A 72089-nucleotide genomic window follows, 5' to 3' on the forward strand; every position below is an offset into this window, starting at 1 on the left:
AGTGTTCATCTTACAAATTGTTTTCTTCACTTCTGTGCTAGCTTCTAGTGTCTTTTCTACAAGGACACCCAGGTCCCTTGGATATCACTTCCTGTTCCTTACCTTAAATCGGTGCCCCCTTGTTATTAACCCTCTCCTGAGGAGAATTATTTCTCCCTTTCTCAATTGTCTATGGCCCTCAGGCCTTTCTGCTCTCACGAAAACTAAAAATATGGTGTCTTCATTGCTGAATCTTTGCAGCTCAGGCAATAACTGGTGATGCTCTTCTGCACAATCTCTAGTGCAATTACGTCCTTCCCAAGGTGTGATGGCCTGAACTGCACACAATACTCCTGCTATGGCCTAACCGACATTATCGACAGCTCATCGTAACCTTGCCAATGCCTTGACTAATAAAGACAAGTATCCCAAATGGCGTCTTAACCACCTTACCTGCCTGTTTTGCCACCTTGAAGGATCTATTGACATGCACATCCAAAATTCCTGTGATCCCCTGTACTTCATTGGATCCTACATTCATTGTGTACTCTCTTGCGTTCTTAGTCCTCCCAAAATGCATTACCTCACACTTTTCAGGATTAAATTTAATATGCCGCAGTTCAGCCCATTTTATCAGCCTGTCAAGATTGCCTTTTAATCTAAGGCTTCCTTTCTTGCTATTTACTATAACACCAATTTTCATGTCATCTGTGAACTTAGTGATCATACCTTCTACGTTCATGTCTAGACCATTAATGGACGTGACAAACAGCAAGGGATCCAAAGCTGAAGCCTGTTGTATATCACTGGACCCAGGTTTGCAGTCACAAAAACAGCCTTTGACCATCACCCTCTGCTCCCTGCCTCAAAGCCAATTCTGGATCCAATTTGCCAAATTACCTTGGATCCCATGGGCTTTTAGCTTCTTAACCAGTCAGTCATAGGAGAATTTGGCCAAAATCCTTACTGAACTACATGAATACTCTGCACTTGCCTGGATTGGTGCAGCTCCAAGAAGCTTCCAAGACAAAGCAGCCCACTTGATTGGCACCAAATCCACATGCATCAATTCTGTCCACCACCAATGCTCTGTAGCAGAATATTCCATCACACTCCTGACTTATGCCTTGTGGACAAGCTTTAGGGATTCAGGAGGTGAGTTACTCGCCAAAGTATTCATACTACATCAAAACAACTGTACCACCCTCAATCACACACCTAGTTACCTTCTCAAAAACCTCAGTCATATTTGATAAACATAAACTCCTCCTTACAAATCCATACTAACTATGCTTGTTTAATCCTTGCCTCCCCAAGTGGAGATTAATTCTGTCCCTCAGAACTTTTTCTAATTGTCTCACTACTACACATGGTAGACTCACTGGCCGTTGGTCTCCTCGCTTATCCTTAACACCCTTCCTGATTAACAGTATTACGTTAGCTGTCCTCCAGTCCTGTGGCACTTCTCCTGTGGCCAGAGAGGATTTAAAAATAATGTCAGGGCCTCTGCAATCTCCTGCTTTGCCTTCTACAGTGGCTGTGACATATTGCATCTGGGCCTGGGTTTATCCACTACCAGATGTCCTAAAATTGCTAATATCTTGTCTCTCACAATGCTAATTCATTCAAGTATATCGTAGTCACCTTCCCTGATTTCTATACTTATTTAGGGTGGCAAAGTTGCCTCACAGCGCCAGGGACCCGGGTTCAATTCCAGCCTTAGGTGACTGTCTGTGTGGAGTTTGCACATTCTTTCTGTACGTGTAGATTTCCCCCCACAGTGCAAAGATATGCAGGTTAGGTGGATTGGTCATGCTAAATTGCCCATAGTGTCCAGGGATATGCAGGGTAACAGGGATAGAGTTGGGGTGTGGGCCTGGGCAGGATGCTCTTCAGAGGTTCAGTGTGGACTCAATGGGCCAAATGGCCTGCTTCCACACTGTATGAATTCTATGATTCTATATTGTCCTTCTCTGCAGTGAATACAGACACAAAGTATGCATTTAAAACTTTAGCTATGCCTTCCAGTTCCACACAGAGCTTGCCACTTTTGTCCCTATGGAGGGAATTCCAGAATTTTGACCCAGCAACAGTAAAGGAACGGCGATATATTTCCAAGCCAGGGTGGTGAGTGGTTTGGATGGGAACTTGCAGATAGTGGTGTTCTAATGTATCTGCTGCCCTTGTCGTGTTGTGAGTTTGGAAGGTGCTGTCTAAGGATCTTTGAGGAGTTTCTGCAGAGCATCTTGTAGATAGCATGCACTGCTGCTACAGAGCATTGGTGGTGGACAGAATTGATGCATGTGGATTTGGCGCCAATCAAGTGGGCTGCTTTGTCTTGGAAGCTTCTTGGAGCTGCACCAATCCAGGCAAGTGCGGAGTATCCCATCACACTCCTGACTTATGCCTTGTGGACAAGCTTTAGGGATTCAGGAGGTGAGTTACTCACCAAAGTATTCATAACCTGTGACCTGCCCTTGTAGACATTGTATTTTTATGGTAAGTCTAGTTGAGTTTCTGGTCAATGGTAACCCTCAGGACTTTAATAATGGGGGATTCAGTGATGGTAACACCATTGAATGTCAAATGGTAATGGTTAGATTGTCTCTTATTGGAGGTGGTCATTGCCACTTGTCAGCAGAAGAGTTGTGAATGTTGCTGAGCATTGAGCAATCATCAGCAAACATCTCTATTTCTGACCCTATGATAGAAGGAAAGTCATTGATGAAGCAGCTGATGATGGTTGGGCCTAGGACACTGCCCTGATGACCTCCTGCAGAAATGTCTTGGAGCTGAGATGACTGAACTCCAACAACCACAACCATCTTCCTTTCTGCCAGGTATGACTCCAACGAGCAGAGAGTTTGCCCCATACTCATTGTTTCCAGTTTTGCTAGGGTTCATTGATGCCACACTTGGTCAAATGTGGCCTTGATATCAAAGGCTTCACTTTTGCTTCACCCTAGAATTCAGCCCTTCTGTCCATGTTTGAACCAAGGCTGTAATGAGATCAGGAGCTGAGTGGCCCTGGCGGAACCCAAACTGGGCGTCACTGAGCAGGTTATTGTTGAGCAGGTACTGCTTGATAGCAGTGTCAATGAAACCTTCCATCACTTTAGTGATGATTAGGAGGAGACTGATGGGACAGAAATTGGCCGAGTTGCATTTAATCTGGTTTTTGTACACAAGCAAGACATACCTGGGCGCTTTTCCACATTGTTGGGTAGATGCCAGTGTTGTAATTGTACTGGAAGAGCTTGGCTCAGGGAATAGCAAGTTCTGAAACACAAGTCTTCAGTAAAATCGCTGGAATGTTGTCAGGGCCCATAGCCTTTGCCGTATCTAGTATCTCCAACCGTTTCTTGATATCACGTGAAATTAATCAAATTGGCTTTGGTTCTCTTTCGCTGAATTCTAAAATTCTCCCAATCTGCAGGCTAACAATTCTTATTGTTAATGTTTTAAGCCTCCGTCTTTGATCTAGTACTATTTTTAACTTCCCTTGTTAGTCATGGGTTTCTCACTGTTCCTGTTGAATATGTTTGCCTTAAATTTATGTTTTCTTTTAAAATAAGCAAGCATGAAATCTTTAAATACTAACAATTGCTTATTTATTGTCAAAATATTTTAAGATATTTTTCCAATCCACCACAGCCAACTTCCTCTTCATAACTTTATAATTGCCCTCAAATTCCATCTCAGATTCCCATCCTCCTCACATGTGAGTTTAAAACCTTCCCAACTGCACTACTTAACAAGAAGTACTGTAAAGTTGAACTTTATTTCTTTCTTTTTCTGCCTTTATATTCTGTATTTTGGTTTATTTTTCTGTTTTTTAAGATGTCACCAGAGAGTGGCGACACTATACAACACTTTTCACTGTATTTTGTAACAAAATACACGTGACAATAAATAAATCAAATCAAATATCAAATCTCCACATGATGATATTAATCCCAGTCCTACTGAAGTGTAACCTATTCTTCATCTACCAGCCCCAGAACTGGTCCAATACCCAAACCCCCTTCTTCCTATATCATTTTTCAAGGCATACGTTCAAATGGTTTCCAGGTTGAGCATGCAGATGTAGGTCCAGTCTTAAGATGGCTGCTCACTGGTGATGAGGAGATATATGGCTTGATTGACAGATGGTTGATCAAGGATGGTGGTGCATGGCTTGCAGGCTAGACTGGTGAAGAGAGGGTTGAAGGTGATGAAGGAGACAATCAGATGCCCAAACAGAAGATGCCCAAACCCAGGTGCAGCAAAGGCTAGAAAGAACAGTAAAGGGTGCAGGACAGACTCAGACATCTGAGGATGTTGGCAACAAGGAGCTAATTTGATACTAGCCAATGGAACCTTAACGAAGTAGACTCAAAATAATTACCTGCAAATGTCACAGCGACAATGTCAAAGACGGCTGCAGGCAGTCACTGACCTCTGTCATTTCCTGCAGGAAAACCTAATGTCTTGTGGAATTGGGACTGTCCAGCCTATCCCCACAGCCTTAGTCACTAGTGCTTTGGAGTTTTGTGCCACTGTACCGCAGCCTATGTCATTTCTCCCTGTGTGTCACACACAAATTGCTAAAGCAATTCACCAGTACTGTGTTCAAAGAGGCTGATGATTTTATTTGACTCATCACAGACCTTGAGAACCAGGCTGCAGGAGCTGTTGGATTTGGCTCCCCACTTGGATTTCCATAAGTATAAAGGGCAAATGATTGTGCAACTGGCTCTGAGCTTAGAGTGACTGACCTTGACATCAAGGCAGCATTTGAATGTGGCATCATTATGCACTAGGAAAATTAATGGGAATCAGGGAGAAATCTGTATTTGCAGCACTTTTGCTAATGCGGGTAAAGACCGGTCGTCAAGAGATAGATTTTACCACAAGTGCCACATATGAACCTGCTAAGTGGTGTTACAAGTTATCATTTTCAGCATTGATACCTGTTAACAAACTGTTGTAGCAGCACACCCTTTGGAGAAGCGTAGAATCACCAACAGCAACTTCATTATTCTGTGTATCTGCAGATTTCAGAAGGTGCAGTAAGTTTCAGTGGTGTAATGACAGTGAAAATTGACAGTTTTGCCATCAACACCATCACAAACTTCTGAATAGTATGTATTGAGGTGTAGGATTCATCCCTGTGATGAGGGGCTTGATCTCACAAATTGTCCCTATTCTGGGTTTGTAAGTCATTCATAATTTGAGAGAAGATTCATTTTGTATTAAATTCTTAATTGCACCATTAGCAAGCTTCAAAACAATCACAGGCAATAAATTTAAGACCACATCAACAACTCAACAGAAATACCTGCCAATGGAGGGGTTTCAGTGATATATTGGAAATAGTACTGATTTTTGCCATATTAAGAATTCAAATGACTGGTAATCCTATTTCCAAAAGGAATATTTTGTCCATTCAAGAAAATGAAAGTTGTTCCTAATAAATAGCCAAAACAATCATTCTTCTAAAAATATACCTCAAACATATCAACTGAAATAAAACTTTAAATAAATGAAGTTAATTGAACCAAATTGATTCTCTTTTTATTTAAATAACTGGGTCCATATATTATATTTAAACTTGTATCTCTATTAAAAGACAATGCTCATATTTATTTACTATTTGATGTTAGACACTGTTTTCAGCTTCAACCAAATCATTTCAAGCATCAGCCCTAAAGATTAAAAACCTGAGCCAAAATGAGGAAAGTAAAAACAAAACCTGTCCATTTTCTAGCTATAAATTGTTACTAAAATACCCTCTGGATATAAAACTATGGCAAAATTATGCTTTTTGAAAGATGAAAATGTAAACAATGAAGACATTTGTTTGGACAGCCTGAAAACATATTCAAGTTTGCATTTATAAATTTGAACATTATTGCATGTTGGAAGATTTAACTTCAGGCTTGAACTCCACAGTAAGTTCACAAATCAGTATCATCTAAACTGATGTTATCACTGGTTATGCTTACAGACTTGAAATCAAAATAAAAATCTGCAGACAAATTTTCATCAACACTTATCATTTATCATCTATTTTAAGTTCGCATGTTACTCATTTGGATAAATGTATGTTCTTACTGAGTAAATGTTATGATGTTTATTAATTTAAGGAATACAATTCCCCAAAGCTGTAATTAGCAACAACCCATATAATTGAACCATTCATTTCATACAGAAATAGTTAACTTCTCAACAGAAAAGAAAACCCACACTTTGTATGACTCAAATGATAAAGTGCATCTGTTATTTATATGCCGCAAATACCGCAGTCTCTCGGAACAGATGTTCTTGTCTCTCCCACTGAGTACCAACTTCCATCCTTGTAGACTGGTTAGGTTGCTATCTTCAAATCAGAATGGCTTAAAATTTTATTGGTGCATTTGAGTTCCAGTCTGCAATAAAGTAAACATGAGCAGTTGCATATTAGAAAGTTGGGCTGTATGTAAATCATTCAGGTTTCTTTCTCTTGTCTCTTTAATTTTAATTAAAAAAAAGCTTTGAGGAACAGAAGCAAAGTGAGGTTGCCTTCAACAGTTCATCTGCCAGAAAGATCTAATGCATCTCCCCGCCCCATGCTGCATACAGTACCTAATTGTTTCTCAAACAATTTCAGGACTTTTGACTCGGCTGTTATAATCAGAAATCCATTTGAAGATTCCAACAATCTTTGTGTGAGGGACTAATTTAACTTTTATTCATTTAAGTACAGTCCCCCCCAGTCAGACTTCCAAAATGTATTTTGTTATTCCAGATGCACCATTCCTATAACATTTATGCCTTGCAAAACTCTATAATATCTTTTTAAGTGACTAAAAAGCCCAGTGTTCCCCAGTCTTTCATCATACATAGATAGAAACAAAGAAACTAGGAGCTGGAATAGACCCTTCGGCCCTTCAAGCCTGCTCTGTCATTCAATACATAGGGGTTAATTCTCTATCTCAGTGCCAAATTACCACTTTCTTCTCTTACCTCTTGATACCTTTAAAATCTAAACATTTTATCATAAGCCAGACCCTCAACATTGTGGAGCAGACTTATGGATATTTTCTGTACGGTCTCCAGCACCTCAATGTCTTTTTTCTGAACAGGCAATATTCAAGATCCATTGTGGCCTAGGTACGCACAATTTGATCATAGTTTCTTTCGGCTTCCTTCCGTTGTTTTGCTGTGTTTCCCAAACAAGTTCACAAACTGAGCTGCTCATACATACCTTTAACATCCAGGCTTGGGCTGACAAGTGCCAATTAATTCTGATGCAAAATAATGTGTCAAGTACTGGATATTTTGATCAAGAAAAGTTCCAATCATTCTCAGTCTTCAAAAGTACCATGATTGCTGGGTGCCAGCATCAATATCCTGTGTTCACCTTGATCAGACAATCACTGAACACACCAGTAGCAGACATTGATTACAGTACTTCAATGATGACTACCCATGCAATTGTTTAGTTGTATTGTCAGCACAGAGATAGATAGGTTCTTGGTTAGTAAGAGGGTCAAAGACAGGAGAATGTGTTAAGAACCATATTAATCATGAATGAGTGGCGTAGCAGACTTGATGGGCCAAATGGCCTAATTCTGCTCCATATCTTACAGTGTTATGAATGACCAAATGTGCATAAATAATCAAACTGAATGAATACAACACAAGGAAGACATCAAAGATAAATTATAAATTTATTGTTCTTTCAAAATTCAACAGTGCCAACATCCCAGCCACTTCCTTCCAATTAAAGATAGAGATCTCATGTTTGTCCACTTTAGGATATCTTGAATGATCATAACCAATTTTTACACTGCAGATTCCCCAGTTATGTATCCATTTTCCTTAGAACATGGATAGGTTCATACATTAAAGCAGTGCAAAATGGCAACTTCAATTAGATTCATCTTTTGACTCAGTAGAAAGTAGTCAATTCCACATTGCAGCTTTAAGTGTATAGTACTGTTTATAATAATAAAAACCAGTTCTTGTCAGTCCTCACTTTTGGGTTGATTTGTTGGGAAGAGTTTGACGTATTTGGAGGCATAGTGGTTGCATGGAAGCCTGGAGCAACTGCCACACTTGCTGTGCAGAGTGCAGAGATAAGAATGCAGAAAGTGGGGAGCCCAACAACAAAGTTAACCTGGGTGAAGGGATTGGTTCGTGGGATGGAGCTTGGAAATATCATTCATAAGATAGGATTGTGGTGGGGTAATTGCATTGTGGTTGGAACATCATGGGAGAGCAAATAAAAACCGAAAGAACTGCAGATGCTGTAAATCAGAAACAAAAACAGAAGTTGCTGGAAAAGCTTGGCAGGTCTGGCAGCATCTGTGAAGGAAAAAACAGTTAACATTTCGGGTCTGGTGACCCTTCCTCAGAACTGACGGTAGCTGGGAAAAAGTCGGTTTATATGCAGAATATAGGGAGGGGGATGGAGTAGGGAGTAAACAATAGGATAGAGTCTGAAGAGAGAGAAGAGCAGTTGGATGGACAAAGGAGTTGATAACGATCTGGCTAGGAAGGTGAATAGTTGTTAATGGGGACTGTTAGTGGCTCACAATAAGTGGTGTGTAATTGCATCTCAAAACAGATGAGGGTATGGCCAACAGGGGCATGACAATTCACAAAGTTATGGACTCAGGGGGTAAATTGGGATATTTCTGTTTTGCCTCTTTATGCCATTAACAGAGGGAAGCTGAAAAGTCATTGGGGACACAAGTACAACAGCACAAAAAGGAACCTTAAGGATAGAGTGGGGAGGTGAGTTTCATGCTGCAACTCAGGTGTAAACTTTAAATCACAAAATTATCTGTGATCCAAGATCAACTGCTCAACAGCGATACAAAATGGCTGCCACTACATACAGAGTTGGCAGAGTAAGTTACTGTTTTTCTCTTTGAGGCAGAACAAGACTTTTTCAGGTGTTCCCTGATTCAGTAATATTACTTAGCTGGTATCAAATTGCCATTCATTGGCAGCTCATTCTTTTTCCAAGAATGACTATGAGAAATTATGGCATTAAGTATTTCCTGATAAAAGTATGAGGGGCATGGAGAGGTGGATGGTCAGAGTCGTTTACCCAGAGTAGGAATGTCAAATACTAGGGGGCATAGGTCTAAGGTAACAGGAAGTAAGTTTAAAGGAGATTTTTAAATATTTTACGCAGATGGTGGTAAGTGCATGGAACACTGCCAGGAGAGGTGATAGAAGGAGATATGATAGCAATGATCAAGAGACGTTTGGATAGACAGGCAGGGAGTAGAGAGACACGGACCATGAACAGTAAAATGGGATTAGTTTCAAATGGGATCATGGTCAGCACAGATATGGTGGCCCAAAGGGCCTGTTGCTGTGCTATACTGTTCTATGTTCAAAACAATCACAACCATTACATAGTTTGCACTAATTGTCTCCTTAAAATGATGGATAAGAAATCTATTCAGACTCTAATTTAAAATCTCACTTGGGTTTACTATTTCTGACTTATATTTCGTAAGTGATACTGGAAGATAACATTTGAGACCTGCTACATTCGCATATCTAAGTGTAATTATTCAAGGATATGGTCTGTGATATTCAGAGTAGCTCCTTCAGGGAGTGGGTGCTATTAAGGTGGATTAATGCCAGAATTTCAACCTCTGATGTAGCAAGAAATACTGGCTCTGTAACATGCATCGGGTTAAGGTTACATACCTCAGAGTTATTTTTTGAGGCCTGATATTGGCCTCCTTGTGAAGCCTTTGTGGCACATGGTGTCAGGGCATAACATTATTCCTTCCCACTATGTCGACAATCACAGTCCCAATATCTGTACCTGGAGTGGAGACAGCTTGCTCTGTAATTGGCCCTGGTAGCTTGGAAGACTTGGCTGGACATCCTGGAGGCATTTGGGCCTAGAAGCTCCAGGCCTGCTGAGGATGTCCTGCACAGTTGTAGTTTTACCCCCTTCAGTTCGCAGTTCAGCAGGTTTTGGCATCACAGGCACCAGGGATGTGGAGGGGCCAGGCACCAAGGCTTCTAGCATCCTGTATGTGGCTCCAGCTTTTTTTGGCTGCCCTGTAACTACCCCACCCTCCTGAGAAGAATGGGCACCTGGAGTGAGGTTGAGGTTCCTTGTCCCTCTCTTGCCTTGTCATTGATGCTGAACACCTATAGCTACAGTGATATATCATAAGTGGGTCAATGCACAATACCTGAGTGGGTCTCTATGGCGGTAATCAGCCTGTCCACAATGATAGCCAGACACATGCATGCTGGAACCAGCACAGTACTGAGAAAGTTAACGGACTCTTCCATCCTTTAATCAGTTTATTGAATGCCTCTGACAAACCTGCCTGCTGTTTCTGTGCCTGCCTCCACATTTTGACAAAGTCATTAATGGCCAAGTCCATGGGATTGTCTTCTGCCTGGTCTCTGGAGTCCTCTGAGTGTTAGAGACCTGGGATGTTTTTTGCTAGACATGTCAGTGATCTGTTCGCCAGATTATGCTCCGAGTCTAATCTACAGCACCCAGTAAGATACAAGTCTCTGAGCTGATGAAGACACTTGTTGAAAGCCATGCCTTTGCATCCTCTGAGGGTTGAGTAGCTTCCTCCTCGGAGGTAGAAGTTGAACTGAGGGTTTCCACTGCAGACTTCTGGCAGAAGTTCACTGGGATCTACTAGAGTCTGTTTAAGAGAAGAAAGGGATAAAAGCTTGTATGGGTTAAGAATGTGTTAGTATAGGTGGTAATGGAGAGCAGTATAGCACAATGAACCTCAATGGGTGGGTTGCCCATGAAGGGATCTGTGCCTTACATGAGCAGCCATGCTCCTCTCCAGCCAAATCTCAATTCTTCACCTCATGTGGCGAGGAACCTGAAGTCGGCCATCCCTTGCCAATCTTGGCCGTCTTGGTTCAACTGTGGACCAATTTCTCCTGCAATGAGACAATGTGAGGGATTGACTACGATGGAAGAGCAGTTAGTGGTAATGCAGAATCATAGAGGTGATGAGGTGTCCTCAATGGGAAGTCCAGAAGGCGGAAGGGGTTAATAGTTTGGGAGGATGAGATGGATGAGGGCATTGAGTGGACATGATGCATGCAATAGTGAGAGCTGTGTCTATAAGCCTCAATGAAAGGTGTGGCAGAGTTAGAGTAAGTGATGGACCTGCAAGTATGAAAGAAGAAAACAGAGAGAAAATGGTAGCATTAAACTTGTGGCGCACTGAAGATCATTTACATTTTTCCTGCACAGCTGGACATTTCTTTTAATCTAAGACATGGTACTGACCTAGTCAACTATCTCAGCCCAGGCTGGCTGTGTCAGGTAACATGACCTCCTTTGTTGGTCAGCAGAAAGAAAGATGGTCCCTCTCTCCACTACTGCAACCACCAGGACCTTGAGGTACCTGATCAAAAAGCAGGGAGCTACCTTTCCATTCTGGGTGACTTCCTTGGGGATAATGCTGAAGCCCGCCAGTGTGAAGATCAGCTTCGGGCCTGCAGCACCTGAAGTGTTGTGGAGCTGGTGTTTATATATGGCACCAGTGACATGAATGTTGCAGAGTCCCAGCAGGAAACCACCCCGGCCACTCCCCCCCACCCCAACTCCACCCCTGCCTCTCCTGCTGCACAATTCAACCAGATGGGCTCCAGAGAGTTGCTTAATTAACAAGATGAAGAGTAGACAAGACAGAGATAAGTCACCACAAGCTATGGCCAACTAGGTACAATGAATCTCAATCGAGAAAACACTTTGCCAAAAAATGGGAAAATTCTGTCCATTAAAATGTCATGCTCAGTAAGTTAAGAAAATACTTTGCATTGCTTATTTTCTACTGATAAATTCAATAACTAGTAAAACTAAATAAATGTAAGAACTTAACAGATATATGGTATTTTTCTATTTATTTCCTGTTCACTGCTGATCCTGCTCAGCATTGATCCCACTTCCCTAACTTCCCTCTTTCTCACACTCCTGGTCGCTGTGGACCCTTCCTGTCACTAATCCTATGACTTACAGTTTCACCTACTTCCTAGCCAATCATCTCACTGATGACACTCTGATTTGCAAACACTCCCAGTCCCTAACTCACCTTCTTGCTGTTGACCTTCTGACTTGAGACACTTGTCACTACCTACTCACACTGTTGCCAAAACTTTATCTCACTGTACCTCCTACTCCCTGATTCTTTCACTCACCACTTTCTTCTTCTAAACTCTCACCTTGACCAAAAGCTCTGGCGATTAGTAGCTAGAGGCAGGAGATCATACGACCATAAAATAGCAGCAGAATTAGACCATTTGGCCGACTGAGTTTGCTCCACCATTCAATCATGTCTGATATGTTTCTCAAACCCATTCTTCTGTCTGGTCCCACTTGATCCCCTTACCAATCAAGAATCTATCTATCTCTGCCTTAAATACACTCAATGACTTGGTCTCTACAGTCATAGAACATAAGAACATAAGAACTAGGAGCAGGAGTAGGCCGTCTGGCCCTTCAAGCCTGCTCCGCCATTCAATAAGATCATGGCTGATCCCTTCGTGGACTCAGATCCACTTACCCGCGTTCTCACCATAACCCTTAATTCCTTTATTGTTCAAAAAAAATCTACCTTTTCTTTAAAAACGTTTACTGAAGTAGCATCAACTACTTCACTGGGCAAGGAATTCCATAGATTAACAACCCTCTGGGTGAAGAAATTCCTTCTCAATTCAGTCCTAAATCTGCTCCCTCTAATCTTGAGGCTATGCCCTCTTGTCCTAGCTTCACCTGCCAGTGGAAACATCCTCTCTACTTCTATTTTATCCATACCTTCATAATTTTATATGTTTCTATAAGATCCCCCCTCAATCTTCCGAATTCCAATGAATATAATCCCAATCTATTCAGTCTCTCCTCATAAGCCAACCCCCTCAACTCCGGAATCAACCTAGTGAACCTCCTTTGCACCCCCTCCAGCGCCAATACATCCTTTCTCAAGTAAGGAGACCAAAACTGCACACAGTACTCCAGGTCTCACCAGCACCTTGTACAGCTGCAACATAACCTCTCTGCTTTTAATTTCAATCCCTTTAGCAATGAAGGACAAAATTCCATTTGCCTTCCTAATTACTTGTTGTACCTGCAGACCTACCTTCTGTGATTCATGCACAAGGACACCCAGGTCCCTCTGCATAGCAGCATGCTGCAACTTTTTACCATTCAAGTAATAACCCTTTTTACTATTACTCCTACCAAAATGTATGACTTCACATTTATTTACATTGTATTCCATCTGCCAGACCTTTGCCCACTCATTCAATGTATCTATGTTCCTCTACAAAGTTTCACAGTCCTCTGCACACTTTGCTCTGCCACTCATCTTAGTGATATCTGCAAACTTTGACACCCTACACGTGGTCCCCAACTCCAAATCATCTATATAAATTGTAAATAATTGCGGTCCCAACACCGATCCCTGAGGCACACCACTAGTCACTGACTGCCAGCTAGAATAGCACTCATTTATCCCCACTCTTTGCTTCCTGTCAGTCAACCAATCCTCTATCCATGCTAATACTTAACCCTTAATGCCATGCATCCTTATCTTATGCAGTAGCCTCTTGTGCAGCACCTGTCGAAGGCCTTTTGGAAATCTAGGTACACCACATCCACTGGGTCCCCATTGTCCACCTCACTCATAATGTCTTCATAGAATTCCAAAAGATTTGTCAAGCATGACCTGCCCTTCATGAACCCATGTTGCGTCTGCCCAACGGGACAATTTCTATCAAGATGCCTTGCTATTTCTTCCTTGATAATAGACTCAAGCATCTTCCCCACTACAGAGGTTAAGCTAACCGGTCTATAATTCCCCATCTTTTGTCTACTTCCCTTTTTAAACAGTGGCGTCACATTTGCTGTTTTCCAATCTGCTGGGACTGCCCCAGAGTCCAGCCAATTTTGGAAAATTACCGCCAGCGCACCTACTATTTCTCCCGCCATCTCTTTTAGTACCCTGGGATGCATTCCATCAGGGCCAGGAGACTTATCAATCCTTAGCTCCATTAGCTTGCCCAACACTACCTCTTCTGTAATAATGATTGTTTCCAGGTCCTCACCTACCTTCGTCTCTTTGTCAATTACTGGCATGTTATTAGTGTCCTCCACTGTGAAGACCGATACAAAATACCTGTTCAATGCCTCGGCCATTTCATCATATCCCATAACTAAATTCCCCTTCTCATCCTCTAAAGGGCCAACATTTACTTTAGCCACTCTTTTTCGTTTTATATATTTATAGAAACTTTTGCTATCTGTCTTTATATTCTGTGCTAGTTTTTTCTCATGTTCTATCTTACTTTTCTTTATAGCTCTTTTTGTGGCTTTCTGTTGACCTTTAAAGTTTTCCCAATCTTCTAGTTTCATGCTGTTTTTGGCCACTTTGTATGCCTTCTCTTTCAATTTGATAGCCTCCCTTATTTCTTTAGACACCCATGGCAGACTACCCCTTTTCTTACAGTCCTTCCTTTTCATTGGAATATACTTTTGCTGAGCACTTTTGCAGCAATGAGTTCCACAGATTAACGGACTCTGCTGAAGAAATTTCTCCTCATCTCAGTTCTAAACGGTTGTTCCTTCAGTCTGATGCTGTGCCCTCGGGTCCAAGTCTCTCTTATTAGTGGAAGTATCTTCTCCATGTCTGGTCTATCCAGGCCTCTCAGAAAGTTTCAATAAGATCCCCCTCATCCTTCTAAACTCCATTGAGTACAGACCCAGATTCCTCAACCATTCATGATAAAATAAATTCTTAATCCCTGGATTATTTTTGTGAACCTGTTCTGGATCCCCTCCACTGCCAGCACATCCCTGCTTAGATATGGGATCCAAAACTGCTCACCATATTTGGTCTGACCAGAGTCTTATATAGTCTAAGCAGTATATCTCTGCTTTTGTATTCTAGCTGTCTTGAAATGAATGCTAACATAGCATTTGACTTCCTAATTGCCCACCAAACCTGCATGTTAATCTTACGAGAATCCCAAACTAGAGCTCCCAGCTCCCTTTGTGCTTATTATTACTCTATGCCAGTGTTCTTCCTACCAAAATGTATAACTCACACTTTCAGGAGCAACTTTATTTTGGTTCTGCAAATCAGAAGAGATTGGAAGGAACAGAAAGAGATTGCGTCAGGGAGTGGGAGAGATGTTCCAAAGTGATGCTGATAGGATCATGCCAGACCATCATGAAATGATTTGGAAATGAAAATTGCGATGCTAAATAAGAATACTGACCATAGTTAACTGATCAAAGCAGAACAGTGTAAAATAGGAGAACTAATGGATTCGTGAAGTCTAGCAACTAGAGAGATAACTGGTAACTATTTATTGCATTGAAATGGTGTTACATCAATGACAGATAAATAACCACCAGAGAAATTATTTCATTAATAGGTGTTAAAATACTAACTGAAATTAAAATTTTAGTTTTATCAAACAAGAGGAAGAAGCTATAATAGAAAACAATATAAAGACATAAAAATAGAGAAAGAGCCATTAGGGGATGAACAAGATAAATTCAAATGGAGAAAATTTTGAAATAGCAGTGAAACTGAATAGATTCTTTAGCTCAGTTACTGCTAAGAAGGCTGGCAAAGAGGAAATAGCATAAATAGAAAAAGCAAGAGAAATATTACAATCGGCACGTTTGAAAACTAACCAAACTTATAGGAGACAAGATTTTAGGTATGTATGGATTGCATCTACAGATGCTCTAAGAAGCTGTGAAGAGGTACCAGTGGATGCAGATAAAATTCCAATAGATAAAGCAATAACAGTAGAGGCTGTAGAAAGGCTTGGTCAATGAGGGAGGTAACAAAGTGTGTCTTAAAGGACGAAATTGAGGTAGAGGGATGGAGAGGTCTAGGAAGGGAATTCCAGAACTTAAGCTTTTGTCAACTGAAAGCATGGCTACCAATGGTTCAGCAGTTAAAATCGGGGACACTCAAGAGACCAGAATTAGATGAGCACAGATATCTTGGAGGTTTATTGTGTTGGATAATATTAGAGATATAGAACATAAAGACCAAGGAGTAGTTTGAAAACTAGGATGAAAATTTTTAAATCAGGACATTGTTTGACTGGAAGCAATGTAGGTCACTAATGTCTTTTTCAACCCCATTTTTGTCTCCACCAGGAGATGGAAGTCTGAATCCTGGAATCTGCACATTCACAGAATAACCAAAAATCTAGAAGTTGCTGTCAGTGATTCTACTTTTCACTTGAGAATGTGCAGTTGAGATACACTCAGAGAGAAATCATAGCAAACTAATTGAATTGGAAAAATCTTCTACTGTTACATTGTTAGACACATGTTAAAATTCCTTGAAAAGAATATATCTTATTGAATGTAGTATAACTGACCATTTACAGCATACTAATTGCACAATCAATACTAAACCTGTCCTGGAACTGCAAAGCTAATTTTATGTTTGTGGAATATTGGATTTCCCCATAATGATAAAATTAACCTACTTTTTAAAAATCCTTTCTTTAAGTTTGTTTAGTTTTATTTTAACTCCCATTTAATCCAATCATACTTATTTAATTTACTATCTGAAATTTTAACTTTTTTTTATATCTTTTTTTACAGTTTCTAGTTTGCTGTCTGTGAATACTTGAATCAAGGAGGTCTTGTCATTCAGTAATAGGTGTAATAACAGAAATCTCTGTTTCAGAATTTCCAGATTTGACCTCAAGACTTGATGGCCAAGAAAGGTGTGAGATAATGCTGTCAAAAAGAATAATTATCTATCAATCTGTAAATCTTTCCAATTCCCCCAAGGCAGGTGATAGAAATGGGAGAATTTCCAGATCAGCCAAGACTGAGTGAGACCTGCAGCACAACAGACTCCCTACATTAGAAAAGTCTAGGACAAGTTTTTATCCTGAACAAGCGTTATCCTTTTCTGAGGTACGTGCATACACACACTTAAAAGAAATTTACTATTTTCTTATTTTCTGACATCATTGCTACTGCACTGTAGCGATTCCACTTGAATTGATGCCAGATTTAAACCACTGTTGGGCAAAAACCACAGCCACAAACATCATTAGATCTTTGTGGGCAACTTTCTCCGAGGTGAATGTTGAGTATATTGCTTTGCCAATAACCACAAAATCCAGGCCACTTATTTTCTATAGTTTCTGCATTGTCTGCTGTAAAAAAATGGCATTTAGAGATATATTTTAGGTATGATAGTTGAGGTTAATATTCTTTTACAGAACAGCACATTTTTAAAATATATTGATTGCACAGAACCTTATCATTTAAATACCTATTTTAAAACATCTTTACCACTAGCAATTGTTGGGAGGTTAAAGTGCAGAATGAGAATGAGAGAGAAAATCTTAGGAATGTAGAAAAAGCAAAGTTAACTTAGCATTATGAAATAGGCTAGACAGAACAAGATTTGTATACCTATGATGCAGCAATTAAAATTGGGGATGCTTGTGACATGAAGAAGGTGAGTTCAACAATGCGAGGAGCTCTCTTCTATCTCTGTTGTAAATTGCTACCATAGGTAATCAACTTATAATAATAAAAAAGCATAATATATGAAAAGAATGTTGTGCTCTTCAAATGTATTTTCTCCTAAACCATGCATAATCTGCCCTTTATTATAAGATATACCTAAACTATGTATCCCATGAATGAGGAAGGAGGACAGGGATTATTTTGGATTTTTTACCTTATGATGCAAATATTTAATGGCATTTTCAGTCATTGTGTACTGTTGCCAGGATTTGGTTGCTGTAATAGTTCTTCCAAGATTTCACTGTACCTACTGTACGATCGTAATTGCCTGTTTCTTAGTGAAAACTGCCACCTAGTGGACTCTTCTAGGCATGTACACTGAAGACACTCTTGTTACAAAGAATTTTCAGTGATGTTGTTTGCATTGATGTGTAAATAATAAATTAAGTTCAAACGAATAAAAACAAACTTGTTTGTAACTAATGTAACATAACTATGTATAAAATATGTCAAAATGTTTACTCAGTTTTAATCATGCTTACAATAGAAATTATTTGAATATTATTTAAAGTTATATTTAAATATCCAAATGTGTGATATTACATGCCCTAGCATAATTTAGTCAGCAACATTGTGCCCAGCATAATAGCTATATCTCTTACGGATTTTATTTTCACTTTTTCCTACAATTTATTGAATCAAAATAAGAAACAAATATAATATGACTTAGACAAAACAAGGGATGGAATTTAACTCATAAGTTCCTGATCGAAACATGTGCTAATCTCTCACTTGGTTCCAGCAAAATGAGGCCAGAGCAAAACTGGTGACTAGATGGGAAATAACTGCTGGAAAATTAGGCAGCCCAAACTAATATTAGGATTTTTAAGGAGGTTTGAGGAAACCATGGGAAAGAGGTCAAGGGATGTGAAAGCCTAATGTGTATATTTTGGGACAACAAGGTGCAGGGCTGGATGAACACAGCAGGCCAAGCAGCATCATAGGAGCAGAAAGGCTGACGTTTCGGGCCTAGACCCTTCATCAGAAAAGCTATATTTTGTATATTTTGTGTATATTGTGTATGTTTCGGGGCCCAGATTACTTCAAATTCGACATATTTAAGCTGATCATGGGCAGACAACTTAGACACCTGCTGAGAAATGCGATTAAAGATAGGAACAAAATGTAACCAATCCACCACTGGTTTCATTTAATATTCCTGGCTTTGCTTATTTGTTCTTATTCCATTAAATTGAGGAAAATTGGATCACTGGAAATAAGATTTAAATCCTATAAGTGTTTGGCATTGAGAAGAAATCAACCCTGTGGTTTTGAAGGACTAGCTTTTTTTATAGAGACATACAGCACAAAAACAGCCCCTTTGATCCAACCAGTCCATGCCGAACATAATCCCAAACTGAACTAGTCCCACCTGCCTGGTCCTGGCCCAAATCCCTAAAAACTTTTCCTATTCATGTGCTTATCCAAATGACTTTTAAATGTTGTAATTGTACCCATATCCACCACTTCCTCAGGAAACTCATTCTACATGCAAGCCACCATCTGTGTAAAAAAATGCCTCATGCCTTTTTTAAATCTCTCTCCTCTCACCTGAAAAATGTGCTCCCTAGTCTTGAAATCCCCCATCCTATGGAAAAGACAACTACCATTAACTCTACCTACACTTCTCATTATTTTTAAAATTTCTAAAAGGTCCCTCTCAACCTCCTATGTTCCAGTGAAAGAAGTCCCAGCCTATCTAGCCTTTCTTTATAACTCAAATGTTCCATACCCAGCAACATCCTGGTAAATCTCTTCTGAACCCTCTCCAGCTTAATAATATCCTTCCTATAACTGGGCGACCATAACTGGATGCAGTATTCCAAAACAGGCCGCACCAATGTCCTGTACAACCTCAATATGACTTCCCAACTCCTATACTCAAAGGACTGAGCAATGGAGGCAAGCGTGCCAAATACTTTTTTAACCACCCTATCTATATGTGATGCAAACTTTAAAAAATCATGTACTTGCATCCCTAGGTCCCTCTGTTCTGCAACATTATCCAAGGACCTACCATTAATTGTATAAGTCCTATCCTTGGTGTTGTTCCAAAATCCAATACCTAGCATTTATCCAGATTGAACTCCATCTGCCATTTTTCAGCCCATTGACCCATTTGATCAAGATCCCTTTATAATCTCAGGAAACCTTCTTCACTGTCTACTATGACACCAATTTTGGTATCGTTCACTAACTTACCAACCATGCCTTCTATATTCTCATCCATATCGTTTGTATAAATGAAAAACAGAAGAGGACTCAGAACCGATCCCTGTGGTTCAGGCAGTGGTGAGAGGCCTCCAGTCTGAAAAGCAACCCTCCACCATCACTCTCTGTCTCCAATTATGTATCCAATTGGCAAGCTCACCCTGAATTCCATGCATGAACATGGTTAGCATTCCGCAGGTATTTAAAAGAGACTGTGCTAACACAATGTATGTACACAGCATTTGGGACTGAGGGATATATCAGGTGGTGGGGGAGGTTGTGTCTCCATTAACCAGACATTACATGAGTAACAGATAACTCCCTTAAACTTGTAAGAAGTCTGCCAAGTAATGAGGCAAGACATCCCTCTCATTTGGAAATTACTCACAACCGTGGGAGCAGGCACTTAAATGGACATCAATTGGTCACTTACGGGCTCGGTTGACTGAAGGATAGGTGGGCTTAATCGACTCTTTTCCCGCTGCAAGTAAAATACCAGCAAGGGTGCGCAATGTGTAGCCACCATTAAACCTGATTTTCCAGCCTGCTCGCCACTCTAAATTTTGCTATAAAGGTCTACTCAATAGATGTAAAGTGAAAAACTATGAAACATGTGATTTTCATAAATAATATTACTTATGGTTTTGTGGGTGCTCCCCAACAGCCCTGAGCCCATTGGAATAATTGCACCACTTGGACTTTTCAGACTAAAGTTATTGTTGAGCTGGTATCACACATGATATTGACAATAGCATAGCTAATTTGTTGCTGGGATAGAGTATCATATACTATGATGAATGCAATGCTGTATGAAACTATCAAAGAGGAAAAGTCATCAAACACAGCAGACACTTCCATTTAAGACATAATTTGAAGAAAGCACTCTGATACTCTGAAATTTATGCCCTGTAGTCACTGACCACTGGACAAGTGGGAATAGTTCTTACCAATCTTCCTGACTGAAATCTTCAGAATTTTGCATGATTTTAGCAAATCTACTTTGAAGAAAAGCTGTGGTTCCTGCATTGACTTTTGTGGTTATGTGGTAGTAATGTCACTAGAGTCTTAATCTAGAAGACAGGCTAATGCTCTGGGGGCATGGGCTCAGCAAATAGTGGAATTTGAATTTAAATAATATATCTGGATTTTGTTTTGCTACAGAATGTTAGTGAACCAAGGGGATTTTTCTCACATTTCATCATTTTTGTTATTAAACTGGCTTCCATTCAGATATTTTTTGAATAATTAGTTGAATTTTAAATTTCATCAGTTTCTACAGTGGGGTTTGAACCCGTGTCTACAGCGTATTAGCCTGGATTGCTGGCTAATACGACAAGTATTATTACCAGTTCATCACTACCTCCCCCATGTGTCATCTATCATATAACATTTTGAAGATGCAAATATGTAACATTCATTATATTTCCTTTATAAATACTGGTTCCTCAAAGAATTAAGTTTAGATATTGACAGAAAGTGCTGGAGAAACTCAGTGGGTCTAGAAGCATCTGTGGAGAGAGAAATAGTTAATGTTTTGAGTCCAAAATGATCCTTCTTTAATAGATCCCAATATTGTATTCTTTTGATTAAATTGGTGACCTGCTTTTTGTAGGTATATAGATGTTCTTGACCAAACTAACCATTGTGAAAACAGGTCAGATGTCATGATTGTGTGATCACAATGACGTAACGGTCAGAACTGCCAAACTGTGGGCCACCAAGTGTCTGGTCTCACCTCCAGTTTTCTTTGAAACTTCAGCTCTTTGTCTTAGTCCAGGCCACAAACTCTGTTCCCAACCATTGACATCTCCTGCAAATGCTCGAAGCTGAACCAAACCTCAGTGTTATCCTTGGTCAAAGCTGAACATCATCCACTCCGTTAAGACAACCATTTCTGTTGCCTGACTCCACACCACCTGAGCTCATATGCTGCTCAGGCCTTTATCAATACTTCTGCTACTTCTAAATGTGAATTTTCCCACAGACTCAGTTGTGTATGGGCTTCAGGACCCTAGAGCAACCTTGCAATGATGTCGTGAAACTGCACATCACTGAGTATAAATAACACATAAATAAGAGCAGAGTCAGAAAACTCTAGAATGAATTACTGCCTTGAGACCATACAGACAGGGACACATAGCAGATAGATGAGACCATAAGTAGAGCCTGGGTATATCAATGATAGCTGTGTGCAGCTGTGTTTCTTATTAATGTATAATAGATAGGTTTTTTTAAGTCTAAGCCAAAAGTTAATTCTTGACTTTGCCTTCCCTTTGACCAGTCTATCTTGAATCTACACTCACTGAGTGGCATCACACCGCAGGATTAAAAAAAGACTCTCAGCTAGCCTCTTATTTTCACTGTTATAAAATCAAGCTTAAACAGAACTCTGCTACAGATGTCCTTGCACACATCAGGTTTCACTCCCATCACCCTTGTGCTCACTGATCTACATTGGCCTCTGCAGATTTTTTAAAAATCCATTTGGGGATGTAGGCTTTGCTGGTTAGACCAAACTTATTGTTCATTGAGCAGAGAGGGATCTAGAACCAACGGACACAATCTCACAATAAGTATAGAATCCATACAATGCAAAAGGAGGCCATTTGACCCATCAAGTCTGCGCTGACACTCCAAAGAGCATTTCCCGCACCTCACCCACCCTACCTCCATAACCCCACATTTCCCATGGCCAATTCACCTAGCCTGCACACTACAGGGCAATTTAGCATGGCTAATCCACCTAACCTGCACATCTTTGGATTGTAGGAGGAAACCCATCCAGACACAAAGAGAACATGCAAATTCCACATAGACAGTCACTTAAGGGTGAAATTGAACCTGGGTCCTTGTGCTGTGAGGCAGCAGTGCTACTCTTAAGAGGTAAATCATTTAGGGCTGAGATGAGGAAGAATTTCTTCACTCAGAAGTTGGTGAATTTTCAGACTTGTCAATCCCAGAGAGTTGTGGGGACTCAGTCGTTAAGTCTATTCATAGAAACATAGAAGATAGGAGCAGAAGGAGGCCATTCAGCCCTTCCAGTCTGCTCTGCCAATCTTCATGATCATGGCTGATCATCCAACTCAATCGCCTAATCCTGCTTTCTCTCCAGAACTCTTGATCCCATTCACCCCATGTGCTGTATCTAGTCACCTCTTGAATACATTCAATGTTTTGGCATCAACGACTTCCTGTGGTAATAAATTCCACAGGCTCACCACTCTTTGGGTGAAGAAATGGCCCCTCAGCTCCATCCTAAAACATCCACCCTGAATTCTCATACTGTGACTCCTGGTTCTGGACGCTCTCAACATCAGGAACATCCACCCTGTCTAGTCATGTTAGAATTTTATAAGTCTCTATGAGAACCCCCTCATTCATCTGAACTCTAGCGAAAACAATCCCAACCTAGTCAATCTCTCCTCATACGTCAGACCTGCCATCCCCGGTATCTGCCTGGTAAACCTTCGCTGCACTCCCTCGAGAACAAAAGCATCCTTCCTCAGAAAAGGAGACCAAAACTGCACACAATATTCGAGGTGTGGCTTCACCAAGACCCTGTATAACTGCAACAACACATCCCTGCTCCTGTACTCAAAACCTCTCTCAATAAAGGCCAACATACAATTTGCCTTCTTTACCGCCTGCTGCACCTGCAGGCTTACCTTCAGCAGCTGATGCACAAGGACACCCAGGCCCCATTGCACACTCCCCTCCCCCAATTTACAGCCATTCACGTGGTAATCTGTTTCTTGTTTTTGCTTCCAAAGTGAATAACCTCACATTTATCCAAATTTGCTGCATCTGCCATTGATTTGCCCACTCACCCAACCTCTTGAGATCATGCTGAAGGATCTCTGCATCCTCGTCACAGTTCACCCTCCCACTCAACTTGGTATCATCTGCAAACTTGGAGATGTAACATTTCGTTCCCTCATCCAAATCATTAATATATATTGTGAATAGTTGGGGTCCCAGCACCGATCTCTGTGGCACCACACTAGTTACTGCCTGCGAATTTGAAAAGGACCCATTAATTCCTACTCTTTGTTTCCTCTCTGACAACCAGTTTCTTACCCATCTCAATACATTTCCCCCAATACCATCCGCTTTAATCTTGCACATTAATTTCTTATGTGGAACTTTGTCTAATGCTTTCTGAAACTCCAAATATACTACATCGACTGGATACCTCTTGTCAACTCTACTAGTTACATCTTCATAGAATTCCAACAGAATTGTCAAGCATGATTTCCCCTTCATAAATCTCTGTCTGATCTTGCCACTGTTTTCTAATGCTCTGCTATAAATCCTTGACAATGGATTCAAGAATTCTCCCCACTACTGATGTTAGGCTCACCGGTCTATAATTCCCTGTTTTTTCTCTACCTCCCTTTCTGAATACTGGAGTGACATTAGTTACCCTCCAATCTGCAGGGACTGTTCCAGAGTCTACAGAATCCTGGAAGATGACAATGCATCCACTATTTCTACAGCTACTTCCTAAAGTACTCTGGGATGTAGATTATCAGGCCCTGGGGATTTATTGGCCTTCAATCTTAACAATTTTCCCAGCACCATTTCTCTACTAATATTGATCTCCCTCAGTTCTTCCGTCTCACTAAATCTTGCATCCTCCAACATTTCTGGTATCTGATTTGTGTCCTCTTTTGTGAAGACAGAACCAAAGTATGTACTCAATTCCTCAGCCATTTCTTTGTCCTCTATTATACATTCAAGATAGAGATTGCCATACTTCGATAATTAAAGATATTAAGGGATGCGGGGATAGAGTGGGAAAATAGCAATGAGGTGGAACATCAGTCATGATCTTATTTAATGATGGACCAAGCATTAGGGGCAAAATGTTCTACTTCTGTTCCAATTTCCTATATACCCAAAATCAACTAATTTGCAAACAGATGAGATTAGTCCAGAATGATATCATGGTCAGCATAGATATGGGGAGCGCTATACTGTTCTATGTTCTTTGATTCTCAAAGTTCTCTTGTATTTTTGTACAATCAAATCATATTTCAAAGAGGAATAGTTATTAATGATTGTATTTTGTTTATATTAGAAACAAACAAAAATATAAAAGTTGGTCTAGAAAGAGGATGAATAACTAACAGATAAATAGCAAGCATGTTAGACTCATGAAAGCAAGAGATATTCTAACTAATGCATTTGGCCACTTATGCTGACATCAAAACTGGTTGACAGTGCTCATATTTACTGACTGTGACTGTACTAATATTTCATGGATGTGTCAGATTATGGATGAATGTTTGACATTTAAGCCATCTGCTACATCACTGTTAAAAAGTCTTTGTTCATTCTTGCAAGTCCATTAGGTTTATACTCCATTGTAGTTCTCAATACAATTTGCAAATTACATTTATATACAAATTTACTGTATTGTCAAAAAGTTGTCCTCTAAGTAAGACATGATTAAGTCCTCATCTCCATCTTGGAGAATCCAGTAGAAATTGTTCATAGAATAAGTTTACCAGTTCTGGGCTAATGTTCTTCCCTTAACAAATACTATCAAAAAAACAATTTTAATGATGTTATGGCTTGTTAAATTTTGTTGTATTTATCAACATATCAGTAAATGTACTTCAAAGTAATTAACTATGTGTGAATTGTTTCAAAACATTGCTTTGAGACATGCATTATACAGTCACAAGTTTGACTTTCTATTTGTTTTATAATGAAGTTGAAAAAAATGAGCGACAAAGTGACATACTGTCACACGTTCCCTTATAATGGAAGTACTTATCCATATCTCCTAGCAACATTGCACAGATGAAATATGATTACAAAGTTGGAGATTTACCTATGATCTAAGCATACAAATATATTATGAAGGCATTTAGAACCAATAAACTACACCACTGATTTTCACTGCTAGTAAGTCTGTGCAGCAAACGCAAACTGAATTAGGGAATGGCTCTGCAGTTCATAAGTTTAGGCTGTGTGAGAGGATGTTGTCAACAAATTGTGAACTACAGACCCTATGAGGGATGGGATGCAAGACTGGAAGGTAGAACATGATGCAGCAATATTGACAGTTCAGGAAGTACAGAGAGTGTGAAGAGATGGCGTTGACATATTGAGCAGTTTACAGAGTGTGAGGCAACAGCGTGGGCAATTTATAGTGAGTGTGAAAGGACAGTGTTGACAGATTGGGAATTGTAGAGAGTGGGAAGCGTTGATGCTGAATTGTTAGAAGCTAGGCTGAATGATGAATGGCTGGTAGTGATATATTAGAAATACAGCAAACACGATAGGAGAGTGTCAATGGTCAGATGTTGCAGCATGTGTGATTTTTAAAATTATTCTTTCTTGGGATGTGAACATCACTGCAAGACCAGCATTTGACGCCAATCTTTGACTAGCTTTGAAAGGTCATGGTGACCCACCTTCATGAACATTAGTGTTGATTTGTTGGGAAGTTGAACCAATGGAATATGACAGTGTTGATAGGCTAGGAACAACAGTAACCGAGAGAGGTCAACACTGATAGGTTGCAAAGAAGGGAAAATACATAATGAAAATTTTGAATTGTTCATAAATATCGCAAGCATGAGAGAAAATGTCATCAGATTGCCAAAAAATGACAGAAATATTGGAAAATTAAAGTGACTGTCAAAGAGCAATTTTTATTTGCTGTGAAGGAACAAAGTGTATGAAAAATTCTAACTACCGGAAAAAAATTGTGAGACGATTGGTGAGCAACCAAGACTTACAAGTACTGAAAAATGATCCTTTGCGTGAATAGTGAAAACTAAATATAAACATGGGTGCAATAACTGGAATTGTGGACGTGAAACCTTGATTTGGATTTTCCAATGAAATTTGGATGGGAAGTGCACATCCAAACTCTGCGGGATACCAATTGAAGCATAGAGGAAAGAATTTCCCAAAAATTGAAGATTTCACTGGGCAATTCCCCTACACCTGCAACCTTCCAAAAGTGTCCATTTAAATAAGAGAATTCTGCTGCATTTAAGTAAAAGTAATTCAGGAAAAGTTAGACAATCAAATACCTGGTCTCACTCCTGAGCGACTATTTAACTGACCCCCAACTTGCCTTAGACACTCTCAACTGCACCTGCCCCAGACCCCTAAAACTCCCAGCCCTGACCCAGCATCTCCCCTATGCCTTGACATCGCACTGCCTCCCTAAGAATACCGTCCCCACTGAACTCAGTACCTCCCACCTACCCTGACCTAACCTAAATAATCTATTAGTTAACTGACCCCAGTTGTCTGGTCTCTCTTTAAAACAATTTAGACAACTATGACCAGAATGTTATGAATGAATTTGTCTAGGTGTCCCAGAATACTGAAGTGTCAAATCAATATGAACACAAGCTGGTAATGCAAATCAGTTCCAACTTTATTAGGAACAAATTTACAACAACCTTTAATACAACACATACTATCTCTAATCTTATTTGGCCCTTTAAAGTTACAAAGCTTCCCAAGTCTCTTGTATATTACGCAGCTGCTCTCTCTCTGGCTCTGTCTTTGGGTCTGCAAAGATGTTTTCTTCCTCTCTCTCTCTGGATGGTCAGCTGGTCTCTGCTACTTGCAATGCTGGTCTGCTCAGAGGGCCTCGGACAATTCCAAGAACGTCCAAGAGAGAGGTCTGCAGGTGAACCCTGCTTTTTATACCTTTTAGATAGTTTTCTGGAAATTTCTATAGTTCTGGCCAATAAGGGAGATACACAATAGTTTGAAACAAGAGTCAATTTAGATTTAGATGGCATGCTACTGCTAGTTTCTTTGTGTAGCAGGATCCAGTGCTTTTCTGTCTGGGCTCTCCTTTGTATAGTGAAAAGTTGCTGGGAGTTTGGGAGTATGTCAGTCCAGAATATCTGTTGCCTTTTACATTATGCTAATATCATTAGCACCTGGCTGCTGTGTTTGCAGCGTGTCTGGGGTGTGGGTTTTGTGATTTCAGAGTTTTACTTGACCAATGTACCCAGCATCCCTTGCTGTTTGGCCAAGTTAGCAATCTGTGTTTTAGCAGCCAGCAGGCTGCCACACCCCCTTGCCCTGATACCCTACCCACCTAACACCCTAACCTCACATTTACCTAATACTTAGCCTTTCACAGGCGCTAACAAGGCAGCTGTCTGTGATGCTGGAATCCTCGGAAATTCCAACCCAATATTTTTTTCACTGTCTCCGGTGTGGAAAAGAGGACGAACAAAATTAAACGCTTTGGAAAAATGTGATAAAGAAAAGACAAAACAAAATAAAGAAATAATGAAGGGTTTAAAAAGTAGAGAATGTGACAGTACTATGTCTTTAAGAGCTGTATTTTGTCCTGGGATTTTTTTATATGAAGAAAGTTTGAGGCAGAGGTACTGGGCAGTCCCTTTCAAAGTTAGTAAAATAAACAGCTTGTGAGGCTTTGGGTTTCTTTTAAAGTTGGAACAATTGAAGCAGCCTGAATTGGTGGGGTCAAGCTTCCACAGAACCAGGATTTTTTTTTAGCCGTAGCCTTCAACAGCAGTTGCTGGGATCTTGAAGTTAGATATGGAAGCTCTTATTCCTCTCTCTGTTATAACCGAAAGCTGGGGTTCTCTTCCTGCTGCTAGAATTGCATGTGAGACAATCTATTTTACTAAATTTGCCTTTGCTAATGGTATGTTTATGGGACCGAATAAAAACAGGAAGAACTGCGGATGCTGTAAATCAGAGACAAAAATAGAAATTGCTGGAAGTGGGGGGAAATGGCATAAAATCGCCATCTTAAATTTTTATATTGGCAAGATAAAGTTTCATTTACCAAAGGATGTAAGGAGATTTACAAGACCTCAAATGCCCCAAATTAATTTAAAAGCTTTGTTGAAGAAATAGCTTCACATTACAGAGATGAAAAATGCTTTTACAATTTAAAACAGAAAAAAGTGATTTGAAGAAAGAAGCTTTAGGAAGTACAAAACAGCAACCAAGGATAATTTAAAACTTTGGTGGAAGATTTTATCTTGCTTTATCAGTAATTAAAATTCAATTACTTTTCAAACAATGTCTTAAACTTGGAAGTTATCTGACAAGCTCATAGCAATTGAATTCGAACGACAATTCAAGCTCAATGAAGAAAAGCTGAAGATGCAGCTGCATTTAAATAAGTTTTAAAACTTTCAGATTTTTAAGTGACCGATTTCATTTCAATAAATATATGAAGACAGTTATTACACTTCAAGGTGGATTCAAGGTGACAGGCACTGAAAACAGCATTAAATTGGTCAACATGCAAGAAAGAATTCATGTGATACAGAATTACTTTAGGTCTACACATCAAATCACAAGCAGAAAAAAGTTAATACACTCCTTTTGTTCTGTTGGAGCATTGGCAGATCATGTCATTATGAGTCAAATATGTTCAAGAAGATACTAATACCATTGTTGATATCTTAAAAGCACTTGACAGATATTTCACTTTAAAACAAATCCTATTGTAGGACGAGCACGATTTGATAAAAGAGTAAATTTTCCAGAAGAAGCTGTTGATAAATTCATTATTAATTTTTACACATTGTCGAAATATTTTGATGTTCATTGTCAATGTCTAAGATGTGGAGAAAAAGAAACATACAACCTCCAAGAATGTACAAGAATGCCATTATTGCAAGAAAGTAGGACATTTCAAGCATAATATAACAACTAATCCTTAAACAGAAACAATGCTGGTTACATCCACAAAATTGTATTGCAAATACTATTAGAAGAAAAAACCTGGCTCTGAAGAAATACTTCCATTAGACCATGATTCCGAAGACTGTGACATATTTCTTTTAGAAGAAATACCAAAGCGCTCCTCAGGGAAATAGGTGACAAAATGAAAGAGACATGATAGTTCATCTGTGTTAATTGACATGCAATTCAACTCAAACTTGAAACAGATATAAGCATCATTGCATTTTCCTACAAAACACTTTGGTTGAAAATCTTCAGGCAGAATCTTATATGGGCCTAAAAAATATGGGCTATGGTGAAAAATGTGGCGAGAAGCCTCGTGAAGCCTTTATCAACATTGGGAGAAATGTGCTGTATCTTTTACCCAAATTCCAGTTTTCAAAGAGAGATCCTTGCAAGGCAATAGTGAGTTTCCTTACACAGCATTATTGCTTGGAAACTATTTTATTAACTGCACTTCACACCTTATTAATATACAAAATCAGGTTGTGATAACTGTATAAGGACTAGATCTGGTTGAGTCATCCATTCATCAAGAAATTATCTTAATCTATAGAGATATCTATATGCCTCCTTGTACATGTTAACCAGAAAAGTATTCACATTCTTTAGAGAATTAAGGGAGGATGTTGTATTATTACTTATATCTCAGACCAGACAGAGAATCTACCTTTAATATAGGTGGACGGAAAAATAATGTGATGTTGCAGTATAAAGGTAGTTGCTTCACCTCAACAGCCGTAGTATTAATAGTAGCCTGCTTGCAGTTCCTGTATAGTTGTTCTAAGAAGTCAGTAAACACAGAACCCAGACAATGTGTAAGCCTGGGATCTTATAATGCTAGATAAGTATACACCGTATACTTACCAAGATCACCATATGCTGTTCCCAGAACAATTTGCCCATTACAAGATATCTGCCAAAAGACTGGCATCCCTTATACCCGTAAAGGCTGCTGTGCACCCAGATGGGCATTGGCAATCCAATGTAGCCCTGAACAGCAGCCATAAAGCCACATTGACAATAGCACACAGCTGTCATGGTTGATACCATGCATATACCTTGCATATACAACCTCATTCTCATGTCCTAGTTGCTGCTTAACCATCAGGTCACTCCATAGCTACATAACATGTGAACACCCTTTACGTTAGCACTACATTGTCCTAAATGGCCAGTGTAGACCTACAGACAAGCATTTGAACAAAGATATATATGAGCTTTTATTTACAGACAACAAAAGTGAACACAGACAAAACCAATAGAAGCTGTACGTCACCCTGACAATGCAAACCAGATTTCAGCATCACAACCACTTAATATTTTACAGTAGTTTCAGTAATATTTTACTGAATCCAGCTCTCTATTGGAATCCATTAGAAGCAGGTGTCAATACAGTTCTATCAAGTTTGTAGCACCCAACACAGTTCAACTCTGTCAGAGACAATGACAGCTTCCTCCTCCCAAATGCCCTTATCCTCTTCCCCAGAAGACTGCTCCTGTTTCTCCAGTTCATCTGCATCCAGCACGTTGCATTATTGTCTGCTCCAATTGTGCAGACAACATGCCAGGATGATGCTACACACACTGTCCAGACTATTCAGGAGGGACCCCCCCGCTGCCAGACTGGTCCAAGTAGCTGAACCACATCTTCAACAGCCCTATCGAATCTGCTCCACCATGACCCTGGGTGAGACATAGGCAGCATAGTTTCTACATTCCACATCAGTCTCGAGGTTGTGTGATGTTCTCATGAGCCACGATTGCAGTCATTTGCTCTTGTTCCCCAGTGACCAGCTTTGTAAGACCCCCAGAACCTTAAATGCCCCAGGTCCATAAGATTGTTCCAGGATGTAGGAGCCATGGCAGCTGCCAAGGTAGTGGGCACACATCTCCAGGAAGTGGTAACAGTGATCACAAATTCACCTGAAGATAAATCACATGGAAGCCCTTCCTGTTGATGAATTCTGCAGCGCTTTGATACAACTCTCTCAGAACCACATGTGTGCAGTCGATGGTACCTTTCACATGGGGGAAGTCACTGTATTCCCGAATCCTACTGCCTGGGCTGCAGCACTCCACTTATCAATGGGGGAGCAATAAAAACTGGTGTGAAAATCTTTTCTCAGATGGCTTTTGTTACTGTCCTGATACATTTCAGGATACATGACTAAGAGATCCCACACTGCTCTCTGGAAGGAGCCAGTTGCATCCAAGCTCAAAGTGCTTGTCGTCTTCACAGCCACTGGGAAAAGATGGGCTTACACTCCAACAGTCCACAGGTCCCTCTCCAGAATCCAGCACAGTTCTGCCACAGTGCCTGGGCATGCAGAGCCTGCATCAGCACTGCGCCTCACATTTCCCAGGAAATGGAGTCAGGGTTAGAAATTCTGGATCTTCTGTGCACCCCACACATCCTAACGGGCCCTACAACATTGACCTCTCCCGGAGCTGGGTGCTCATTGTCTATCACACAGGCCTGCTGCTGCTCCTCTACTTGCCATCAGCCCTGGTCCTCTTGCACCCATCTTCACCTTCTGACATAAGCAGCCACAGCCACCTGTAACCCACCAGCTGTAGAGGCCAGGACCCTCGGTGGAAATGACTTATGTTGGGAACAAAGAGATCCAAAATGTTTCTTTGATCTCAGAAGTGGCATGCCCTGCTGAATGTGCCTGAGCATGTTTCCCGCACAGTGAGACATGCTGCAGCCTAATATTGAGGGCTATGTCTCCCGCTACCATCCACCTTCAGATTCAGCATGTGCAGCAACTTGGTGTAGGTGCCATGCTGGCTGAATGACTACCACGTGTCATTGAGGGTCTGCAGCATTTCAACATATTTCCTAATCCAGACCCACACGAGATGCTCACCTTACAAAACCAACATGGATGCAATGGTGTGGGTTCAGCGGAGTTAGTGGCACACTGGAGTCACCAGGTACCCACCCAGACTTTCTTGTCAGGAATTCTCAACATATAGTTTCTGTTCAGCATGTGACAGAATACCATTGCACCCATTAAAGGGGCAAGATTTGGTTGTAATAAGAAAAACAATGAGCAATAATCCCCATTAATAGGCCTGGCACTGTTCACTAGCAAGAATCTCATCTCGTTGTCAGGAACTCTGTTGGAAAATGCAACTTTTTACTGTCAGCATCAAGAAAGGCTTTGCACATGATTCTCCCAAATTTCTCACCACAGCCCACATTGTTCAGGGCCTGGGAAGTTTCCACCCTATGTCATTTATTTTGGGAGGATCAGGTCTAATACATCAAGCTTGCTGAGCAGGTTGACCCAAAGAAACTGATGTAGCTAATTTTGACATTTTTTAACTATAGAAAACAAGACCATGTTTCCTTATTGCTGTGATGAGTTGATAAGATGTTTGTACCTTGTTCGTGTTAGTTCTTCAAAGGACTATGATATCATCTTTAATAACATTGAGGAAGTTCTTTTATATATTTAAAATTAGCCTGGACCAAGTGCTACATGACACATGTGGAATTTTCACACAGCATTGCTCTGTTAATTTCCCCTAGGATTTTAGTAAAGCACAATGAAGTGTCTGCATGAATGTTGCAAACCACGTCTACATGAATTGCAGAAAACACCAAGGAATGCAACTCCAGATTTAATCCTTCCAAACTTGTGGTTTGTGTGCAGATTTATTCCCTACTTGTGTGAAATACTGGGTTGCGACAACGCACTCATGTGGTAAAGTAAACCTCATCATATCATACTAATTAAGTAAATAAGCCTAATTACATCACAGTCTGACAGAACTAAACTTTTGCTATTGACTGAAAGAATCTGTTTACAATTGGGCTTAACCAGTCTCAAATCAGATTCTAATGAATTTAGACTGCAGCATAAAATATCCAAACTTTAGAACAAGCACCAATTTCACACGACAGATTAAAAGGAAATATTTGGGAAGCAATAAAAAGATTGTTTTCTCAAATTTGACCATAGAACCATTGAAGAGAGTATTGTTTACTATGCACCTGCCCTTCAAACATTTTTTAACTGATAGGGGATAGCTTAACTATTAAATATTCCAGTCTCAATTGTCATATCCCTTATCTTGTCAACAACAAAAGGGTGTTTGAATAATTTCTAATTTCAAAGTTTTTACAGGTAAAATGAGATTATTAAGAAACTAAATGCAACTAAAAACATCTGAAATAATTGGTTTAAAACTGAAGTGACAGATTCAAGCTGTTCCAAAAGCCTTGTCAGTAAAGCTAATATCTGTGCTCTGAGCAGCGGCATCTGTTTTATATTTGGCATTTTCTGCCACAAGTATTTACCCTGTCAAACCCTGTAATGTTGTCTCTGCAGTTCCTGGGCAGTGCAGCCTAATGATCTGCAAATGCTGCTTTGCACCAGCAGAAGAAACTGTTAATAAAATAAACTGTTAATGTCATTAGGAGGCTGCTGTCTATCCCCAGTGAGAAAAGCAAAGTTTCTTGCCTTGGGGCCCTGACCAGACCTGGGGGCCAGGGTGAGGGGAAATGGAGGTGAGGACATGGTCTGAAGTTAAATGCCTCAGCTTCCCCTTCTAATTTTGTTTAATCATGAAATAACCAAAAACAAAATGCTAAAGAGTATAAAGTACATTTTGATTACTCAATGAAGTAAACTTCAAATTTGCTGTTCTGTGCTATTTGTGTAACAACTTATCATTCTTACTTTTGGAACAACACAATTTTCATTACTTTGCTTCAAAAATGAACAATTCTTGTCATTAACGGTGTTTAACATTGCCCAATAATTTAGCAAGAATGTTGACCAGGTCCCACATAAATGATTGATCAGTAAAATATAAACCCATGGAATCTGGATGATACAAAAATTGTTTGTGTTGCTGAGAGTTAGGAAGAAATGTATGCACTGCAGAATGAAATCAGTGGACTGGCTGAGTATGGAGAAAATGATAATTGCAATCCAATCTGGAGAAGATTCGGGTAATGCGTTTGAGGAGTGCAAAACAGAGCAAGGGAAACATGATAAATGGAAAGCTACCAAGAAGACTAGAGGAACAGAGGAGCCTTGGAGTCCATGTTCACAGATCCAAGAAGGCAGCAGGAGGTTGATAAGGTGGTTAAGGTGGCAGGAGGAACACTTTCCCTTACTAGCCAAGGCATAGAATATTAATACAGGGAGTTTAAACCCAATCTGTGGATGTACTGGTTAGACCACAGTACAGCATATAATTCTGGTTACCACATTAGTGAAAGGATATGATGGCATCAGAGACAGAACAGAAGAGATTTACAAGACGATTGTCACAAATGTAACATTTTAGCTATGACAAAGATTGAATAGGTTGGCATTGTTTTCCTTGGAACAGAGGAGGCTGAGGGGAAATTTAATTAAGGTGTACCGAATTATGAAGGACCTGGGCAAAGAGTATAGGAAGGACCTATTTTCCTTCATGTGATGATCAATAATTAGGGAACATGCATTTAAAGTAAGTGGTAGAAGAATGAGAGGGAAGTTGAGAAATATTTTCACCGAGCAGGCGATGGGGCATCAGAAACCCTCATTTAAAGTATGGATATGCACTTGAGCTGGAAAGTGAAATTAGACTAAATAGCTTGTTTGAGGACAGCAGTGAAACATGGTGTAGAGGAGCTGAATAGCCCCTTTCTAAGCCAGAAATCCTTTATACTTCTATAGATGCAATTATCAGCTCCCTGGCAATGTGAGAAAGGCAAATAAGTGGGCAGGTTGGTCCTGGAAAAGTACTTGATCTCTTTTCACCACCTCAGCAACTGATTGTTTGGAAGGAACGTCCATGGACCAACTTCTCGACTTGCTACCAATTAAGATTGTTAAGCAGTCAATCCACACCCATATATGTGTCTCAAAATTCCATTCGCCCAATTACCTGTCTTCCCAATAGACAGAAAAAGTGCCTGCCTGCCAGGCAGATGTTGGAGTCCTCCAGTTGCACCAATCTGAAACCAATTAGGAATAAGGAATTGGACAAGATATGGCTGCTGAAGGTGACCCATTTGCCCTTATCTCCAAAGCCACTCTTCCTGCATTCCCCCATCTTGCAAGATCCAGAAGAAAATAACTTGCCTTTTTGCCATTTTTAACCATTAAAGCCTTTCCTCCAGCAACAGTCTCTAGGGCCCTCTGAATGGTTGGCAGCTTCTGATAGGGTGCAACTTTAGAATCAAGGCTTTGAATCACCAAGAAGCTTGTCTGTCAGTTCTTAAATGGCTAACTGGAAATTGATCTATCTAACTTTCTCACCAGTGACTGAACTTGCCTGCCTCCTCGCTCAGTGCATGACGTACTAAATCTTGGCCTATGTTTCTATAAATTATAATTTAAAGCTGTCTTTGTTAGAAGATAAGAGGAAAACTTCCCCTTATGTTTTGTAAATTTTGTAAAGAGGTAACCAATCCCAGATTTGAAGGAGTCACCCTATAGATAATTTCCAGACTCCATGGATTAAGAGGTATCAACAATAACATGTATGTACATTGGACGTTTAGAAAAATATCCCAAATCTTATACAGATGCATAAAGAAAAGATTCAGCCAAAGGAGAGTATAGGAGTAATATGATTTGGTTTTGTTTGATTTTGATTTTATTGTCACATGTATGAAGTACAACAGTATGGGCGTACAGTGAAAAGTGTATAATGTTGCCACACAAGTATCTCAGGTGCAAGTACCTAGGTACAGAATCTTAACAACAAGGTTTAAAGAAAGAACAAAGTTAAAAGTTAAACATTTTTAGCATAAAACATGCGAAATAAGGTTAAAAGTTACACATTGCAATGGATAAGTAAATGTCATAAGTAAGTGATATAAACACAGGACAGTATTTGAATTGTCATTACTTTTGATTTTATTCACCAACTTCTCACCAGATATTTTCATTTATCTTCCATTTAACATTTCAAGTCCCAAACTAAAATTAATCTCTTAAAAATTTATACAGTATATCGTAAATTAGACATTTTCACAACAATTGATCTCAGTGAGACACAGTGAAGTGGCAGCATTAACTCAGACTTAACCATTCTATTATTTTAATTTTTTGATAATTACAGCCTCAACATTAAAAATTCAATTAAAAATCTGAGTGAAGTCATAAAAAAAGCTCAGTAACCGACATAATACATCCTGTCAATTGAACAACATATAGCCATGTTGATTACAATAATGGTTTTGTAGGCAAGTCTGCTGGCATGATTTTACCAATTAAAAATAATTTCAAATGTATTACAAATAAGATGGAGGTGCCTCAATAGCCTGTTGTCATTAAACTTTGTACCCAATATAAAAGGAAAAAATGATTGCCTTTTAGGGAATAAATAGGATTAAGCAGACAAAATACAAAATGGAAATACCAATTAGGAACAATGATTCACTTCAGTCAGGCTTGATTCAAAATGCAATAAAACACAATTATTTTTGGAAGAAAATCAAACTGGATCAACTCCAAATCATAGCAAAGTTTGTTGTTAAGTTGATGTTATTATAGGTCTTTCCATGTTTCTGAGTTAGATGGCTACAAGGTTTTCCAATATGTGATTTAAGAAGCAAGATATAAGAGAAAATCTGTCAATTATAAAAAATTGTAAAGCTTTATTTCCACTGTTCCAGAAGTCAAAATTGCTTAAAGTTAAAACTCATGTATATTTTTGTAGGAAAATATTTGCTTGTATTACAGTAGCAAGTCAATAAAAATCCAGGATGACAATTCAGAAGAGATATTTTCTAAGAGCGTGACATTTTCTTAAGCTTTTCAGACATTCTTTTAACAAAATATCTTGACTGTCTCATCCTTTGTACTAGGCAATTTCACAGCCTTAACAGCTCAGAGTGGGGTACTATGTTATGCCTGTACTTTTATTGACGCACACTTTTTTTTACAGTCCCTGAGCTGCAACTAGTCAAAATAATAACAACCACACCAACTGCACACCATTCTACCTCTTTATTTTCCTCACCAGCTCTGGGCTTTTAATAGGTTTTACAGATGCCATGGGGTAAAACTGATGAATTATACCAGGAGTTTAACTGTTCCAGGATTAAATGTTATATTGTAATTGAAATCAATCTCAGTTCCAGATGCAGACACCCATGCACACAATACTATTTAATGTTGCCAGATTCTCCCTACTGCCTGTCATGGGATAAACATTGAGTTAAAACATTTAGAAAAGCTTTGAAAAACTCTGCCATTTGCTCAACCTCTCAGGAGACACAGTGAAAGTTGATTGAAGTAAGACGATTCAACTTAACTCGGGAATGACAAAGGCCAGATATAAGAATCTGGTAAAATGGAAAGATTAAGAGAAATGTGAATAAGTTAATTGGTCTAGAATGAAACACATAAACACTCTTTGTTCTACAGAAGATGTTATTAATTCAATCACGATCAAAAATTCAAAGAAGTTAGAGCACTGATATTTAAAGTTTGCCTCATTTATGTTACACAATGTTATTTTGTAACAAATTTACTGCACAAATGAGTACATATGAAAGGGAAGTGTTTGTTGCAGCTAAATTGGATAATACAGTTCTGGAACTCTCACATGCACTTTGAAATAAGTATAAATTTAAGCATAAAATGTAAGTATTGATGAAAAAAGACACATTTTGTCAAGGCTTTTTCTGTTGCACTCATTGGGACATTTTGCGAGAATACAAACACAAGAGGGAAAACAATCTTTCCAGCCTGAGTCACAGACTTGAGATTCTGGTCCACAAATACTCTTTTTTCTCAGTCAGTCGAAGGTTGAGCTGACAAATTTGAGGCAATGCTAAATTTTGTCATTTATGTCTGCCTTTGTGAAGAGGAGGCTCTGAAGATATGGAAAATAGTCCAAATTTTTCTAAGATCTCACCATTGATCTTAATCAATCGGGTCAACTATTTTATTGTGGAAGCTGGTTGGTAGAGGAGCTTAGTTTCTGAGTGTTTAATCTTTACTTTTCTCATATGCTTTGGAGAAGTAGTAGACAATGACCTGGAGCTCTGTTTTTGAGTGAGTATTCACACAGAATCATCTACGTGCTGAGCTTTGATTTAAGATTGAAGTTGGTGTATATTGAACAGTTTCTCATCTATTGTATAGATTATTTCCACATCTGAGGATAATTTGCTGGTGGTGAGGTGCAGTGAGGAAGATGGAGAAAGAGTTGGTGCAATCACACAGTCTTATTTGGTCCCAGCTTTCTGTGAGATAAGGATTGTGAGGTTTCTGGTATTGAGGATCACAGCATGCATGTCATTATGGAATAGGCAGAGGATGGTGACAAATTTTTGAGGGCCGCTGAGTCTTTATGGTTGATAGAGTCAAAGGCTTCTGTGAGGTTGAGAAAGACCATTCACAGCAGTTGATGCTGTTGCTTGCAATTTTCCTGAATTTGCCATGTAGTGAATGTTATGTCTGTTGTACCCCTAAATGGGTGAAAACTACACTGTGATTCTGGAAGCGTGTCCTCTGTCAGTGGGTGGAAGTGATTGAGGAAGATTTTGTCAAGTATTTTCCCTGTGGTAGATAGCGGGTAGGTTCTCCTGCTGTTACCACAATCAGACTTGAGTATAGTCATAATCACCGTGTCCCTGAGGTCCTTTGGCACTTGCCCTACTTCTCAGCTGAGAGATATAATGTTGTGCAGTCTTGCCAGAAGTTTATCTTTGCTGTGTTACAGAATTTCAGCAGGAAATCCATCTGCTTTAGGGGCTTTGTTGTTTCTGAGCTGTCAAATGGCTTTTCTACTTTGCTCCAAATCAGAATAATATTGCGGTTGAGCCAGAGACGGTATTGTGAATAAAGTTGACAATGTTTGAGTTGAAGACAGAGTCTCCACTGAAGAGTTCTTCAAAATGTTTTCTCCAGTGAGCACTGACTACTTTCCCATTGTAGCAAGCTGCCCTTCATGCTTGGCTGTCTTTAGGGAATGCCCTTGAATATTTCAGCAATACATTGTTTATGTGACACTGAAGAATACTTTACTGCAGAAAACTGCATATCATTGGTGCCCCTGGGTTTTTAAATCTCCCATTTCTTCTGTCTTCCACTTTTGTTAAATGGTTTTTGCCATCCTGCTACCTTCAGCTGCCTGTAAGACTGCTGCTTTTCTCTTGAGATAACACAGTGTGGAGCTGAAGGAAAACAGCAGGCCCGGCAGTATCAGAGGAACAGGAAAGTTGACGTTTCGGGTCAGGACCCTTCTTCAGAAAAGGTCATTTCTGAAGAAGGGTCCCAACCTGAAACATCAATTTTCCTGCTCCTCTGATGCTACCTGGCATGATGTATTCATCCAGCTCCACATTGTGTTATCTCTGACTCCAGCATCTGCAGTTCTTACTATCTCTGCTTTTCTCTTGAGCTGTGCTGAAGTTTTTGGTCAATGAAAGATTTGCAATTATGCTTGATTAGTTCCTGTATCTCTTGGTTGCTTTTGTCAAGACAATCACAATGACTACTGGTAAGGAGGCCAAGGATCGGTGACTTGTGATGGTGGACTTTAGTGTTGGGTACACAGTAGCTCCTGGTGGCTGCTAATGTCAGTGAGGTGCTGTCTGAAAAGTGTGACTTTGTGGGATCTTTGAGGCCTTTGATGTCAATTTTCTTGCACCATTGCTTCAGTTGCCACTGCTATCTATGGGAAGGCAGCTATAGATGGTAGATTGGATAAGCTGGAGAACTGTCCAGTGGCTTTCGATACCTGTCATACCACAGGGAAGTTTCAAGCTCAAATGGTGACGTAGTTGAGCAAGAGCCAATGTTTAGGTTGTTGGTGTGGCCAAAAATTCTTGTTCTTGTCTCACTGGTGGAACAAAGTGTTAGTTACAAGCGAATTTAAACAGGAAAGGATTCCATAGGAATTTTGCTTCCCTACTTGCCTATCGCACACATTCAAAGATTTGTATCCATCCCTTTACTGGCACTGAAATCTCAGTGTCACCTGCTGGGACTCAGGCTTGGGATTGCTCATTGTCAGTGTCGAACTACCCCTAAATTTCAACTGTTGCCTCAAATACATGTATGGACGAGCATTGAGTATAGGAGTTGGGACGTCATGTTGTGGCTATCTAAGACATTGGTGAGGCCACTTTTAGAATACTGTGCTCAGTTCTGGTCGCCCTGCTATAGGAATGATGCTATTAAACTTGAGAGGGTGCAGAAAAGATTTACAAGGGTGTTGCCAGGAATGGAGGGTTTGAGTTATCAGGAGAGGCTGAATAGGCTGGTGCTTTTTTTCCCTGGAGCATTGGAGGCCGAGGGGTGACCTTATAGAAGTTTATAAAAGCATGGCGGGCATTGATAGAGTCAAGATCTTTTTCCTTGGGTGGGAGAGTCCAGAACTAGAGGGCATAGATTTAAGATGAGAGGGGAAAGATTTAAAAAAGACGTGAAGGGTAGCTTATTCACAAAGAGCATGGTGAATATATGTACTGTGCTGCCAGAGGAAGTGGTGGAAGCAGGTAAAATTACAACATTTAAAAGGCATCTGGATGGTATATGAATAGGAAGGGTTTAGGGGGACATGGGTCAAATGCTGGCAAATGGGACTAGGTCAGATTGGGAAGTCTGGTCAATGTAGACAAGTTGGACCGAATGGTCTGTTTCCGTGCTGTATGACTCTATGACTCTATGGTAGTAGCATGCAAGTTCCTTACTCAATTATCTAACAAGGTGAGTCACTGAGGTGCCAGCTAAACTCATTATTGATGATAAAACAAACACCATCATGGCCCATCCTGAAAAATACATAGCCAACACCTTTTCTCTTCAGTTAGCTTCCTCCTGCTCATCTTGTCTCACTTAGGGTGGCAATAACAATGTCGAGGTGACTGAGTTCCCAAGCTAAGTTGATGGTGTGGTTCTGTGGTCTTTCACTTGAGGTTCTCAATGAGGCTCCTGATGTTCCAGCTCCCGAACTTCATTTTGGGAATTAAGCCTGTGCATGACATTTTTTAACATGGAGTGGTTGTTACATGCCATTTACTGCAAGGTCTCAACAAAGTGGGGACTTGGTCCACTGGCAAGGACATTCCAAAAGGATTGGAGGCCAGGCTCCAATGCGAGTCATTACCATGCAAATGATGGGCTCTCCAAGCCTTTTTGACCACTGATGTCTGTCCCCATAATAACAGCAGATTTATGGAAGCCTATCAATATGCTGATCCAAATCCTTTGCAGCAGGTTACTCAAGACTGGTATTTCATCTGGCAAAGATTTCACAGATGAAAGATGAAGTAAGTCTCTGAAGTAAGTCTCAAATGAATGTGCAATGTCAATATCTGATCTGGTGGCTGAGAGTGTAAGATCGAATGACAATATTTCATCACCACCATTTTGTTGTTCATCTTGCACTTTATGTTGCTACAGCTGGCCAGATGGCAACTCTTGGAACTCAGAAAGGAGACAGGCACCAGTGTGAGGTGAAGCTAAGAATGTGAAGTATGAGTTATGGTTAATGGAGAATGTTGGTAGAACATTGAAAGGGGTTGGTAAACTGATCTGTATGTGAGGCTAGTGGTTCATTTGTAACAATAAGACATTAGAAGATGAAATCACTGGTCTTGGTCATTCACTGGTCTTGGCCACTTATTGAATATTGTTGGACTGTATCCAGATCCTATAAGTTACACTTGCTCCACTGCAGTTACAGTGTCTGTCTGGGGGCCTCCTGACCCTATGCAAATATAGGACATTGCTCCATTTAACAAGTCTTACAACAAGGTCTCCAGTGCTCTGTCTGTGGATTTTGGAGCTCATTGCCTGCAATGGTACAGTATTATTTGATGCTCTTTTTATCCAAAATGTCTTTCCCAACCAATTCAAGCAAATGCTGAAGCCAGAACGTAATTTTATGAGCTGTGTGCTGGCTTTTCATAATGTAGATGTACTTTAAGTTATGCTAGCTGCAGACAAATTTGAGTTACCCACTGAAGTGTGCAATTAATTACTCAACATTTAGCACTGAGGGAATGCACAACTATCATTTCATTCAGCAGATAGCACCAGGTTTACATCCTCCCAGTTTCAGAAGAAACCAATATGCATTTACAATTCATCTGGCCACTTTTAGAACTCATCCAGTTTTCTCCCCCATGGACTTTTCAAAGTTTGTCTGTAATAATATGGGAGAAAATTCTAGAAGCTGGAGCCCCTATAATTTTAGTTGCCATTATTTAACTTTATATTCACCACCATCATTTCTAAACAAAAAAACCAAAAGAACTTCAGATGCTGGAAATCAGAAACAGAAACAGAAATTGCTGGAAAAACTCTACAGGTCTGGCAGCATCTGTGGAGAGAAAACAGAAGGGTTCTTCTGAAGAAGTAGAGTCACTGGACATGAAACGTTAATTCTGCTTTCTCTCTTCACAGATGCTGTCAGACCTGCTGAATTTTTCCAGCAATTTCTGTTTTTGCCACTGTCACTTCTAATCCTTTTGAAGTGTATTTTGTATGTATTCCAACAGGTAATACTTTGTGCTAAGCTGTGGTTAATAAAAAAAATAAGTGGCATGATAAAGTACACAGGATATTCATCAACACCAGCGTATTGTAGGCCTCCTGTTCCAATTGCTGGTGAATCAACATATTCCCTTGGGATAGTAGGAACTGCCGATGCTGGAATCTGAGATAACAACGTGTGGAGCTGGATGAACACAGCAGGCCAGGCAGCATCAGAGGAGCAGGAAAGCTGATGTTTTGGACCCTTCTTCAGAAATGGGGGAGGGGAAGGGGGCTCTGAAATAAATCCCTTTGCAGCTTTAAACATCTTCTAACACAACTTTTGTCTATACAATTCAAGACAAAACAATCCTTGATGGACAGAAATATTCGAGTATTATTTTCACATGACCTTAAGTTAATTTTCAAAAGAGTCTTTCAACAGATTTCACTTTCTCTGTCTATAACATTAGGTTCTTCAACTTTAGGATCTGATTGTTTATTCAAAGGAGCAGTGTTATTTTTTCTAGGAAAGAACAGTCAAACTGTTGATTATCACAAAAAGCAGAAATTGTTGGAAGTACATGACAGGCAAACGAATATTTTAAACAATGTTCTTCGTGGGTGAAAGATGGTCAAGCATTTTAATACAAAATAGAGAGAGGAAAATGGGGAAAAAGCACAAGTAAACAACAGATAAGAATCATAACAGAAGAAGTCTGTTTGAAACAAAGGCAGGAATTTACTAAGTTCTTTAACAACTCCCTTGGGCACGCAATAGATAGTCATCAGGAAAGTATATAAAACTAAATTGATAAACTTGTGAAATACCCACCTAGGAGTTCAATTATCTCCTGCTTTTACGTCTAAAATCAAACACCCTTCAGTGTTCATACTGAATTTCATTTGTCATTGATCAGTTTATGACAAAAATACCATCTGTCTTATCCAATAAGATCATAACTTACTTTTCTAAACAGACAGTGCCTACAGGTTGGCTAACATTTGATGCTTCATAGCTTCAAAATATCCAAAAGCATTTCACAGCCAAGGTTCATTATAATTGTTACAGAGGCAACAGTTGTGCAAAGCAAGGTTTATAAACAGGAACAACATGAGGCAGCTTTTCCAGATCAACTGTTTATGCTGAAACAGGAGAGAAACAGCCTGGACCATCATTCTCATCTTTTGCATTTTAGATGATGAAATAAATCAGAATTGTTTGTCGATCTCATTTCTGAAATTGTCTGCCTTGAACACAGGACTACATGTGACATTCCCAACAGTCATGAAAGAGACATTAAGAAGCAACCACCAAGAAAGGTAAGTTTCACTAAACATGCTTAACAAAATATGGAGGCTGGGTCATAAAACCTGAAATGTTGCTGCTATCCTCCTCATTTCACAGAAGCTAACTGATCAGCTGAGAATATCCAGTGCTTTCTGTTATTATTTTAGAATATGAGAATGAAATATTAAATGGTGTCACAGATCAGAAGGAAAGATGTGGAAGTAATTAAATACATTAAGGAAAATGTGTTAACAGTTAAGGCGGTAAGAAACCTGCCCAAAGAAGATTAAAGTTATTTGAAAGTTGGGAAATGCAAAAAACCAACAGATCAAAACTGTAATTAAATCAGTAAATGATAACTAAGTAGGTTTGCCGGTGCTAAAAAAGGAAAATAAAATTGTGAAAATATCCCTTAAACCACCACATCCACTGTGTTCTAAGAACAGCAACTTACTTTTCTATTCAAAAACACTGTGGCAGTGAGCCAGGTTGGGTTGCTTTGGAATTTCCACCTGCTTAACTGGAGGAGGTTTCAGCTCATCCACAACACAGAAGCAGTGTAATGGAAAGTGAGAGATTTTGGGTTAAGCATCAGGTTACCTCAAATCTACACCACTCAAAAAGGTTATACCACACAACTGGTCCATACTGAACTAGTTTACTTCTGACACACTTCATCTAATCTTAACAACACATCTTCCTATTCCTTTCTTCCTCATATTATAGAGTCACAGAGTCATACAGCACGGAAACAGACCCTTCAGTCCAACCAGTCCATACTGAACATAATCCCAAAATAAACAAGTCCCACCTGCTTGCTCCTGGCTCATATACCTTCAAACCTTTCCTTTTCATGTACTTATCCAAATGTCTCTTAAACGTTGTGATTGTCCCCACATCCACCACTTACTCTGGAAGTTCATTCCACACATGAACCACATTGTGTAAAACATTTGACCTCCATGTCTTTTTTAAATCTCTCTCCGCTCACCTTAAAAATGTGTCCCCAGTCTTGAAATCCCCCATCCTAGGGAATAAAGCAACTGCCATTAACCTTATCTATACCCCTCATTATTTTATGCTTCCATAATGTCACCTCTAAACCTCCTATGCTCCAGTAAAGAAAACCCCAGCCTTTCTAGTCTTTCTTTATAACTCAAACCTTCCATACCTGGTAACATCCTAGTAAATCTCTTCTGAAGCCTCTTTTAATTTCTTTTATCGTTCTTTTATAGTTTCCCTTAAATTCATCTTCCTTATGGTAGCACATACCACAGTTTTACCACTCTTTGTGTAAGGAAGCTATTAATTCTGTAGTGAGTAACCTGACTCCCAAAGTCTGTCCATCATCCAGAAGACTCAAATCTGAATTGTATTAGAATACTTTCCACTCCCCTGATGAATGCAGCTCAAACAACACCCACAAAGCAGCCTGCTTGATTGGTTCCCAATGCACTACCTGAAACATTCACTCCCTCCATCACCAATGCATAATGGCAATGGTGTCTACCATCAGCAAGATGCACTGCAGCCAGATACACCCTTGAAAAACACCTTCCAAACCCATGATCTCTACCACCTGAAAGGACAAGGGCAACAGGTACAGTGGGAACACCACCACCTGTAAATTTCTCTCTAGGAAACAAATAATTCCAGGGATCTATATTGTCATTTCTTCACTGTTACTGGATCAAAATCTTGCAATTTCCTTTTTATCAGCAAGATGTACCTACACCAAATGGACTGTAACATTTCATGAATGTAGCTCACCGCCAACTTTTCAAGGGCAATTAGGGAAGGCTGACAAATACTAGCCTATCTAACAAAAGCTGCGTTTTGTGAAAAATTATAAAAACATTTTCTCCTAAATTAGCTATTTGATTGGTGTCACAACCCTGATGGAAAGAATGCATTGGAAATCAACTCCACTATTCCATGAGTTGTCACAATTGTGAAAATGACCAATTTTATTCATTGGATGACTAGATAGAAGAAATGCACATCAGGATTAATTAATGAAAAATAAAATGAAAAATATTTATTATCAAAAACTTATCCTTGAACATGTAGTAAAATGGATTATCAATTGCAAACATACAAACTTAAACTATCCCCCCTTTAAATCTAAACAGGCACATATTCATCATAAATAGGACAGACAAGACTGAGAGATTTACAGGAATAGCATCAGTGGAAAATATAGCCAGGAAGAATCAAGAGTTCAAACCATAAGGTGGGAAACGGGGTGATTTTCTCACAGTTCTTTTGGTTTTTGGAGATGATATCACATTGTCATTGACTGTGGTGATCCTCAATTTAGTAAATAGTCAGTTAGACCGAACTCTTTTTCCTGAGTTAGTGGTTCTTTTGGGAATTTTTCAGTGCTAGTTTTCTTCCACACACAGAGTTTAGATGAGAGAGTGGGGGATCTGAGGGCAGGGAGAGGAGAGATTTGGCTTACTTGTGTGATTATGGAGCTTTGAACTCAACTGCTTTCTTCTCAGTTCTGTGACAAAACCAAAACTTAAAACCAATCTAAAAGCTGCTGCTGTGCAGCTTTTTTTCAAGCCAAAGGCACCTGCTGCCAACTAATCTCAGAAAAATATCAAATCTAGCCTCTTCACTAGCTCTCGTGTAACCAATGAGTGAACACCACACAGTTCCACTTTTGTTTCAAGTTGTTCAAAAAAACTGGTTAATTTTTGTAACACAGGAGTTTATTTTTCCATTTCCAGTTTGTATTTCAAATGTACTATATGTAGTCCTTACGTTAGTGACTATCTACTGCTTACAGTTTCTGTTTTGGTCTCCCTGCATGGTAGATGGAGCTGACCCAAGGTGGCACATTGATGTTTCTAAGAGACATCATGTACTGTACATCAGAGAGGGGAGCGGTTGTTAGACTTCATTGACACATTTGTATAATTACCGGCAGTTCTGCTCTAACTTGTGTTTCGTTAATGCGAATTGGCTATAATCTGATTGATGAATAGTGAACGCTGTTTGGATAATGTGAGCTTTCTGCTGTATAGGTAGAGCGATTTTCTATAGTAATTTCCCTACAACGCGATTTTCTATGGAGATTTTCTATAGCACGATTTTCTACAACCACAAGAACGCAACTATTGTGTTATAGGAAAACTACCTGTAATAACACTTGTTATCGAAATATACTGTAAATAAGTTTAATGATGAAAAACCTTAATTTGCAAGTAATATTGGGATGGTTGGCAACAGTCTTTAAGTCAGCATATTTTAAGTATCAGATACTAAATGACGCTTAGGGAGGAACAAAATGCAGGAGTGAACTGAGGTTAAATATAGGATCAATTTTTCATTGAGCTCCAGGGAATCCAAGAATTCTGGGGTGGAAACAATGGCTAAAGTTGGGTCTTTGGTTTAAAAGTACAAGATGTTCAAGTGAATTTTCAGAAAGCAAAGAGAGGGTGATAATGGACTATAGGAATTGCTAGATGGAAATAAAATGACACCATTCAAAAGCTACCATTCTGGTAGTCATATGATACACAAGTAATGAAGTTTTTAGTTATAAGTGGCACTAATCTGTATTACCTGGCCTGTAACAAATCCAAGATTGACATGAGGAAAAACTTCAGTTGTAAATAGCTTTGAAATCCTTTGGTTCAGTGCCTCATTTGTTTCTCTGAATCATTTGCTGCAATCATGTTCCAAAATACTCATACTGGCAAAACTGAAAGGAGAAAAAAATTGTACCTGAGTAGTAGGATCCATTTACAACATCAGTCAGCAGAGCAGCTGGGTGGTCACCAGTTTAATTGGGATGTGAGGGTGAAGGGAGCAAGTACTGAGTCTCATGGATGACATCAGTTCAGACAGGGCATGGGATATGGATAGAATGTGGGAGAACAGCTGGATATAGTATTAGGTTAAAGCAGGGGTAGACTGAGAAAAGGTTGGCAGGTAAACAAGTAGGGGGAATGAGTGGTGCAATGGGAAACAGCAAACACAATTATAAAATCTTAGTTCCTTACTCTTGTGCAGTTGAGGGTGAAGGTTTGGGCTGAGGTTTTAGGGGAAGAAGTGTTAAAAACTGCAAACTATCTTTACTCTCCAAGATGATGCCTGAGTAGTGGGTAGCTTGGTCAGAGGGAATGGTTTTGATCTTGTCCATCCACATTCAATTGATATCTGAAAGTTAAAATAAGGTAAAAATAAAGTCACCACAATCCTACCGGACTAACAGGGCTGCTCTCTCATCAGCGGCAATTGGTAGTGATTTAGTCTGAAGGTCACGACACCTCACATGAGGGCATAAATTGTGAGGGAGAGTCCTTCATGGTATAAAAGCAAGACTTGCAGGAGGAAATCAGTAGGTCTCGCAGCCTTGTGGGGAGAAAACAGCATTAACCTCATCAGAAGAACACAGCCCTATATGGCAATTTCAGCTGGTGCAGGAACTGAACCCACATTGTTGGCATTATTCTGCATCACACAGCAGACATCCAGTCAACTGAGCTAATCCTTACTTTTATGCTTGGCTCCTCGCATATTCTGCCAATCAGTCAATCTTCCATCCATACTAATATTTCACTCCCTCCACCATGAGCTTTTCTTTTCTCCATACACTTTTATGTGGCACCTTATCAAATGTTTTCTGGAAATCCAAATATAGTATGACTGCAGGCTGCCCTTCATCCGCGATGCGTGCTACTCCTTCCAAGGGCTGCAATAACGTAGTTAAAGATGATTTTCCTTAACAAAACCATGCTGACTCTTCCCAGTCTTCTTCAGATTTTCTAAGTGCACAGCCATAATTTTCTTAATGCTTGATTCTAACATTTTCCCATAACAGGATCAAGCTAACTAGTTTATGGTTTCCTGTTTTCTGCTTTAGAATAGAGAGGTTACATTTGCTCCTGTCCACTCCTATGGAACCTTTCCTGAACCTAGGGAATTTTGGAAAATTAACATCAACTCATTTACTGCTGGTGTTAAGACCCTAGTTTATCTGTACCCAGAGACATGTCAGCCTGGAGCTCTGTCAGTTTGAGTCATAGAATAGTAGAGAGTGTTTACAGCACAGAAAGAGGCAGAAAGTGGTGTCTACACTGGTCATCAGATATCTATCTATTCTAATCTAATTTTCTAGCATTTGGCCCGTTATCTAGTATGCTATGGTATTTCAAATGCTCATCTAAATAATTCTTAAATGTCTTGAAAGTTCCCATCTCTACCACCTTTTCAGGCAGTGAGTTACAGATATCCACAATCCTGGGGGTAAAAAAAAATTCCTCAAATCCTCTCTGAACTTCTTGCTCCTTACTTTAAAATTGTGCCCCCAGGTATTGAGTTTTTAAAGATGTCACCGATAAAATAAATAAAGTCTATGTGGTAGTTTACATGGACTGTAGCAAGGCCTTCAACAAGGTTCCACATGATAGACTGGTTGGTGAGATTAGATCATATGGGATCCAGGGAAAGCTAGCTGTTTTGATACAAAATTGGCTTGATAGTTGTAGTGATTGGAATCAGATGGATCTCATTGACTATGAGGTCCTTGATTGGGGTTGTTAATCTGGGCCAATCAGGAAAGCTCTAGCTGACCAATACAACCAGGAGATTAGAATCTCCTCAGTTCAGGGAAGACTGACTCTGAGCTGGCTGGCTACAGCCAATTTACTGTGCACAAGTAAATAAAGGGAGACTTGGTAACGGGATACTGGCCTCTGTGCAGTTATTTCAGCTGCAATGGGAGAAAACAAGACTGAAGAACATTCGCTTGCAACAGTCACCTTAGAGTTGGGGTAAGCATTTCTGGCATCTTGCCTTTATTTGGGAAGATTGACCCATTTGATCCGGCAGTCGAAGACTGGGCCCAGTATGTGGAAAGAATGCAATATTTTTTCAGGGCAAATGACATCGGACCAGGTGATAAACAACGAGTAATCCTTCTGACTGCATTTTTGGTTATAAGGGGCTTGACTTTCCCAGAGGCAGCAGACACCAAAACTTTCCACAAGTTGACGGAGTTGATTAAGGCATAACACAACCCCAAAAATGCTCTAATTTTGAGACCCTTTCAGTTTTATTCGGCTGTTAGAGAACCAGGGGAATCCGTATTGGGATTTTTGACGAGGTTGACACAACTGGCAGAGTGATTTTGGGTTAACCCTGAATGAGATGCTGAGAGACCATTTGGTATGTGGGATTAATAACGTAACCATGCAGAAGCACCTATTATCTGAAACCCGACTGGAATTCAAAGAGGCTCTACAATTGGCTCTGATTTTAGAAAATGCGGTGTGGAGCATGGGAGCTACAGGACATCCCAAAGGAAGTGGACTGCCTCATCTGTCCGACTGAGCTTGGGGAACACCACTTGAGTGCAGGCAATCACAGAGCCTCACGCAGGGCATATCCTGTGCAGAAGGACCTAGGCCCAGCCCACAGCATAACCCCACAAAGCTGAGCCTCGGCCAAACGGTGAAAAAGTTCTTCAGAATTGGAACCGGCAAGCCATTGTAGTTGCTGCTGGTATGTGGACCCGAGACAGAAAAGGAGTCCTCCAAGGCCTGGCTTGACTAAAAAAAGTTCATAGGCCAGTACCCAGGAGAGTGCACACCCAGAAAAGTCCCCCTACGTGTGGGTTGGAATAATTAAATTTCTTAGTGACATCCAAATTGGAACTGATTACAATTAAGGTTTGGTTAAATGGTCACCCAGTTTCTCATGGAGGTCAATATCGGCACAGCTGTAACTGTGGTTGCAGGATCTGTTGCACAGGACTTCAACCCTTAACTTTACACAAGACCTCAGCCAGACTGAGACTGTACACTGGGGAACCATTGCAGATTAAGGGTACGACTTTGGTTCCGTTCTGGTATGAGAAGCAGTTGGTGCAGTTACCACTGATGGTAGTAAAAGGCTCGGGCCCAAGCTTATTGGGGCAGAATTGGTTGAGAAAGATTGGCTCAACATTTTTTGATTAGAAAACAGCTGGCTCAGTGAAGTCCTAGTGAAATACCGAGGAGTATTTCAGGAAGGACTTGGGACTATCAAAGGGGCCAAAGCCACATTACACGTTGACCAGGAAGCATTCTGTGATTTTGCAAGGCCCACCCAGTGCCATTTGCCTTGCGGGCAAAAGAAGATGTGGAAATCAGGAGGCTGGAGGGTGAAGGAATCATCAAACCAGTGCAGTTTGTGGAATGGGCAGCACTGGTTGTACTGATTGTGAAGCCTGATGCCTCAGTTTGCCTTTATGGGGGCTTTAAGCAAACGGTAAACTGCTCCTCACAGCAGGATAAATACTCAATCCCTTGCATAGAGGACATGTACACAAAGTTGGTGGGAGGCGGGTGATGCTGTCCTTTACAAAACTGGACGTGAGCCATGCCTACCTGCAATTGCAACTGGATGATGAGTCCCAGAAGTATGCTACAATTAATACCCATAGGGGTTTGTACCAATATACAAAACTGCCATTTGGGGTATCATCAGCCTGTACCCTTTGCCAGCAGACCATGGAGAACATTTTACAAGGGCTACCCCAGGCTGCCATTTATCAGGATGATGTGCTAATAACAGGGAAGACCAATAAAGAGCACTTGGAGAACTTGGCCATAGTGCTTAAACATTTCTCCCAGGCAGACGTATGCCTAAAAGGGAAAAATGTGTATTCCAGGCACCCCAAGTGACCTGCTTGGGTTACAGAGTTGACAAAACTGGCTTACACCAGGGGAAGAGAAAGTGAGGGCGACCAAAGGAGCCCCGGCTCCCATGTCTGTACCGGAGTTCAGGTCTTTCCTTGCCTTAGTGAATTATTACAGAAAGTTCATACGTAACCTGGCCTCCATCTTGTCCCCCTTACACCAGCTATTGATAAAGGTCAGCCTTGGAAATGTTGCAAAGCCAAGAAGTAGCATTTAGAGAAGTGAGAAAGCAGCGATCGTCATCTAAAGTGTTGGCCCACTTTGATCCAAAGCAAGAAGTAGTGCTGATATGTGATGTCTCCCCATATGCTATCAATGTAGTTTGGCTCACCGGTGGCCCAATGGAGAGGAACGCCTGATAGCAGATGCTTCTCAGGCTTTGGCTGATGCTGAACATAAGTATGCCCAGATAGAGAAGGAAGGTTTGGTGGTCATCTCCGGTATGAGGAAGTTCCACCAGTATCTTTATGGATGGGTATTTGTCATAGTAACAGATCACAAACTCTAGTGCTACTGAAGGAAGACAAGGCAGTGCTGCCCATAGCTTCTGGTAGAATTCAGTGTTGGGCCCTTATTCTCAATGCATAAAAGCACAAGTTAGAACACCATTAAGGAAGCCAAGTGGCTAAAGTGGATGCCTTGACTCACCTCCCACTGACAGATACTCCACTGGTGGTGCCTCCTCTGGAACAGTCCATTTTGATTTTAAACTTCCTAGACATCCTTCAAGTCACCACTGACAATATCTAACTGTGAACACTAAAAAGACCCTGTCCTAGTGAAACTAAAACAGCTGGTGGTAATGGAGAAAACAGAAGGGCTATTGTGACCAGGACTGAAACCTTTCTGGACCCAACAAGACCAGATTGCTGTAGAGGATGGCATATTACTATGGGAAGCAAGATTGTCCCGAGTAAAGATGTCTGCTAGATACTGCTGATTATAGGATTATAGGACCACCAGGGTCATCCAAGATGAAGATGCTAGTAAGAAGCTATGTCAAGTGGCCGGGGTTGGATGCCAACAGAATACCATCAGGGACAAAAATTGCCATCAGAGGCACCCACATTCATGGGAATGTTCAGATAAACCATGGAAATTGATTGCATGTCGACTAAACTGGTCTTTTCATGGGCTCAACGTTCCAGCAAACTCAGGGATGACGATTGAGAAGCTGCGAGCATTGTTTGTGATACACGGTCTCCAGGAAACATTGGTCACGGACAATGGGATGTCATTTACCAGCAGGGAATTCGAATATTTCCGAAAGTCAAATGGCTTTCAGTTCCATACCATTCACCGTCCAATGGTTCAGTGGAAAGAGCAGTCCAAGCAATGAAAGAAGCCACCCATCCTGAAGAAACAAAGAAGCAGCTTACAATTTCACTTTATACCAAACTGTCCTGCCTCCTATTTGATTATAGGACCACCCACATGCAACAACAGGAATAGCTCCAGCAGAGTTGCTGATGGGAAGAAGACTCCGCACCAGGTTAGACCTGATATTCCCAGACCTGGGGGGTTGGGGAGAGTGAAACGGCAACAGGAACACCAATGCTGGCCATTTGCCTCCTCTAAGTGAGAGACACAATTTAATTCAGGGAATGAAGTTTGGTGCCGGAACCATAGAAATGGCCCTGTGTGGGTATAAGGCGAGGTTGATGCAAGTTCGTGTCCTGTTACTTACAAAGTTCGGGTAGGTGATACAGTCCGGAACAAACACATGGATCACCTGAAAGCTGTTACCTCACAAACGGGGCAGGAACAAAACATACCTGGCCCCTAAGAACAGCCAGATGGCCTGTCAGGAACCATAGATTCACCTCCTCCGTCTAGTTCGAGGAAACCTCAGAGTTTGAGATGTATGCAGCCTTGATATCATTACTGCTGGAAAAAGAGGAGGAAATTCTCCTAAGACACTCTGAGCACAAGGGACAGGCCACAGTCAGGTAAATGCCGCCCATGTCAGAGTCTGAGTCAGATGAACCGGACCTGGATTGAAAACATTGCAAGGAAAGTTACAAGAGAAAGACCAGGCCTATATTCCCAGACTTAGAGGAGGAGGGATGTAGTGATTGGAACCAGGTGGACCTCTTTGACTACCAGGTCCTTGATTGGGGTTGTTAACCGGGGCCAATCAGGAAAGCCCTGGCAGACCAATATAACCAGGAGATTAGTTTTTCCTCTGTTCAGTGGGGTTTGACTCCGAGCTGGCTGGCCACTGCCAACATACTGTGCACAAGTAAATAAAGGGTGACTTGGTGACAGGATACTGACCTCTGTGCAGTTACTTCAATAGTAGGATAGACGGTTGTTATTCAGACTGGAGGCTTGTGATCAGTGATGTGCTACAATGATCTGTGCTTTGTCCACTGTTGTTCATCATTTATATAAACTATTTGGATGACAACATAGGAGTCTTGGTTTTTAAGTTTGCGGATGATGCCAAAATTGGTGGTATAGTGGATAGTGAGAAAGGCAATGTAACAGTACAATGGGATCTTGATCAACTGGGCCAGAGGGCCAAGGAATGGCAGACGGAGTTTAATTCAGATAAATACGAAGTGTTGCATTTTGGTAAGACAAACCAGGGTAGAACTTTCACAGTTAATGGTACGGCCCTGGAGAATGTTCTTGAACAGGGAGATCTAGATGCAGGTACGTAGTTCCTTGAAAGTGGCATCACAGGTAGACAGCGTTGTGAAGGAGGCATTTAACATGCTTGCCTTCATTGATCAGAGCATTGTGTATAGAAGTTGGGACATCATGTTACAGTTGTACAAGACATTGGTAAGACCACATTTGGATTTCTGTGTAGAATTCTGGTCTCCCTGTCACAAGAAAAATGTTATGAAACTAGAAAGGGTGCAAAAAAGATTTATAAGGATGTAAGTGAGACTGGAAGGTTTGAGTTATAAGGAGAGACTGGATGGGCTGGGACTTTTCTCCCTGGGGCATCAGATGTTGATAAGGTTTTAAAAACCTTAGAGAGGTTCTTAAAATCATGTACTCCCTTGGCCTGTTAGTCCTTTCAAAATGCATCACCTCACACATTTAAGGTTCAAATTTCATTTGCTATTTTTCAGCTGACCAGCCCATCTATATCATCCTGTAGTCTAAAGCGTTCTTCCTCATTATTTACCATACCACCAATTGTAGTTTGCTTAGTACTACTTTGTGATTGAAATTTTACTAAGTACCCTGTTCCCTTCCTATTCCTGGAATTGTTTTTGTATCCTCTATAATGAAGACTGAAGAAAATGTTGTTGTTCATTTCATTCACCATTCCTTTATTATTTACTATTAACTTCACAACCTCACTCTCTAGAGCACCAGCACTTAGTTGACTTACTCCGTTCCTTTTACAATACCTGCAGTATCTTTTGCTGTCTGTTTTTACATTACTAGCTAGCTTTCTCATATAGTACAATTTCTTACTATGGTTAATCTTTTGGTCATTCTCTGCCATTGTTTATATTTTGACAAATCATCTGACCTGTCATTCACCTTTGTGTGACTCTATGCTTTTTCTTTATGTTTGATATTTTACCTAACATCTTTAGTTAATCATGAATGATAGGTCATCACTTTTGATGTTTTCTTTATTTTTTTTTCTTTTTCATCGTCTTTATTATGAGTATTCTGAAATATGCTTTTAAAAGTCTGTTGATCTATCCCCTAGCCTCGTATACTAATTCACTTTAATTAACTCTGCTTTCATGCCCACATAGTTATCCGAATGTAGCTTTAAGATACTAGTCTTAGACCCAATCTTCTCCCTTTCAAACTGGATATAAAATTCAATCATATTCTGGTCGCTGCTAACTAGGGGAGCGTTAACTCTGAGGACATTAATTAATTCTGTCACATAACACAATACTAAATCCAAAATAACCTGCTGTCTAGTTGGTTCCAAAACATGCTGTTCTAAGAAACTATATTGAAAACATTCTATGAATGTCTCATCCAGATGACTGTTGCCAATCTAATTTTTCCAGGTTATATGCCGATTAACGTCACTCATGCTTATTGCTGTTCCTTTATCACAAGTGTCCAACATTTCTTCTTGGATGCTTCATCCTATGTACATCACTAGGGGCCTGTAAACTACACACACTTGTGACTTCTTTCCTCTATTATTCATCATCTCCACCCAAAATGATTCTATACCTCATCTCCTGAACCAAGGACATCACCAATTTTCCTTCCATTTAGTCCCCACACATGCCTTACCCACAGCTACACCCACATGTCCCTGGCCACCGAGCAAGTCAGAAGACCCTAACCTGACCTCCTGGCAGAAAGAATCCCGATAACTAGCCCACTCCTGATACATCACAGTGTCTGTATTTCAGCCTCAAGTTTGCAAACTCTGAGCTGAAGCTGCATGAATTTCAAATATTTACTGCAGAACTATTTTCTTTGGATCACAGTGATATTGAGGAGCTCTACATGCTGGACCCTTGACACACCACCTGAACTGCCATCTTTAATGAGTCATTTGTCACTTTTTAATGTTGCCTTTTATATACTGTACTAACTTAACACTCAATTTATGTACTACGTTAAAATTTAAGAATAAAAACAAGTTTAACACTTCCCGGAGACTCACCATACAACTAGGTTTTTTATTTCTGTGGTAGAGCAAGAATTAATTCCAATTAGCTCCAATGAATCTAGCACTGTCTCTGACTGCTAGACATGGAGGCCTTTTCTCATCTGTTCCTCTTGATGATGATAATTGCCTTCTCAGGATTCTCACCTCCCCTGCTCTTGTAGGAGACTCTGATCTCAAACTTACCAATTCTAATTACTTCAACATTTGTGGTGTCAGAACCCTAAGATCTGGAATTCCTCCTCCATATCTCGTCACCTTTCTAATAATTACCCCTGAAACATCCTACAGGTTTGCCCTTGTAATCTGTTAAAAGAATGGTTAAAAGAAAGCAAATCCCTGAGCCACTTTATAAATAACAAGAAACAATTTATTTATTTAACCCTAACAATGAACAAATTAACAGAATTACTAAGAAAACAAACAATTCCCCCCAGGCTACTAACTACTCCCCAACTGAATTAAATTCTACTGGAGTGCTGTTCAAATGAACACAAGTCCCACTTATATAAATCCAACTAATAAGACAATCATAAATTAAAACTTAATCTCTCTAAGTTTGCATACACTGTGTCTTCTGGAACCCTCTGCCTTCTGTTGATCCTACACCACAAATTCCTTTCTTCCACTGATTCCACCGTCAGGGATGTTTTCTCTGTGAAGAGAAAAAAAGTGCCATGGTACCTTTTATCAATAAGATGGTGCTTTCTTAGAGAGCTCAATGATTTCTTGTGAGAGCTCGGGACTTATTTTTCAGATGGTGGGCTTGCTCTCCCCTCAAATGACAGTTGACTGTTTCCGATGTTCCAAGTGCCCTCCTCTTCATATACCCCCAATAACACATCAATTTCTTATAATATGGTTGGTTTCAGGTTGCCAAAACCATCAGTTTTAAATTCAGAGATAGTAGGAACTGCAGATGCTGGAGAATCTGAGATAACAAGGTATAGAGCTGGATGAACACAGCAGGCCAAGCAGCATCAGAGGAGCAGGAAAGCTGACGTTTCGGACCTAGACCCTTCTTCAGAAATGGGGGAGGGAAAGGGGGTTCTGAAATAAATAGGGAGAGAGGGGGAGGCAGATAGAAGATGGATAGAGGAGAAGGTAGGTGGAGAGGAGACAGACAGGTCAAAGAGGCGGGGATGGAGCCAGTAAAGGTGAGTGTAGGTGGGGAGTTAGGGAGGGGATAGGTCAGTCCAGGGAGGAATGACAGGTCAAGGGGGTGGGATAAGGCTAGTAGTTAGGAGGTGGGGGTGGGGCTTGAGGTGGGAGGAGGGGATAGGTGGGAGGAAGGACAGATTAGGGAGGCGGGGACAAACTGGGCTGATTTTGGGATGCGGTAGGGGGAGGGGAGATTTTGAAGCTTGTGAAGTCCACATTGATACCATTGGGCTGCAGGATTCCCAAGCAGAATATGAGTTGCTGTTCCTGCAACCTTCGGGTGACATCGTTGTGGCACTGCAGGAGGCCCAGGATGGACATGTCATCTGAGGAATGGGAGGGGGAGTTGAAATGGTTCGCGACTGGGAGGTGCAGTTGTTTAGTGCAAACCGAGCGTAGGTGTTCCGCAAAGCGGTCCCCAAGCCTCCACTTGGTTTCCCTGATGTAGAGGAGGCCACAACGGGAACAGCAGATACAGTATACCACATTAGCAGATGTGCAGGTGAACATCTGCTTGATGTGGAAAGTCTTCTTGGGGCCTGGGATGGGGGTGAGGGGGGAGGTGTAGGGGCAGGTGCAGCACTTCCTGTGATCCAACGCATCATCCTCCGACACTTCCGCCATCTGCAATCTGACCCCACCACCAAAGACATTTTTCCCTCCCCACCCTTATCTGCTTTCTGGAGGGACCACGCTCTCCGGGAGTCCCTTGTCCGCTCCACACTCCCCTTCAGCAACACCATACCCGGCACTTTTCCTTGCAACTGCAGGAAACTCTCAAGGATGACAGGGGTCTAATTGAAACTCACAAAATACTGAGAGGCCTGGATAGAGTGGACGTGGAGAAGATGTTTCCACTAGTAGGAGAGACTTGGACCCCAGGGCACAGCCTCAAAGTGAAGGGATGTGCCTTTAGAACTGAGATGAGGATGAATTTCTTCAACCTGAGGGTGATGAATCCGTGGAACTCATTGCTGCAGACGGCCGTGGAAGCCAAGTCACTGAAGCTATTTAAGACAGAGATAGATAGGTTCTTAATTGGTAAGGGGATCAAGGGTTACAGGGAGAGGGCAGGAGAATGGGATTGAGAAACATATTGGCCATGATCGAATGGTTGAGCAGGGCCGATGTAATTCTGCTCCTATGTTTAATGGTCTTATGAAAGGGAGGAAACAATCTGAGCATGGAGAGATGATAAGGGAGGAAGATGAATTTTAAAAGAAATAGACCAAAACAACTTTCTTTATTAACACATAAAAACCTGCCCTGTTTAGGCTGAGAATTGAGCTATTGGTGTTTTCTGTACTTGTTCATGGGATGTGAGCAACTTTAGCTGGGCAGCAATTATTGCTCATCCCTATCTGCCCTTAGAGGTAACTGAGTGATTTGCTAAACCCATTTCAGAGGGCAGTTAAAAGTCAATCACATTGCCATGGGTCAGGAGTAACATGCAAGCCAGACAAGGTAAGGACAACAGATTTCCTGCTGTCAGGTAAATTAGTGAACCTGACGTGTTTTCACAACAGCTATCAGTAATATCATTTCACTGTTAATAATATAATTTGCCAGTTAATTCCAGATTTTTGGTTTTTTAAAAAATTTAGTTCAAATTTTACCATCTGCGAAAGTGGGATTCAAACCTCCAGGTCTCTAAAACATTACCTTGGTCTCTAGATTCCTACCATAGTGACAATACCACTAGGCCATCACCTCCCCTTGTACAACCACCTATTGAAATAAACACTTCATAAATATTTTGATTAGCTTTATGATTATACAGATAGATTGTTTCCTAATTGAAGGACTTTTATGTACCAATACTGCTCACAAAAGTATCCTGAAGTACAGTACCTGACAAGATTGGCCTCTTGCAGAAGTTGCATGTCTCAGGCTCGAACCCATCAAAGAGTTGTTTTATTTTCATTTGTTAAAATGTTGTCATTTAAATTTAGTTTGAAGAAGTGTATCACCATTTCAATTCAATTTCTTATTCTTGAGAATTAGAAACCAGTCCCCTATTTTTCTTGATGGTCCTGAGTCTTGTATGAGTCTTGATCTCAAACTTTTAAAACAAACTCACATCAATAGCTTGTGGCAGGCAACTTATTTGTGAATGTTGTGAGCCTGCACATCCTATAAATAATAGATTTCCATACAAATGTGGCAAACTTCAATTTTACTAAGAGGTGATGAAAACCCAATTGTTTTCATGCAATAAATTTTCAAGACACGTACAAGTTGTGCTTGCACTGGGAATTTTTGTAAAACATTTTTCATTTCTAGTCCAATTTACTAATCCATAGACTACATCACACCTCAATCATAAGGTTCCTGCAATCTTGAGGTTGAAAATAAATGTAAGATTAAAATGAATGCTCTGTATTTGAAGGAAAGGGCAGAAATAGTTTGGCTAAACACTGCAATCTCACAGATTTACTGGCTTGGTCTGTGTTATGTGTATCCATGCTGCATTAAAGTTTTATAATACTTTATGACAGAAGAATTTAGGACTAAGAAAGGAGTCAAATATCTGAGAGGAAAAATAGGTTTTCAAAGTTTTGCTCATTTATTGAACATGTAGTTAAAAATGTTAAAGCTATTATTTATGTTATTCAGAAATAAGTATCAATTACCAAGGCACCTGTTAAAATACTGACCACCTACCATGGCAACATTATTCAGGTGACATTTTAATTGCTAACATTATCTATGCTTTCCCTCAGCACTATCTATAACATTGAGAAATGTATTTTAATGCCGTCTAATCCTGTGGCGATGTATCACTTTTTCATTGTCTGATTATTGAATTGCCTTTACACTTTGTAGTTTACAATAACTACTACATTTTATAATATGTAAGATTCAACAGTAGTTATACATTTCCTGAATCATTTTAGTAGTGATAAGTCAAACAAATCAACATATACATTATTTGTTACAATAATCTCAAACTACATTAACAACTCAATAAAATACATCATAGTCTACGGAAGAGAACTGTATATACTTCAAAGACATAAGCCAGCACTGGTGGTTGGTATAATATTAACTTGTACGGAATAACTTGCTTCAGTAACCAGGTCCATTGCATTGCCCAGCCAAAATTGTTTCCATTCCACCAACTAACCTTCAAGTGACAAAATATTTTATACCTATTCTGCTGGTTTCAGCATCATGAAATGGTCAGTGCTGAAAGCAATTGTTAGCCCCTTCATTGCTAGGATTCTCCAAATTGTGGTTATGTTTGATCCAGTCCCCACACCATCAGGAGGGCAATCAAAAGAAATTGGTACATTTGAGCCACAGCTCTGGTGGGCCTCACATCTTTCCCTGAAATAATTGTGTGTCCATCTTGCAGGAAGGAATGGACAAAGGAGCCATGAGAATTCTAGTGGGTGCAGTTAGTAAGCATGATGGACAGCATCCACAATATTTTATTGTTAGTGAATGTTTGCTATCCTGGAGGCAGTCATGATGCCTTCATACTGAAGAAATCAGCCCTTGTTGCTGTCTTCTTGTCTCCACTGAGAACAATGAAGCTTTTTGGGGACAAAGGTTACCCCTTGTCCATGTATCTCAAGACAACCCCTCTGATCATTTGACAATGTAAGGGCAATGTCCATATAATGAAACCAGCTAGAATATTGGGAACCATCATGGAACCAGCCAATGATGTACTGAAGCAACACTTTGAATGCTAGACTGAATATTCTGAACTAGATGTCAAAATTTATAGTAAATTGCTGCATCCTACCTAACATCGTCATCATGCCTTTGAAGACCATCTTGAGAGGAAGAGGTGAAGAATGTGTAGGAAGGGGAGGAGACAAGTAGGACTCATCCTGGACCACTTCATTCCAGGCATAGAACATATGAATTAGGAGCAGTAGTAAGTAATTCAGCCCTTTGAGCCTGTTCCTCCACTTAACATGATCATGGCTGATCTCATTCCTGGTCTCAACTCCACTCTTTTGCCTGCTCCCCATAGCCCTTTATCCCACTTTTCATCAGAAACGTATCTATTTCTTTCTTGAATCTGTTGTTTGATTCTGCCTCCACTGCATTCTGGGGCAGTGAATTCCATAGATTCACAACTCTGAGAGAACTAGGTTCTCTTCATCTCAGTTTTGAATCTACCTCCTCTCATTCTATATCTATGACCTATTTTTCAAGACTGTCCCACAAGGGGAAACATCTGTTCAATAGCCAACTTATTAATCCCCTTTAACATTTTATAGACCTCCAACAGATCCTCCCTCACTTTTCAAGCCCAAGCTATTCTACTGCTCCTCAAATGACAGCCCTTTCATCCCTGGAATCAATGTGGTGAACCTCCTCTGAACTGCACACAGTGCCATCACATCCATTCTCAAGTAAGAAGACAAACACTGGACACAATGCTCTAGGTGTGGTCTCACCAATGCCTTATATAATTGTAAGAACACTACTTTATTTCGACAATCTAGTCCTTTTGCAGTAAATACCAGGATTCCATTTGCCTTTCTTATTATCTCTAATTCAGCAGTGAGAGTGCGAGCCAGGGAGCAGCCAGGAAGGTAAGGTTTTGGTATAAAAAGCTTGCCTTGTGAATAGGCAGAGCGAAAGCTGAGCAGGAGCAATCGCAGACACAGGGGCTGCTGGGTAAGTGAACTAATTTATTCAGGCAGTGACTAAACCCAAAACACTACAGGCGTAATGTTTCCCACCCATCCTCCTCCTCTACGCAAAAAAAAGACTCTGTGTGGAGGGTTGGTAAGGTGACCTGTTTCTTTTTTCTTTCTCTTTATCTCTTTTGGCAAACTAGAGTAGAGGTGATGGAAGCTACGGCAGTTGCATACTCCTCTTGTAGGATGTGGGAGGTAAGGGTCACTACTAGTGTCCCTTCTGACTTCACCTGCGAGAAGTGCACTCAACTCCAGCTCCTCACACCGCATTAGGGAGTGGAGCTGGAGTTGGATGAACCTTGGAGCATTCGGGAGGCTGAGGGGGTGATAGGGAGGCGTTATAGGAAGGTAGTCACACCAAAGTTACAGGATAAAGGTAGCTGGGTGACAGTCAGGAGAGAGAAAGGGAATAGGCAGAAAGTGCAGGGAACCCCTATGGCTATTCCCCTCAATAATAAGTATACCGCTTTGGATACTGTTGTGGGAGATGACGCACCAGGGGAAAGCCATAGCGGCCAGGTCTCTGGCACTGAGCCTAGCTCTGTGGCTCAGAAGAGAATGGGGGAGAATAGGTGAGCAATAGTGATAGGAGATTCAATGGTTAGGGGAACAGACAGGAGATTGGGTGGTCACGAACAAGACTCCTGGATGGTATGTTGCCTCTTGGGTGACAGGGTCAGGGGTGTCTCGGATCAAGTCTACAGGATTCTTAAAGGGGAGGGTGAGCAGCCAGAAGTCGTGGTACACATCGGTTCCAATTACAAAACTAGGAAAAGGGGTGAAAAGTGAAAAAAGGGAGTTGGGTTGGAAGCTAAGAGCCAGGACGAGCAGAGTAGTAATCTCAGGATTACTACTGGTGCCACAGGCTAGTGAGGCTAGGAATAGAGAGCGAGTGCAGCTGAACAAGTGGCTACAGAGCTGGTGTAGGAGGGAGGGCTTCAGATATGTGGATCATTGGGATACCTTTTGGGGAAGGTGGAACCTGCACAAGAAGGACGGGTTGCACTTGAACTGGAGGGGCACCAATATACTGGGTGGGAGCTTTGCTAGAACTCTTTGGGAGCGTTGAAACGAGTGTGGCAGGGGGGTGGGAACCGGAGCTACGGACCAGAAAATGGGGTAGCTGGTGTACAGGCAGATACAGCATGCAGAGAGCCTGTGAGGAAGGACAGACAGTTGATAGGGCAAAGTTGCAGTAGTATGACAGGTTGAAGTGTGCCTATTTTAATGCAAGAAGTGTCAGGAATAAGGGGGATGAACTTAGAGCATGATCAATACTTGAAGCTATGATGTTGTGGCCTTTACGGAGACTTGGATAACACAGGGTCAGGAATGGTTGTTGGATGTTCTGGGGTTTAGATGTTTCAAAAGAAATAGGGAGGGAGGTAAAAGAGTTGGGGGAGTGGCATTGCTAATCAGGGATGGTATCACAGCTGCAGAAAGGGAGGTCATCGAGGAGGGTTTGTCTACTGAGTGAGTATGGGTGGAAGTCAGAAACAGGAGAGGAGTAGTCACTTTATTGGGAGTTTTCTATAGATCCCCCAGTAGCAACAGAGACACTAAGGAACAGATTGGGAGGCAGATTTTGGAAAGGTGCAGAAGTAATAGGGTTGTTTTCATGGGTGACTTCAACTTCCTTAATATCAACTGGAACCTCCTACGTGCAAATAGTTTAGATGGAGCAGATTTTGTCAGGTGTGTCCATGAAGGATTTCTGACTCAATATGTAGATAGGCTGACTAGAAGGGAGGCCATATTGGATTTGGTGCTTGGCAAATGAACCAGGCCGGGTGTCAGATCTCTCGGTGGGAGAGCATTTCGGTGATAGTGATCACAACTCCCTGATCTTTACTATAGCCATGGAGAGGGATAGGAACAAACAGTATGGTAAAGTATTTAATTGGGGGAAGGGGAATTACAATGCTATTAGGCAGGCACTGCGGAGCATAAATTGGGAACAAATGTTCTCAGGGAAATGCACAACAGAAATGTGGAGGTTGTTTAGGGAGCACTTGCTACCAGTACTGGATAGGTTTGAACCACTGAGGCAAGGAAGGGATACTAAGGTGAAGGAACCTAGGATGACAAGACATGTGGAACATCTAGTCAAGAGGAAGAAGGAAGCTTACTTAAAGTTGAGGAAGCAAGGATCTGACAGGGCCCTAGAGGGTTACATGGTAGCCAGGAAGGAACTGAAGAATGGACTTAGGAGAGCTAGAAGGGGGCATGAAAAAGCCTTGGCGGCTAGGATTAAGGAAAAGTCCAATGCGTTCTATACTTATGTGAGGAACAAGACGATAGCCAGAGTGAGGGTAGGGCCAATCAGGGATAGTGGAGGGAATGTGTGCCTGGAGTCTGAGGAGGTAGGGAAGGTCCTTAATGAATACTTTGCTTCAGTATTCACCAGTGAGAGGGACCTTGTAGTTTGTAAGGACAGCGTGAAACAGGCTGATATGCTCAAACAGGTTGATGTTAGGAAGGATGATGTGCTAGAAATTTTGAAAAACATGAGGATAGATAAGTCCCCTGGGCCAGACGGGATATACCCAAGGTTTCTACGGGAAGCGAGGGAAGAGATTGCTACGCCTTTGGCGATGATCTTTGCATCTTCACTGTCCACTGGAGTAGTACCAGATGACTGGAGGGTGGCAAATGTCATTCCCTTGTTCAAGAAGGGTAAAAGGGATAGTCCTGAGAATTACAGACCAATCAGTCTTACTTCTGTGGTGGGCAAATTATTGGAGAGGATTCTGAGAGATAGTATTTATGATTATTTGGAAAAGCATAGTTTGATTAGAAATAGTCAGCATGGCTTTGTGAGGGGCAGGTCATGCCTCACAAGCCTTATTGAATTCTTTGAGGATGTGACAAAACACATTGATGATGATAGAGTAGTGGATGTGGTGTATATGGATTTTAGCAAGGCATTTGATAAGGTTTCCCATGGTAGGCTCATTCACAAAGTTAGGAGGCATGGGATTCAGGGAAATTTGGCTGTCTGGATACAGAATTGGCTGTCCAATAGAAGACAGAGGGTGGTAGTAGATGGAAAGTATTCAGCCTGGAGCTTAGTGACCAGTGATGTTCCACAGGGATCTGTTCTGGGACCTCTCCTCTTTATGATCTTTATAAATGACTTGGATGAGGAAGTGGAAGAGTGGATAGTAAGTCTGTCGATGACACGAAGGTTGGTAGAGTTGTGGATAGTGTGGATTGCTGTTGTAGATTGCAACGGGACATTGACAGGATGCAGAGCTGGGCAAAGAAGTGATAGATGGAATTCAACCCAGTAAAGTGTGAAGTGATTCATTTTAGAAGGTCAAATTTGAATGCAGAATACAGGGTTAACGGCAGGATTCTTGGCAGTGTGGAGGAACAGAGGGATCTTGGGGTCCACGTCCATAGATCCCTCAAAGTTGCTACCCAAGTTGATAGGGTTGGTGTGTTGGCTTTCATTGGCAGGGGAATTGAGTTTAAGAGCCGTGAGGTTATGCTGCAGCTCCACAAAACCCTGGTTAGACCACACTTGGAATATTGTGTTCAGTTCTGGTTGCCTCATTATAGGAAGGATGTGGAAGCTTTAGAGAGGGTGCAGAGGAGAATTACCAGGATGCTGCCTGAAATGGAGGGAAGATCTTATGAGGAAAGGTTGAGGGAGCTAGGGCTTTTCTCATTGGAGCGAAGAAGGATGAGAGGTGACTTGATAGACGTGTACAAGCTGATGAGAGGCATAGATAGAGTGGATAGCCAGAGACTTTTTCCCAGGGTGGAAATGACTATCATGAGTTGGCATAATTTTAAGGTGATTGGAGGAAGGTATAGGGGAGATGTCAGAGGTAGGTTCTTTACACAGAGAGTGGTGGTTGCATGGAATGCACAGCCAGCGGTGGTAGTAGAGTCAGATACATTAGGGACATTTAAGCGACTCTTGGATAGGCACATGGTTGATAGTAAAATGAAGGGTATGCAGGTTAGTTTGATCTTAGAGTAGGATAAAAGGTCAGCACAACATCGTGGGCTGAAGGGCCTGTACTGTGATGTAGTTCTATGTTCTATGTTCTATATGCTGTACCTGCATACCCACTTTCTGTACAAATATACCCAGATCCCTCTGCACTGGTGCTCTTTGAATCCGTTTCCCACCTACATAATAATTTGCCCTTTTACTTTTCCAGCCAAAATGGACAACCTCGCATTTATCCACATTAAAGTCCATTTGCAAAATTCTGGCCCTTTCTCCTAGCCTATCAATATCCATCTGTAAACTCTTATCTCCTCATCACAGCCTGCTTCCTACCTATTTTTGTATCATCTGCAAATTTTGCAAGGTTACACTCTGTCCTTACTTGCAAATCACTTATATAGATTGGCTGGCTGACAGGCAGGCTGTCTGAGACTGTCTGCTCAGATGCTAGTTTACATGAAACAAATTACCCTTATCACCATGGGTCCACCAGTTTCCACTATCACATTCATCTGATATACTTCACCACAGTGCTTGTTGTCCTCCTGCAATAAAACCATTCCCCGGGGGTCATACCTCATCAATCCAAGCAATTGGTTATGTAAAAATTCAGATTTTTGTTGCAGCTTGACCAAATAATGATCAACATGCTTTTTGAGGCTAAGTGACCTTTTCCAATGTAAAACTGCTCAATGCTGCAAACTATGAGATGTTTGCTGGAATTCAAAAGTTAATTAATATATTGACCTTAGTGAAACATATAGCCAATATAAACGGTTTTAAAGATAAATAACTGATATGAGGCAATGTGGGCAATTAAATCTCAGAAAATAGGTTTGAATGCTTGGGAATGTTATTTAAGGGAGTTATGGAAATGGTCATGGAAACAGAATGAGATAAGAAAAACAGCTTAAACATGCAGTATGTGGAAAGAAACAGAAGGCTGTGAGTAGGTAGTAGGTATCTTAAAAGGTGGCCTTTTACCAATGGATCAGACAAAGAACTCGCCATTTTATTGGACGTTTGGTATTAAGGGGCACTACTATATACCAATAAGATGTTGTCAATATAACACACAGACCAATCCCTTAAAAAAAGGGCTATAAAAGATGGTGACTAAAAGACATCTGCATTAAACTTAGAATCAGGTAAACTGGCCAGTCATCCAGAACCAAATTTCATTAAGTGACAACTAAGTTATCACATAGGACACAGAGGATGAGAATTCTAATGGGTGTAGTTAGTAAGTTGTACGCACAGCCTGCACAATAAGTTTTTTTTTGGTGAACACTTGCAATCCTGGTGGAAGTCGTGAAGCCTTCTTTCTTCTATGTACATACTTGGGTGAGTTGAATGTTTAGTTATTTTGGAACTTATGTCTTTCTCATTAACATTATCAACATCCCATAATTCTTCACAAATCACCTACTGCATATAAAAGTATATTAACCTGTTCACTGCTTTGCTTTGCAGTGTTGCCGAATAGAGTGCAAATAATTTGAAAATTTTCAGAGCCGTTTCAGTCCCACTTCTGCATCATTGGGTCCTGCAATTTGTTCAAAATTTTCCTGTAATGGCAGAATTACTTATTTTTGTTCTTTCACTTGCTGTCATCATATAATATTCTTCTTGATCCAGGGGTTTGCTAAAGGATATTTACAGACTGTGCTGAGACAAAGAAAAGATTGAGTTTATTTAAAAAGCATGTTACTGTGGTTTCATCTGGTCACAAATTTGTAATTGACAGCAGATTATGTAGCATTGTATCACTTCCAGTAGTGAAGTATACTACACCTCATCGGAAAATAATATCAGGTGAATGTGACACAGCAAGAAAAGCTGCTGAAAGAGGGAGAAGGAACAGAACAGCTTTCATTAGGAGGCTGAATCATGCAGAGAACAAATCTCCTACTTGAAGATCAAGAACAGTACTACAGAGGTCATTTTCACCGAAGTCTGCCACATGCTGCAGTCACAACTGCCTTCTCACAGTAGAATGCAAAATGAGGGCCTGTATTCTCGGAGAGCTAAATTCATTTCATTTGCTCTTGCCAAAGAGTATTGGGTACATGGAGCACGTGGTGTTGTGTGAATTGCAGGCTTCACAATGATGCACAGTGCAAATTACTGTGAGCATGTTGCTTTATGAAACCACATGTCTAAGACATACTGCAATTGAAAGTGATAGTAACTGCTCCCCTTCCCCAAAGTCCAGCATAATTCAAGAAAATCAATGCCCAACATCTAACAATGATCCTGATGCCTTAATTGTGCAGTATTATGCTGTGTCAAGTGTGTGTGAAACATCACATTCCAATGTCCACTTTGAAAGCTTCCTGCAACTTTAAGATATTGCATGCTTAGCCTCACAAAGAGCAATGCTCACACTCACCTTTTTGTATTAAAGACTAAACAAATGATTAAACTTTCTGCCATGGTTATTGGACAGATACAGCAGAGGAGCAGAATTTTGGATAAACTGAAGTCCAGAGTATGGAGCATGCAAGCCTGCCAGGAGAATGTTGGAGTAGTTGAGTCTGGTGGTGACAATGCCATTAATACAACTTACTAGCTAACTATTTTTACTCAGCACAAATATACACTTTTTCAATTGTGCATGCTTTTGTGCATAATTTTTTTACTGTTAACAAATGTCTAATTCTCAACTATTTTCAAAGTACACTTTTGTATTAATGTAAAATATGTTTTACTTAAAGCCTGCTCAAAATTAATCAACAGGATTACCAATAACTGACTGTATCGACAATAGTTATCTGCAAAATACTTTCAAAAACACCTCTGCCAAAGTGTGTTTATTACCTAAGGATTGAACTACTGAAATTTGCTAATTGAAGGCTGCTTTCTTAACTGGAATTATTATATCCACCCTTATCTTGAGGTGTATAACTGACAGAATGAACAGAATCTTTTGTGCCCACAAATGGTGAGAAAGGAGGTGGAACGCCTTAAAAATGAAGTGAATTGTAATCAGGACCAAGACCATAAACTATGCTGCTTCTATGCAAGGAAATTTCAGGAGGGAAGGCCCATGGAGGTTTTCTTCCCCCATCTCCACTTAAAACTGTTAAGTGGTCTTAAGTACCACTTAAGAATTTCTGACCACCTGGGCTGCAATATTCACTTCTGCTGTCAGGACAATTGACAAGTGGCCTACCCCAGTGATAAACCTGTGCAGGGTGCTTGTCAGTTGGGGATGGGGAGCCTTAACCTGCAATAGCATCTGCCTGATGAGGTCATTTCGATGGATCAGTTAGCACTGCTGACAGCTAACCCCTGCTCTTTCTTTTGATAGCTTTGACTCCCTTTTGCTTCCCATTCCACACTCTGAGACACAGCACACTCAATGTTTACCTTCTCTCTGCATTGCTTCTCGATTCTGGGACTCCAAGTGATGATGGATCAGCAGCACAGAGCTGTCAAGTGTCACAGCGACCAGCCTCTGAAAGGTCTGCAGCTCTAGGATGGTGGGCTGTTGTATCAAGGTTCTCAACTGGGGACGGGGGGCAGTCATCTCCTTTAGTGCCGAGTGAGCAGGAGAACCAGTGGGCCTTCCTTTTCTAACAGTGAGTGCAAGTGTTACAGTGCTTTTTCACACAGCAAGACACCCTTGAACTTGGAAGATTCCACCCAATATATCAGGTCCAAGATATGGGACATAGGATGCTGTTCACTGAAATCAATGAAACTTCTCTTAGAAACTGAGCACAAGCTGGCAAAGCTCCGTATTTTGAAAACACTTTTGCCTTTTGGATAATAAGCAAACTGCTGAAATGTATTTTTTGAATTGGAATAATTCAAAGATTTCAGTGTCATGAAATTTGATTTCATTTGGCTACACATTATATGTACATGCTCTTGGTGTTTTAAAATTAGAAAATCTTGAAGATGCCCAACATAACATTTTTTAAAAAAGTTAAAGAACACACAGCTTTACCAACTGTGTGTGTGCATTTTTGCATCTTGGTGCTTAACATATGCTCCATTAATTACAGCTGGTTTCCGGGTGACAGTTAGGATCTTCAATATTAATTTGCATTATTAACATATCATTCTAATGAGCCATGTTCCTGAAAGTTGATTAGTGAAAGATAAGCTTGTTCATGCTAACCAATGTATTTTACATTAAAAATGGTCAAATGTACTCAGAATGTCCTGTGTCACAGAATAGCTAGATAAGTTGATTGCTGATCAAGGTTGTTTTCACATGCCTTTTGAATATAAGTTAGGCTAGTGATGCTAATCATTTATCTATTGATGCTGTATGTAAATGCAGCAATACAATGTGAAAATCCTACTTTGTTGCTGGACATTTAGTGATCATTGATTTGACACTAAACACCATATTCTTTGTTAGATAGGGGTGACAATATGAAATGGGCCACTCCCCACTTAGTACATATCTTGAAACAGTCTGCCAGTATTCATTGCCAGACAGCAGCAGATCCAGGACACCAAGTGAACAAACAATCAGCAACAGTCACACTTGTTGTGTTGCTAAGGTCTTCAACAATGAAAAAATTAATGTACTATGAATATGTCTGTTGCTAATTTCAGCTAAGGAATGGATGAAACATGTGGATGTAGAGGCTCCCTCCACTGTTGGGGTTGATATGATTGACATGCTTCACATGCAATTATCAGTTGTTGAATATCTTGATTCATCCCTGACCAATACAAAGACTCATCTGCTAGCCATCTTGTGTCTTCAATACCCATGCATCCCTGGTATAACATGGATGTGATATATTGGCATAATGATTTGGTATTAGGACTTGTTTGCCCTTGAAAACAACTCATCATGGTAGATCAAGTTTGCCTCGGTATGGCCACAATGAACAACTCTTCCCAGGTATGTCTTCAATCCTGTCAGGATATTCCTGGCTAATGATGTGCTCTTGTTGTTGCTCATCTTTGGCAGTTGCTGATTGCAACTGTTTACACTGGCTCTGACCCAAGTGTAATAGGTCAACCTTGAGAATATCTTCAGCTTTGTTGTCAAGAGCATCAACACGTAGATCAAGAGGAACATCACGGTCCTTGTGTTGGCTAATCTCAGCATATCAGATGTAATCACGCTGGCAAAAATAACAAGGTACTGTGGATGTTAGATCTAGAAAAGAACAAAGTGCTGGAGAAATTCAGCAGATCTGGCATCAGATCAGCTTGAAATTTGCTTCATTCATGCTCTCAGCATGACATGCACAGGTCCTACATATTTGCAGTAATCTCTACTTTTTGATCATCTGGAATTAAACAGTTGAATAGGATAGTTTTTGAAGATGCAATTTCTTCAGTAGGTGTTAATTTCAGAAAAGGAATTTTCTTTTGTGCCCCCGCCCTCCAAACCTAGTTTATGATTTTTAAAAAACTTAATTATTATTCCGAAGTTGTAACATGAATAATATATTTTTCAGCCTTTACTTTGAAGCTGGTTATTTTATCTGTAGTGTGTGTCTGATTACTGCAGTCATATGTACGACTAATGCTCACCGTTGATGAGATTACAGCTCCCTCCAGTGAATTTATGGAGTATTGAAAATCATTATCATGTAACTTCACTTAGTTCAATATACACAGGAGTCAATCCCAAGTATGAAAGGAAAAATACACTCAAGATATGACTATTTTCTATACTTATCAATGTGAATTAGTTTCTTTAATTAATTTTCTGTCATTTCAACATTTTCTACAGCCATTTTCATAGTAGTACCTTGATGTGAATTATTAGGCCCTGGGGATTTATCAACTTTCAGTC

The sequence above is a fragment of the Rhincodon typus genome, chromosome 7, assembly GCF_021869965.1.
Source record: "Rhincodon typus isolate 14 chromosome 7, sRhiTyp1.1, whole genome shotgun sequence".
In the NCBI taxonomy this organism is placed as follows: domain Eukaryota; kingdom Metazoa; phylum Chordata; class Chondrichthyes; order Orectolobiformes; family Rhincodontidae; genus Rhincodon; species Rhincodon typus.